Source organism: Gobio gobio (assembly GCF_949357685.1).
Source record: "Gobio gobio genome assembly, chromosome: 5".
NCBI classification, from domain to species: domain Eukaryota; kingdom Metazoa; phylum Chordata; class Actinopteri; order Cypriniformes; family Gobionidae; genus Gobio; species Gobio gobio.
This window is the reverse complement of record NC_137101.1, coordinates 46,592,350-46,664,438: the sequence shown is the minus strand read 5'-3', so window position 1 is coordinate 46,664,438 and position 72,089 is coordinate 46,592,350. Positions and strand designations below refer to the sequence as shown.

Genomic DNA, 72,089 nt, shown 5'->3' with positions numbered 1-72,089 from the left:
CACTTGAAGCCCTAAACAGGTCAGTAATTTTGCAACGTTTCGCTGCTGCTTCTTGGAGAGTTTTCTTTTTCTTTTTCTTTCTCTCTCTCTCTCTGCTCGACCTGGCCGCTTTCTCTCCATCATCAGGCGCTGCTCGCGTTTGGCTGAGGCGTAAAGTCCAATCGGAGCCTTGCCAGTCAGGTCAAGACTAACAGATTCATGATTTATTTTAATTATTAATAATAATTTTATTGAATGCCGAATTCGAAAATTATCACTTTAGTAAAGGCAATAATAAAAAATAATTATAATTATTAAATAAAATTCTCCCGGTGCTCCCGATGTCCAGTCCGGGCCTGTATGGCACGCTTTTTCTTATGTGGCTTTTACACAAGTTATAAATGGCCATCTTTACACAGAAAAAGCGCCACAGAAACCAAATCTGAAGCGGCATAAAATCACGCAAATGTTTATAAGACTGTTTCTCTGAAGCGGCATAATTAATATACCACGCCTTCATAAAAAATGCTGTTTATTCAATATTAATTTGCAACGTTATTATTAAATAGGAATGTTTCCTGTTATACAGAACGAGTTTCTGATGTGCTGCACAACTGTGATATTAAATCAGTTTCAGCTTTGGACAGCTCATCTGATTGTCCAGCGGCATGTGCTGCAGGAGAAATCCCTGACCGCTGGAGAAGCCGCCAGAAGTGCCGCGTTTTGCGCGTGCTCTTTCTCTTACAAAATCACAAATGTAGTAGAAATTGCGCTATGGGCACAAAGCTGCTCAGTCAAAGTTTTATAGGTTACGTTGTGTACTTTTAACTAACATATCTGCCGAATAGTTATTTGTAAAAACTTACTTGTTGTCGACTTCTGGCATCTGTAGATGTTTTTTCGCTCTTTCCTCTTGGCTGAATTCTTCGTTGTGCAAATGTGTGGCCAAGAAATCAAAATTCAGTGACAACGGTTGAAGAAAAGGAAGAAAAGATGTGCAGACAAAGCCAGTTTTGAGCTCAAATATGAGAGACCATCTCGAAATGCAGCGTTCTAAAGTTCCATCTTGATTGTCCACTGTGATGTCACAATGGATTTTCTACATTTGATTCATAACAGAATAGAGAGCAATAGTCTAGGCTTGCGCTTTAATACACAGATCTGATACAAGGAATATTCCAACTTTATACATTACAAAATTATAGAAATTAACTACACTGACCTGTGTACGGAAGGGAACTTTTGATTACTTGTGTAAAACTATTACATTTTTCACATTTATTTTAAACAGCATTTCCACTCAATGTATATGTTTGTCTGTTTGTGGGCATAGCTCACTTAAAAATGTTAAAAATAACCCAACAAGTAACCCAACTGTGGGTTGGTATAGCACCTTCCCAACTGTGGGTTATTTTAACCCAATGCATTGGGTTAAAAACAGTTGTGTTAACTTTTTATTTTTATTCATGTCATTATTTTAATAAATAAAATACACATTTTCAAATACAGATTATTTATTTGTAAGAAATACATACATTTTAAAATATACATTTTAAATGTCAAACTAAATATTGCGGAGCCTAGCATTTAATGTAAATATACATAAATGTGTACATATTAAATTCAAAATACACAGCACAAAATACATTCAAAACCTATTAAAAAATGTACAAACAGTACACATTCAAATCAAAACATATATTTGAAACCTTCACACAAATGTACATAGAGTAAACATACATAAAATGTGTACATACAACACAAAAATTAATACTACATTTAAAACTACACAAAAGTGCAGAGAAATATTACATTCAAAACCTATACAACAGAATACACAAATTCATAATATTAAATCCTTCCAGAAATAAACTACTTTATTAAAAAAATGCACTATACACTGCATTGATGTGTTGTAAACATACCTTAAGTAGCAAAACAAATACAAATGATGATGATCAAAGTTCTTAATGAGGCAGCAATGTGTTGAAGGAACTCCTCTGGATATGTTCAAGTTTGCATGCTGCAAAAACTCCCAAATGGGGGCAGAGGTCTTTGGATAGTTTGTCATAGATGTTTAAAGAAATCTGAAACATACATCCAATGCTTGAAATAAGGTCTTCTGTTCAACTGCCTCCACACTGAAAATGAAAACCTGCGAGTTCTCTTTGTCCCCAAGAATTGTCATGTGGATCCTGGCTTGTCTCACTGTTCAGCTAATGCACCACGTTAGTTCCAACCTTAGAAGAATAAATAAAGTTCAGTTGGCATGCAGTGACAACATCAGCCGTGTTACATTACACAAAAGTTACAATGAAGTGCTGTACTGAATTAAAAAATTGTCACTATAATTAGTCATTACACCTGCTGTTAAAAAGATAGTTTACACAAAAATAAAAATTCTGTCATAATTTACTCACCCTCATGCTTATTCAAACCCGTAAGACTTCTGTTCATCTACGGAACACAGAAAGGCAGTAAAGACATCAAAGTCATCCATTTAACTCCAGTAGTTCAACCTCAGTTTTATGAAGTGACGTGAGTATATTCTATCCCTTAACCATAATTTACCACTTTATTTACAAAATATTCATCTCAATGCATGTTCACGAGAGCACCTTGACGCATGTGTTTTGTGTTGATGAGAGAGCAGATGTTGTGTGATGTTTTTGTTGTTGCACAAAGCACTCGTGTCGCTTCATAAAATTGAGGCTAAACCACTTGAGTCACATGGATTACTATAATGATGTCTGTTCTGGGCCTTGAAAGTGGTAGTTGCATAGGCCGTCAATGGAGGAACAGAAAGCTCTCAGAACTTAATTTGTGTTCCGAAGAACAACGAAAGTCTTACAGTTTTGGAACGACATGAGGGTAATTAATGGGATAGGGTCATTTTCATTTTTGGGTGAACTATGATTTACTCACCCTTAAGTCATCCTAGGTGTATATGGCATTCTTCAGACGAACACAATCAGCGTTATATTAAAAAATGTCCTGGATCTTCCAAGCTTTATAATGGCAGTGAATGACAAAATGTGAATGCAAAAAAGTGCATCCATCCATTATAAAAGTGATCCACACGGCTCCCGGGGTTAATAAGAACCCAATGAATTGAATCAATGGGTTTGTGTAAGACAAATATATTATATTTAACACGTTATAAAGTAAATTGTCTAGCTTCCAGTGGACCGCCTTCCGTATTCAACTTCCGAAAAAAACGTAACAGGCGTAACGATGACTTTGGGCGTAGAGCAAGCGTTTTGAACTGCGAGAGGCGTTACACTTTCTTTGTAAGTTGAATACGAAAGGCTGTCTGCCGGAAGTTAGTTATTTTTTAAATATAGATATTTTTCTATTAAAAAATATTAACCCCCCCAGAGCTGTGTGGAGCACGTTTATGATGTATGAATGCACTTTTTTGGTCTTCAAATTTTGGGCTGCCATTCACTGCCATTATAAAGCTTGAAAGAGCCAGGACATTTTTTTAATATTACTCAGATTGTGTTCGTCTGAAAGAAGATCAGTCATATACACCTAGGATGACTTGAGAGTGAGTAAATTATGGGATAATTATTTGGGTGAACTAACCCACAAGCAGAATCACTAAAGGACAGAATAAATGGATGCATATGAGCCACAGAGCGGTGCACTTTATCAAAGCTAATGTGATAGTGTTGCTTTTACTTACAGGCTGAATGTCATTTAAGCTTATCTTCATTTCAGCATTGTTTCCACTTGTGAGGTATGGCGATGATGGCAGGAAGGGTTTTAAAGGGAATTTCTCCATGATCACCTTTTGAAAGAGTTTACAGAAAAAGAAAAAAAAGTTTTCACCTATACCACGTGTATGGACCTAATTTCATAATCACTTAGACGCAACCAAAACAATTTTTCCAAAATAAGACAGGCCTTCCTTATAATGAACATCATTAAACTCACCATTCCAGGATAGTCCAAATCAAAAATCAAATCACTTTTATTGTCACTCTACCATATACACAAGTGCAACAGTAGGTGAAATTCTTAGGTGCAGTTCCGAGCAACATAGCAGTCATAACATGACATGACATGTACAACATTTAAGCAACAACAGATTATAACATCTGATGCGCACACAATTACTCACAGCACAGTAAACACTACAATAGACAATAAATAATTTACACAATGTGAGTGTAGTTCTCACAGCTTTAAACAATATACACATACTTACAATATACATATACTTTAAACAATATACACTAAACATACATTAAACAATAACAATATACATTAAGTTATAGTAATAATATACAATGTACAGTATACAATATGTTCACAATAGAAATCCGATGTACAATAGATACGCTATATGATAAATAAATGTGTATATAATGTGTGTGTGTGTCTACAGTGGGTTGTGCTGAGTGATATTCTGTCCAGTGTGTGTTATGATCCTGATGGATCAAGAGTTAAGGAGTCTAATTGCTTGTGGGAAGAAGCTGTTCTGGAGTCGGCTGGTGCGTGTTCTGATGCTGCGGTACCGTCTGCCTGATGGCAGCAGTGAGAGCAGCCCATGGCTCGGGTGGCTAGAGTCTCTGATGATCCTCTGAGCTCTCTTCACACACCGCCTGGCATAAATGTCCTGGAGGGAGGGAAGCTCACCTCCGATGATGCAGCTGGCCGTGCGCACTACCCTTTGCAGGGCTTTGCGGCTGCGGGCGGTACTGTTGCCGTACCAGGTGGTGATGCAGCCAGTCAGCAGGCTCTCTATGGTGCTGGTGTAGAAGCGTGTGAGGATGTGGCGGCTCATTCCAAACCTCCTCAGTCGTCGCAGGAAGATAAGGCGCTGATGAGCCTTCTTCACAACGGCCTCGGAGTGGACAGACCATGAGAGTTCCTCTGTGATGTGGACACCGAGGAACTTGAAGCTGCTGACTCTCTCCACCGGTGCTCCATTGATGGTGATGGGGCGGTGTTCTCTCTCATTCCTCCTGAAGTCGACCACCAGCTCCTTGGTCTTGCTGACGTTGAGGGAGAGGTTGTGCTCCTGACACCATCGTGTCAGAGTGTGCACCTCCTCTCTGTAGGCCGTTTCATCATTGTCAGTGATGAGACCTACCACCGTCGTATCGTCAGCAAACTTGATGATGGTGTTGGAGCTGTGGGTTGCCACACAGTCATGTGTGTACAAGGAGTACAGGAGTGGGCTGAGAACACAGCCCTGAGGGGCTCCAGTGTTGAGAGTCAGTGATAAGGAGATGTTACTGCCCATTCTGACCACCTGGCGTCTGTTTGACAGGAAGTCCAGGATCCAGCTGCATAACAGGCTGTTTAAGCCGAGAGCCCGGAGTTTCACGTCAAGTATGGAGGGCACAATGGTGTTGAATGCTGAGCTGTAGTCTACAAACAGCATTCTCACATATGTGTTCCTCTTTTCCAGGTGGGAGAGAGCAGTGTGTATGGTGGATGAAATGGCATCATCAGTGGAGCGGTTTTTGCGGTATGCAAACTGCAGTGGGTCCAGTGAGGGGGGGAGAACAGAGCAGATGTGGTTTCTGACTAGTCTCTCAAAGCATTTGCTGATGATGGGGGTCAGAGCAACAGGACGCCAGTCGTTTAAGCAGAGTGTTTTTGATTGCTTCGGTACAGGAACAATGGTGGACGTTTTGAAGCATGTGGGGACCACAGACAGGGAGAGGGACAGGTTCTACATGCGGTTCATGTGGTTATTATTCAGGGAGGGTGAGAGATAATGGAAAGTTGACAGATTTAAAAACAAACAAACAAAAAAAAAACAGAGTGGTCTCCTTCCTAATCTTCTTCTGACTCTGGACAACTAAGGTCATATTCATCATCAGTGTCCGTTCTGCATTCGGTGTCCTGTATCTGGAGGTCATCAACTATAGCACTATACATGCTCACAGCTTGTTGGCATAAACTCTCCAGTGCAGAGGACCTCCGCATGAGGACACTTTTCAAACCAGCTGTAGCATCCTCTGACATGTAACCAAAATCTGTAACATACATAAACATAAGAATTACAAGTATTGTTCTAAGATTATAGCATGTAGAACCACATATGACAGAAAGATGTAACTTTTTTATTTCTTTAATTTGTTGCAAGAAAACGTAAACACGTAATACAATGATATTTTATTGTCATATGCATATAGTTAATAGATGTAAGAAATTCATTGAAATTGCATGTTTGACATCCTATACTTTGCATAAATTGGGGGTATATAGTGCAGTAGGGGAGGGATGGGAGTTTGCAGAAGCTGTGACTGTGTGTGATGGGGGTGGGGGGGGGGGGGGTTAATGTTGAGGTGAGGATAGGGCAAACAAAGTGTGAGGGTGGAGCAGAGTGGTATGACTAATATAGAAAAAACAAAACTTGTGCCTCTTTTCCACTGACTGGTACCAGCTCCACTTGACTCTGCAAGCACTTTTGGTTCCACCTCTGTTGAAGTTCCAAAAATGATGTGTAAATATTGGAGATAGCAGCAGCAGCTCAGTGTTAGTACATGTACATGTTAGTAGATGGCTGACAGAGTAAATATTGCCATCTTCCCAAAAACGTGTCTGTAGTGTGATGAATTCAGAATACTGTTGATTTTATCTGCTGTAGTGATTGCTGTTACCATCTTTTCCACATTGTTGATGCTAGGGTAGTTTAGTTCTGTGTGACCATAACAACCAGTTACATGAAATGGTACTTTTATGCAGTAGAAAATTAAACGTTTGAAACCAAACCGAGTCATGTGAGGTTAGTTGAACTGGTACCAGTCAGTAGAAAAGGGACTACATATATTTTGGTGAGAATTTTTTTTTTTTTTTTCCAAATTTGACTTACAGCCCATTCTGATGTTTTCTTTCAGCTTCTCCACTCCCTTTATCTCCTTTCGGAGAGACGTGATGTGCTGAGACATCTCCTTCACCAGGATGCTCTGCTCCTCCTCAAGGCGTCTAATTAGCATCATTTGGTCAAAAAGAGATCGTTTTAACCTGAAGGAGTGACCTTTAGGTAGAGGGATTTGTTGGAAATATGAGAGAGAGAGAGAGAGAGAGAGAGAGAGAGAGAGAGAGAGAGAGAGAGAGAGAGAGAGAGAGAGAGAGAGAGAGAGATTTTCATTGCAATACCGTAGACAGACAGGCATACATTTTAGAGAACATGTCAGGACTACCATACCATCCTCACGTCTCTCCCAAGGCAGGATGTAGTCCTCTATCAAATTGGAGGCCAACTCCTCGTCAATTGTATCCTCTGCAATAGCATTGTACAGCAGGCTCTTTTGTTTCAGTTTTTTTTTTAATTCTCTTATTTTTCTTCTTTTTCTTTGCCTTGTCTGGTTGCTATCTGCAAAGTGAAATAAGAAAATCATTGCAATGTAAATGCAATGTACCATTTGAATATCCGTCAACCAACCATGTTGACGCTAGAGGTCCTGCTTCTTGCGTAGCAGGGCCACTATGATGCTCTCTATCTCAGCCCTGAGATCATCTGTTGCTCCCTGTTCTGTTGTGCTCCCAGGCTCTAAATAGGTAACACAATTAAGCGATTGTTTCATTTAAAAATTTATGATCACCTTATGTAGTTCATATTTGAACAAAGTAATTAACAGTTGTATTTGTGAAAAGTCTGAGCGCTATGCATGATTTACCTGTGACTGCCCACTGCTGAACATCACACACACACTGCTGTGCAGTTTGTTCAGTGATGTCATTCTTCTGGCGGAAATCACTGAAGATGGCAGCTTCCAGCTTTGCCCTCTCGGAGATCTTTAAATAACACAAAAATAAAAAAATATCATGCAAGCTTTCAGCCAATACTGGGATCAAGAAATTCCTTCATCTACAGTTAATAAATCAATGGATGAATGAGCTTATTACAAATGGATGGACTCCAGCTCTGCTGTATGTTGTTAAAATGTATGTTGTGTCAGGCAAGAGGACCAGTGGGTCCAATGTCCTTACTTTGATGTATCTGCGGGCCAAGACTTTGTGAAGGTTCTCCGTCTTTTTTCTGTTCCACCCCATGGCCTGTTGAGTGAGCATATTCTCTCTCCCTGATTAAAAAAATAAATCTGCATGCGTGATTGGATCAATTTACCCGCGAAAGACCATTGCAGTTAGACACAACCTAACACAACAATTACTTTAGTGCAAGGAGAACAGGAAAAATTACATTTTAGAAGTCAGAAATACCTCATCATAGCGTATGGTTTGTAATGTGTCATACCAACCTGCCTTTGTCATGTACTTTGTGACAAGAGCTGCCCTGGAGAGAAAGCTGTTTACCTAGATAAAACAATACAGAAATTAATGTATTCCTATATTACATTAACAAACAAACAACAACAAATAAACAAAAACTTATGTATGTGAACATGTAGCCATACTTATTGCTTAACTAATATCTTCTTGTCAACTAGCTATACACCTTAGAATGCCATGGAAACTAAAACAACCACACCCTTTCAGCCATAGCCATAGACAAATTTGGAAAGATCGAGCCCAATTTTTCAAAGTTGGGAGCAACGCTGGATCTTGCCAATTGGGTCTACATTTTAAAACCTCACTATGGCATGCCAGAGCTGTGACATCCTGCATTTTCATAGAATCTTGATGAATCATTGAAACTTGATGATTGGGCACTGTCACCAGGCTGGTGTGTCAAATGGGGTCCTACTGGTGGGTTGGAAAGTCAACCATGGCCTACTGGTTAGGGCCTTGGGCATGTTACTTGTTCGAATGCCGACCAGGAGGAAAGTGGTTGTGTGGAAAGTGAAAGTGGGTGGGGAAAGTTGTTGAACATTGCTGTCCCTTCCACATCCACGGCTAAGGTGCCCTTGAGCAAGGCACCAAACCCTTCACTGCTCCTCGGGCGCCGCAGCAGCTGATTGCCCACTGCTCTGAGTTAGTGTGTGTCACCTCACTGTGTGCTGTGTGTGTACCTCTCTAATTCACAGATAGGTTAAATGCAGAGATTGAATTTCCAGAAGAGATCATGCTCTGATGGTCATTCGAGCAAGCATAGATCTTTGTTTTATACCCTGATGTACTTCATCCTTCACACTCTGCTTGTCTCTCACATAAATGTATCAGTGAAGTCTCTTATATCTACATAGTTACAATAATGTCGGTAATAACATACTTGCTCGACTTCCTCCCCAACAGTGTTCCCTGCTCCATCCTGATTCCTGCCGCCCCATCTCACCTGCAACATAGTGTTGGATTAATTTCATACCATAACTTTAAAAATCTAATGTTATGCAATCACACTAAGCGGTGCTATATAGCACCATAGTTAGCGGTGCTATATAGCACCTTAGTCAAAGAACCGGTGAAGAACCTCTGAAGAACCGCTGAAGAACCACTGAAGCACCAAAATTGGTGCTATATAGCACTTAAAAAGGTTTCCCTATGATTACGAGCCAAGAACCATTTTTGGTGCCATATAGAACCTTTTTTTTTTTAGAGTGCATGGATTATGTGCACATTAAAATCGCTTTCACATTAAATGTCATATTTTATCTGCATAATATACTACACAAGATATCATAATCACAGACTTACAATTTAGTATATTGCCACTAATACCACATTAAAATAATAAAAAACAATAATTGCTCGACTTCGCATTAGCTGCCTGCTGGCTACTGTTGCATCTGAATTTCAGTAATTTGAGGTACCTCGCATTTTGCTGTATGAGCTTTGGCATGCATCACACTGAGAAATGGCCTCATTTCCATCAGCGGTTGAAGATCTGATGATTCTTCAGTCACTTTGCTTAGGTATGGCCAGTACCTAAAAAGAAGCACAGCATAAGTATGCATTAACCAACACTTTCCCTGGCCATCAATATAAAACGACTGAAAAAAATCAGGCACTTGTCATTTAATGTACAGTAAGGTGAGTTTTAATATGACAGAGAAAAATTACCTGCAAACAACATCCATGCAGAAGAAAGTGACATTGGCCCTCTCTAACAATTCCCTCTGTAAAAACATTGGGTAGGCGAAGACCTCGCCACGGTAGTGGTTCAGTCCTCGCAGCAATATTCCGTGTCTGATACATAAGAGGACAATATGGTTAATGATCAAATTACACAAGAAGACCTGTGGAAAACAAAGCTAATCAAAACCCTCTTTTCAAAGCTTAACACACACACACACACACAGACACACACACACACACACACACACACACACACACACACACACACACACACACACACACACACACACACACACACACACACACACACACACTCTCTCTCTCTAATTTCCTTATGGGAATTTACTTCCCATAAGGAAATTAAACATGACTCTGATACATTTATCCAAAAATGAGTTTCCATAGCGTGTGACAAGTGGTATCTATACAATTGCACACTTCTGATCTATCCACATACCTGCAGACTGCCACTTGTATCCCCTCTTCATCTATTTTGGACGATGATTTTTTTGACGTCTCCTTACTCGCCCTGAACCTTGAAACGCCACATGTTCCACTGTTATCTGCCTGTTAAGTCAGATATCACTCGTCTTAACAAATAGAAAAAACAAAAGACACACAAACATAAGCAGTAGATATACTGTCTTAATATTCAATATTAGACATACTCTTGTCGTGCTGCTGCCTCTGACATTGTTAAGAAAGGCTGATACCTCCTCATCTTTGGCAAGAAATAACCCCTTGTACAAAGAGGGTTCCTCATTCCTGTCCATTAAAATTGATCACAAAAAAATGCACTTTTAACTGACCAAACATTTATTACTCTACATGCAACTATTTCTATGACAATGCTGTGGTTTTGATATTGACATTAATGCCTGTGTAATATTAACATACCCCCCTGATTTTTTGAAGCGATAATGTTTGCGATTGCCATCACAACACACTGCCAACATGTCTGGGTGACATGCTGGACAATAAAAATCATTTACTTCCCACATCACCTCTTCTGTGTGCTTGCAAAAACAATATTCGAAAAAGCTTTTCTGGAACGTGTCTGCACAGACATTCCCCGGCTATGACATAAAAATAATTATTAGGGTTTACAGAAAATAAATATTACAATATTACAGAGACAGTAATATGATTATGTGTTACAATGATTCAAGCAGATTTACCCTTCCAGCCTGAACAGAACGGTGCTCCAGTAGCTTTAAAAAGGCATGCCTTGACATCGAAGGAGCCGATACTTTAATGTGAGCATAAGCTTCGAAGACATCAAAACTATATAGTGTCTGGCAGTTTGTTGTGCTTGGCCAGTAACGGTGCCTAAGGAACTCTTTCACCCCTGGGGTCCATTCCACAAGACAGGTAGGACAAACTTTACGAGGCAAACAGAAATCATATCGTCCTGTGAAAAAAAGAGACACATTAAACATGTGTTTCACAGAATCAACTTTTTCCAACTCAACTGACCATTATACATTCATTGTAGTATTTGATATGGCATTAACATTTGGTAATTGGTATATTTCTCAAGAGAAAATCTTTGCCTTGATTGCAATTGTTAACTTCTGCGGTACAACAAAACAAAAAGCAGGACTTTCCAAAGTTACCATTCATGGTGACCACAGAAATATGCTTGCCAGAGGTGACCTCAATCTCTTGGGTGCACTCACATATTGCCCTACGTGCAGGCAATGGCAACTGACATACTGCAATGCAAAGAGGTTGTTACATTTTTCCTCAATCGAGAAGGTGTATCTATACTTGTCATACTAGTGATTCAAAACCAACATCTACAAAACAGACAACTCTACCATGCCATTATCACTGTTTTCTTACTAATAGCACGTTTCATAGTCAAAGACAAACAAAAACATTTTCTTCAGTCAAAGAGTGATTCAAATTAAGAGTTTAAACCTTTTCCACTGACAAAGTCTATCAACCAAGAATATGTGTGTAATAACTCTTTACTAGTCAACAGTAATTGATAATAAATACATACCCTGCTCACAAAAGTGAGGCTGACCATTTTCACCCATCACCACAGCCTTTGTGGGGGGAATAGGCTCCAGGTAGCCATGGAATAGTGCCTCCCTGCCGTGGAACACATTCTTTTTGTGAGCCTCCAAGTCGCATCCTCCACATAGAAATTCCATGTCCAGTGGCACACAATCCAGGCACCTAATTACTGCCTCTCCAGTGCCACACCTGTGGCATTTTTCATGGACATCTCTTTCAGCGGACAGTTTAGCATCGAGCAGCACTGGCCTTGCTGCTTTTGCCCTTGTACCAGCGTGTAGCTGCCGCTGTGCCCATTCTGTTTTTTTTGCTGCCACATTAACCTCAACTGAGTCCAGAGTGTCCCTCAACTCTTGAAGACGTGTTTCTGAAAATAAATGAAAATATATAAATAACTGTTAAACAACCCTTCGATTGAGTGAAGGCACAATAGATAAAAATTACTTAATACGGAATGGTACAAAAATAATTATGACTTAAAATCCGACTTTGACCTAGCCACACACTACAGTGTCCATTCAATGTTGGTTTAATGTCCTGTATATGGACTTGCTCATGGTATCACGAACCATTGTATCACAATGTTATCACAAATCATGTAATATGCTTCCGATAATAGACCAGTTTGAAATGAAGAGTTGGAGTGTCTATCACTTCCCAAACTAGGCAAGAATTAACTCCTCTGCAAAAGCACTGAAAAAAGTGCTGAATTGTCAAAAATCTGAATTTCACATTCATGTCTACAACAACAAAATACAAACACATACAAACCACTTTTAATGTTAGGTGGAGAAGAAGTGTGAGACATCAACAACAATGAATCAAGGAAAAGTTTAGCAAGGTCATTAGAAAAGTTGTTTATATGGAGGAATAGGAAATGTAGTCATAGTGATAAAATAGACATACTCACCAAGACTTGCAGTCAGCTCTTCTTCTATCTGAGGGACTTCCTCAGACACTGTGTTCAATTGAACATCGGAAGCTGTAAAGGCCAATACATTTGTTTATCTATTCTATCAGGGTCTTAAAGCATCATATATTTTAGTCCCGAAAATTCACAAAATTCAATCATACATCTGGCTCAGTGAGCTCAAACCATCTTTTCACTCACCAACATTTAGATAATTATCGTTATTAAACTACAACAACAGTGCTAGAAACAACAAACCTAATGCACGGCGTTCTGCTTTTTGACGTTTCTTACGTCTGTGACTTGTGGCCGCCACGCTTGCGACTGCTTTCTTTCTCTTAGTCCTCTTTCTTTTTTGAGGGACATGGCTTTCCATTGCCATTGCAGCCTATATGAAAATAAAATACTAATGTTTTCTGATAGAATGTCAAACTAACTTATGGTTATGTTTGATGGATGCTTTTTCCAAAGAAAGTAACAATAAAAAACACAAAACAAAAACTACAAATTATTATAAAATACTACACTACTCCAATGTGCATTAAATGTAAAGAACATCATACCTCAACATCCACTATAAAAAACAAACAATGTAATATAATGTAATACCAATAGTGATTTTCATAGACATGGGTGTAAAGTTATCAAAATTTCTCACCCTGGCCTCACGGAAAAGGGCCTTGCTTATTTCAGCAGCCATATGGCCCCTGACCTCACTGGGATCTTTAAAGACTCTTGAGTGGTTTTCCGACATGGTGCACAGACACAGTACAAAAATACAGACAATAATAGACACACAATACAGATATGAAGATGTATGTGTGTGTGTGTGTGTGTGTGTGAGAGAGGGGGGGGGGGGGTAACTAGAGAAAAACAGAGTGAGAGAGACAGAGAGAGAGAGAGAGATTGAAAGAGTGGCTCTTAAAAGTGCCTTTGTTTTCTATGTATAAATATATATAGAGATATGTAGAACAGCAAATAATCTGTAGAACAGACAAGAAAGCATCATTAGAGAAAAAATATGTCTACATTAATGCGAGACACTGCAGGTGAATAGGGTAAAATTTTAAAATAATAGATATCACCATGAAACTTCCTCAGTTGATTACTTACACAAGTATATAAAAACAATGTATTACAAGTTTTAGAAATTTGTATGTTTAATTATGCAAAGTAGGCATTATCTCATTAAATATGCGCAATTTTGCATATAATTTCACTAACATAAATCTGAACATATGATAAAACCAAAAAAATTTTTTTTCATTTTGTTTACACACAAGATAAAAAAATAATTTCAGATGGGTTTCAGGATAGGGCCTATATGCTTTCATTACTTAGGAAATTCAAAAATATACTGAAAAACAAAATAAAATAAAAAAATCGCAATATTTTTTTGATTAAAATGTCACATAAATCCGTCATGATTTACAAATCCCTTTGAAAATATCTTCAGAATACTGCTAGGTGTTAACCAGAAAGTTTGGTGTAACTACATAGGTGCTACATAGGCTGAGAGAATGACAAAAAACTCATTTTGAGAAAACGTCTTTTAAAATTTTGTAATGTAAAAATTCATACTTTTTTTTTAGAGGAAAACAACTATTTTCAGACACAATATCTTGTCAAATATTTAGCAATCAACAATACCAACCATTTTAAACGCATCAAAACCTATTACTCAACATTTATAGATAGTAAATACGCAGGTCTGAGATGCATACCGATTTGTAGAGGGGATCCAAGCAATGACTGGAAAAACCGCCAAATTCTCAGATGCGCGCAAGGAAGTGTGTCGCCGTCATGACAACAGACTGTCCGATTTAACATTAATTTATTATTAGTCTTTATCGTTTTTTGTTTTCGTTGTCTGTATATGACTATCTGTCAATTCAGTAAAAATAAAAAAATACTAAATTAGTCCAAATATTATTTACACTAAAATGATGGATGGGGAGTTTGATTGATCAAGTCTGCCTCTAGTGATCCGATTATCTGTGGTCCCGTCACGGAATAATCCGTGGTGCCATCACAGAATTTGTCAATAGGCAAAAGGCGATACAAACTGATCAGGGGAGATAAGATGTTCACAGTTTAATGAGGCTATTGCATCGCAAACACAGAGAACTTGAATTGCCTACTGAAAGTGTAGCAATATCGTCCAGTGAATGTGAAACAATCTGTGGCGACCGTTGAATATTCCGTGGTCTCGTCACGGAAATCAGGGTGACCAGAAGTTATCCTAGCGATCAAACGACGACAGAACAATGCAATATCAAGCTAAAATCACTTTAAAGTTAAATATTATAAATTTTATACCAAATTATAAAACGACGTCAATTGGGGGAGCGCAGGTGTTGTAACAGCCCGTGTGTGGACCACGGATGCTGCTGTCATTGACTTACATAGGCATCACTTCCGTGGGCACATCACGGAATTTTCGGCGATTCCGTGAAACTGCCACAGATTTTGAGTTAAGGGGCCGTGTTCATTTCACGGAATTCTGTGAGACCAGGTTGCAACATAACAAAGAGGTTAACGAACTTTCAGTCTTCAGTTTTTCTTAATTCTCTCAATACCACCATGGAGAAAAGTATAATTTGACATTTAAGCTGACAGTTGTCAAATTTCAAGCGTGGGTAAAGCTGGATACGGAGCGGCTGAAAAATTCCTTTAATGCTTGCGCGCAGACGTGCACGTGTGTTTGTGTGTGTGAGGGAGAAGGAGGAGATATATTTCATTAACTTCGGGGTGTTATCCTTAGGTATGTGGCCTGACAGTAGCTTCTGATGGAAGCGAGGATCACCTTATCCGTTGTTTTAAAGAGGGAGAGCCGTGCGCATCTGGGCTGGAGCTGTTAGTGCGAGCAAGGCAGGCAGAGTTAGCGGAGGCTGGAGAAGTGGAGGAAAGCGACGAGGAGGAGGAATTCGCCCATGAACTTGTAATTGAGAATCGCGGGGATGATGATAGTGATGAATATAGTAATTTTCTATCACATGATTGCAGTTGTTTTACAGGGTAGCCTTCATTCTTTCTTGTTGATGTGTTTCGGGCAACAAATTCATACGCTCAATGGATTTTAGCGGTAACTTATATTGTTCTGCCCATTGCTGTCACATCGTTTCGTTTTTTGTGCTGCCAATAATCTAAGACATTTCTAACATTAAATGATTTGTTAAACACATTCGAATTAATTATAAATAAAACGTAATATAATGTGGTAACCTCCTACCGTCATGCTTGAACATCTCAACACTAAATTAAAGGCCTGTCTCTTATAGACGCCTGTTTCAAATACAAGCCGGTGCAGTTCGGCGATTTGGGTAAATAGAAGCCCGGGCTATTATTTGAAGTTTTACTGTATTACTAAAATTACACTTTTTGTTGAGTGAGCTTGTGCAACCACTTAAAGGTAAAATATTCACTCTGCATCCTCTGACTAATTACAGAAGTAACTGTTTTGTGCCCGTGAGCGCACGGTCCGGACGCGTCTTGTTTCTCTGCGATATTGGGTCTCTCGATGAACGAATATGAAAACTAGGAAGATACAAAGAAAATCAACGATCTAAATTAAATCGCAACTAATCTTAAAATCAGCTGATAAACTCTAAATGTAGCACACTTTATGGAGTCACTTAGAATTGGAGTCAGATAAAATTATTAATGGAGTCAGATTTAAAATGAGATATCAATAAATTAAGAGAACTTCACCGAAAGGCTGAAAAGGCTTACATGCAGAATTCCTTTTGACCAAGCCGTTAGCATCCGGTTTTTGGGCTAAATGGATGGAAGTTTACAACATCGGCACTAATGATGTTTGGAGATCACTAAAATTAACATTTAAAGAAGTGTGTAAATTAGCAAGTATGATGTCAGACTCTTAAATTTGCTCTGGCCTGCTTCCTGTTCGCCGGAGTGATGAAATACTTATCAGACTCTCCTCACTCAATGGCTGGTTGTTGAAATGGTGTCCGCAGAATAACAGGGTTCATAGACAATTGGAAAAGCAGTTTTTGGGGCAGACCTGACCTGTTAAAAAGAGATCTTCTATTCTTCTATCTGCAGCTCTTCTATCTAGTAATCTGGCACATAGTCTTAGAGTTGAACCTTGACTAACTGGGGTCCAGGTCAGGAAGCAGATGGACTGGCTTAACCGACCGTCTGCAATCTGTCTCACAGAAGTCGGATAAATCCCAACACATAGAGCCTTTTTTTCCTAGATATCATCAAATAGAGCCTAGCTAAGTTTCCGTCCACTTTTTCCACAGTTTTGTTATCAACAAAGTGAATATGCATTAAAAAAAGTGCACACTTTGCTGTCTCCAGCCTGTTTCCGGCCAATTGGTCTTTTACCTATAAAATGGTGTCATGACACCATCCCTAAAAAAATGCATTGACGCATACATTTTGCGTAAATCGCAAATTATATTGTATCTTCGCGCCCCAGATATTTGTAAAATGCAGAGTAATGAGAACATTGCAATTCGGCTGTTTACTGCTTACTATTTTCATGAATAACAGGCCTATTGTTAAATTAGGAAATATTAATAGTGTAAATATTAACCCCTCCATGCAAAGTTCACAGGTCCGTACTCTGTGAAATAGAAACTTAGTGAAACAAACTATGTTAAAGCGATTTGTTTGTGACTCTAAGCCTGATTCCCAGTGTAACCTTGTAACTAAACCCTTGCCGGTTGCTGTAGCAGTTGCCAGTATGTGCTAATGTGGGGGGTGTACATATTAATGATCCCGACTGTTGCGTAACAGTCTGTGTTGTGTTGAGATACTATTTTTCTGTGGTGTTTTTCACAAACGAGGTTTACATATGAAGTAATGGTGTTTGAGACTCACAGTATGTGATGTCCATGTACTGAACTCTTGTTATTCAACTATACCAAGGTTTCAATCTAGGGCACCTTTAAAATAAGAATTTTAGGAGTTAATTGAATTAGTTTTTTTTTTCTTTAACTAGTTCCTATAACTTTAACAGACATCCAGTTAAATTTTTTTCTTTCCTTTCATTATGACAGGCTTCCATTTTAGTTCCTTAAAAATAATATCTTTGAATGTCAGGGGTATTCGTGATAGCACCAAAAGGAAATCAATCTTTTTATTCAGTAGATGAAAAAATGCTGCTTTGATATATATATATACATAATTATATATAATAATTTTATAATATATAATTTTTTTTTTTTTTTTACAAGACACTCATTCGGTAGGCAATGATGTGAAGTTTTGAAAAGCACAGTGGGGTGATATAGTATATTATTTCTGTCTTGCCTCTCAACAATCAGCAGGTGTCGCCATTCTACTTAATCATTTTAAAGGAGATATAATTGAATCAGTGACTTTAAATGAGGGTAGATGGATAATTTTGGTTTTCAAATTAGACAATTCCAATTAGAAATAGCAATTAAACGAAGTAAAGTAATTGTATATATATAAAAATATAAAATAAGTATTATGGATAAATTAAACATTTAAATTACTAAGGATAGTTTTTTAGAGGAAGAAGAACAATAATACAAAAATAAAAAAAGGAAATAGATAATATGTATATTGAAATGGCTAAAGGGGCATTTGTAAGGTCTCGAGCAAAATGGCTGGAAGTTGGAGTTATTTCTTTGCTTTTGTAACTGCTCTGAGAGACACAGGTCGAGGATCCAAATGCAGCTTTACTGAAAGGGTAATCCACAATCATAGTCAAGAGTTCAGGCAAGGTCAAAACACAGACAGTCCAAACTAACAAACACAACAAGGCAGAGAACACTAGGGATGGCTGACGCGAAACTAACGTTTCGGCGCTTTGTGGAGATCCTGAAGCGCAGATGAAACACTGCTCCGAACTGTGATTCGAAACACCCATGTCACGTGACTATGGCTAAATGAACCTAATTCCCCACAGTAAATTAGGTTTACTATAAAGTTGAAGTTAATCCATCTTCACCTCGTGGGTTTTTGTGAGAGGAGAGATATTTTGTGATAGCAGTCATTTTCCCTCATTTGTATGTAAGTTACTTGCTAAAATATATTTGTGCATGCCAGCAAGTGTCCCTGTGAGAGTTTTTTTTTTAAAGGCTGGAGAAATGATATGTAAAAAAAAGAAGTCGGCAAATTCCTTCAATAGCAGAGCAAATAATATTTTTGAATAAAAATGTTGTTACAAATGTGACACATTGTGGCTTTATTTATTTTCATTAATCATTTTTATCAATCATGAATCATTTATAATGACCAAAAAAACCTATAGTTATCCACAATGAGGAGGCTACAGGTTAAAAAACAAGATCATGTAGTTGTCAGACAGATGTAATTTTTTTTTTTTACATGGATCATTGTAAAGGTTATTTCAGATCAACACATGCAAGCGACCACTAGGTGTCGCCGTAGAGACGGGTGTCGGATTGATTCGAAGCTTCGTAAGGGGTGTTCATTTATTAATTTCATACTTGTTTTTTATATTATGTTATTGTAATTATTTGATGTATAATCTTTGTTCACGGACTGTGATGGCTGAATTTTTGTAAATTGAATTCTGTAATAAAAAAAAAGATTAAGGTTGGTTTGTTTAGTTTGAATGTGCTGCGAGTAGGAATAATTTGTAATTATTTAATAATAAGTTGCCCCCTTTTCATGCATTTTTTTCTTTATTGTATCAATTACACAAACCAAAATGCCTAACACAATAAAACAGAAACATTGTTCCAATAAAACAATTCATCATCATGAAGCAAACGGTCTGACATTACTGAAGTAAATCAAAATGCTTTATTTAGAGTTTTTGTCCACTATATGCTCACGATCCCCTTATAATGTATATTCAGCAGAGCTTACATCTCTCTCTGCAGACTCTCATACAACGCTGATGAACTGCACTAGAACCAGCTTTTGCTCTTGATTGTCCCAATTTTGTCTGTAGTCTACCAGCCCAGTGAAGGGAAATCTTGAGTGACCATGAACCTGCTCTCAGTGTGATTACACACACACACACACACACACACACACACACACACACACACACACACACACACACACACACACACACACACACACACACACACACACACACACACACACACACACACACACAGACGCACGGATGTACACACTCTCTGACATATCATGGGAAGAGAATGAAACACTCACACAAGAGATGAAATCAAAGTCTTCAAAGTTTATTCAGGACACTAGCAACACTTTCAAAAAATATAATTTATTATGATTTATAATGTATTTTCTTCATGGGGACCGATAGTTTCTTATCACAATGTGAAAAAATGCAGGTTTTACATTTGACATTTGGTCCCCACAACAAAAAGAATATCTGGAACACACACAGACAAATATTATACATTTTGTTCTACTCATGACGCCACAGGCAGGCAGAGCTTATAAGAGCCGCTGAGTGAGTGAGTGAGTGAGTTCAGTTCAGCGATTATCAGAGTTGATGTCCTGTAGTCTCTGCAGGGGTTCCCTTCAGGGGGAGCAGTGAGGATTCCCCGGGGAGACGCAGAGTAGCAGCGGTGAGGGCTTGAACACACTACTGCTGCTGCTGCTGCTGCTGCTCTCTCTCACACTGACATACAGAAATGATAGTAGGACAAGGATAACACTTTGGGTGCGTCGATCAGGGTATATTCTGGCAAACCGCTTGCCAATCACGTGTAGCAATAGGCCAGGGGTTGTCCAAACTTTTTAAAAAGGGTTTTCAATGTTGTGGACAGGGTTCCTTTTCCATATATATATATATATATATATGTATATACTGTATATAAAACATGTTTTGTTTCTTGGAAACGCTGACAGTAGACAGAGTAGTAGCTTGTGATAGGACACAGATGTAAAATTTTCATCAAACAAAAAGTTTTAATGAGTGAAATTTAAATATTATTACTGACCCTGACAGCAAAATGTATTTGGGTCAGGTCTTCATTAGCATTTGGCCCCGGGCTCATTCTTTCCAACGGCCCAATACCGGAACCGGTTGGAATTACGGATCAGAGACAGATCTGGCCCAGTACAGTTATTAATGCCATGACGGGTGGCCCAGATCAGCGACTCATATTTTACATTTTACATCTGGTCTGTGGGCTATCAGACAATTAAGGCCTAAACACCCACACAATTTGTAATTTTCTAAATATTTTTTTATTTTAAAAAGGCAAAAGAGAACACTATGAACAACGATCTGTAGACCAGATTAACAAAAAAACACAAAACAGTACAATCAAGTGAGAAAATTAAAGATAAATGTTAATGTGATGACACAGTTTTTGAACTTTGTTGTATGATAATGGACGAACTTCATCTCAGTGTCCCAGAAGATGCAGAGAGTGGCAGAGCCCTGTACATCAGGCTTAGGCAAGAAATACTAAGCATGTTGTAATTTGCCGGTAACACTTTAGAATAATGGTCATTAGTTAACTACATTAGTTAACATGAACTAATAATGTTAGTTAATACATTAACTAATGTTAGCTAATGAGAATTATTCTAAAGTGTTACCATAAGTTGTATTTGAGTACATTGTAAAACAACACTTGGACATAATACTGTAGATTTTCAATCACTTTTGTTCTAAAGTCTTAACTTATAGACTTGTCAATGTATAATGCACACATTATCAAATAAAAGACTGCTTTAAGGAGAGTCTACTTTAGAATTTCTTTAACATAAACATGCACTGAGACTGAACACTTTTCTCATTCAGTCAGGGACTGTTTTATTGAGAATGTGTACCAAGAGGTACTGATATTAGGTCATAACACAAAATTAAAAGTATTGCAGGTAGACAATTTCTATTTGTGGTTCAAGTAAATTCTAGAACTGCCTTATAAGAACATAACTGGTATTCAACAGACCATATTAAAACACCAGTAAGACTGAACTTCTGGGACTCATATTTAAGTAACACTGTAAGGTTAACAAACAGAAATGTATGACAATATATATATTTTTTTTACTGAAATGTCTTATAAGACCTATGATGTCCTAGTTTGTCCCAGAAAACAAATGAACAGAGTATAAGAAAAGAATCCTGATTGTTTTACCACTGCCAAACATGGAGAACATTTTCAAAATAGAGTTTAGCTGGACATGCACATAATTTACATTACAAGCTATTGTCAGCTTTACAACAGATCCATTTTCAAGTAGTTGGCATCTAAGACACTCCCAAACTCTCTTCGAAATTCAGAGTAGGCTACTGGGTATCTGCAACAGCGGACCACATGTATGTGCAACTGGATACCTTTGTAAACCCCTGAGATCTGTAAACTCAACATCAATGTGTGAAACACAGATAACATCAGCCCCAGTGGTAAAGCGCAGAAATGTATGCAGTTTTTCTTTGTCAAGTGATCGAATGAACAGCTTTAAAAACTGCATTGTTTTGCTGTGAGAAGGTTGTTTCTCATTGGGTTTAAGCAACGCAATGATGCTTTTTGCTGTTGGAATTTTGGATTCATAAAGGGCTAAAACTCCAGACACAGTTGGCTTTATGCACAGCTGCACTACTTCCTGAACTTCAGCCAGCTCCTTTGTTTCCTGTCTGCTATTATTGGACAAACTGATTAATCCAGGTGTGTCTGATTATTGTTGTTGTGACTACAGAGGTCAGGCACACCTGGATTAATCAGTTTGTCCAATAATGGCAGACAGGAAACAAAGGAGCTGGCTGAAGTTCAGGAAGTAGTGCAGCTGTGCATAAAGCCAGTTGGAAGCAGACTTTTTAAAGTACACTGAGCACTGGCAGCCATCATTTTAAGAGCATACATTGCCTGCGTTCGAAACCGCATACTCATTGAGTAGGTCCTCATTTTCAATAAGTACTTACTTAACGAGCTCTAAAACAGTAGGTACTATATTGCCTGATCTCGTTAAGTATGGTGGCCGTTGAGAGTTGCCATGGCAACCATAAACAAGTTATTGTTATTGTTTAATGACGTTTATGTCATCTTGCTGGTAATTGGCCTAGTCCAGAGCCATAGAGAGAGAGAGTTGCGACAACTCCATAGACTCCAATGGAACATTTTTTTTTTACAGCAATGGCGGCTCGTGGAGACTCTCAATAGTTCCCGGAAGTAGCAGCCGCGCCATAGAGTTACAGCAGAACAGACCGTTTGTGATGCACTTTTAAAAGGTAAGACGTTTAATCAGTAAGATTTTAAATTATCAGCACATCTTAATCAAAATAACTTGTACATTAAAGCCTGCTTGTGTAGATTATTCATCATTAAAAATATATATTTTAAAAACAACATCGCTGTAACTACATACTCATGCTACATACACATTTTTTCATCTGTAATGCCTTTTCATGACTGCCCGCTGTGCTTCCGTGGCTACTCTCAGCTGAACCAGCACCTGAGGGTGACCCATGGGGTCAAGAACACGGACGAATGCAAGTTGCTGCTTGCCATTGCGTCCGGGAGGGTGGACATCCGCAAGGGCACCTGCCCCGTGCCCGCCTGCGGTAAGTCCACCTCAAGCATGGACCGCCACCTGAAGGGCCACAAGAAGATAACTGTGGCGGCCCGGCAAAGGATCATGCAGGCTCTGAAGAGGAGAAAGATCCTGCACAACCTCGTCGAGCTGCGGGCGAGTGAACCGGGCTTACCTATGGCCTCGACCCTGGATCTGGATGAGTCTCGTGACCTGGAGGAGAAGCGGGCCTGCCATAACCCTCGCTGCCGAAAGCTCCTGGATCAGGTGGCGGAGCTCAACGGGCAGTTGGACACGCTGAGCAGTGCCTTCAGAGACGTGACCCGCCACTACCTCCAGTTGAGGAGGAGATCAGCCCAGGTCACGGGCAGACTCCTGTCAGACTCCTGTCGGAGGAGGAGGAAGCAGGCAAGCCCCGTCCCGGGACCCCAGGGGAACCGAACGGCAAGGGCCCCCAGACCAGCCCCCCACTGCCCAAAGCAGCGTCGACCCGGAAGTGCCCCGCCACCTCTGAGGGGCAGCCAGCCCGTCACCCTCCACGCACGCACGAAGGCCCAGAGTCAAGAGAGTTCGCTATGGTAAGTTTATTTTCTTGTGGGTCGGTTTAACCGTTCGTGATGTGTTCACTGACTCTTTGGCGTTCTCATTCTTTCCAGGAGGGGCCGGTGAAGCGGCGCCGGAAGATGCCGGCCAGGGGGATAAACCTTGGGGGTGTGTGCCCCCGATAAATTCCCCTCAGAATAGTTTGGTGGGGGAATTGTTTTCCACTTGATGTGTTGTTGTTCGATGTTCTAGTTCTGAATGTGTTCTTGTTTGATTAAAGCTTTGTACAGGTCCTATTGTCTTGTCCTTTTTGCTGCTGCAAAGTTTTCTTCGTACTGAACAGGTGGTTTAATTAATAAAATTAATTAATTAAAATTAATGTATGATGATTAATTAATAAAAAAAACCCCACAAAGCTACTATTCGGTGGCCACTAAATAAACTGGAGCTGATATGTTTCAGGAAGGTCATAGACCTAGTTTATTAAATAGCTGATAAATAGTAAAAACACTCATTTTTTTATGCAATTAAGCACTGAAATGGCTTGAAAGTTAGTGTGCTTATAGTACATTAAAAGTGGTTTAACCAATACAAATGTATATTAAATGTGAAATATTAAAGAATGATTTATGGCTAAGTAAATAAAACAGGAAAAAACATGCATCTTTTGCGAATAATTAAAAAAAGAGAACTCTAGAATATTAAGTAAAATCTAAATATATAAAAAAAATTCACTTGTAAATGTTTGACATCCAATAGAAGTAAATTTGACTTGTGACTCTGCATGAATAAATCAAGTAAAGTTGACGGCGTCATGAAGCGATAATTCATCTGCGCATTGACCCGATGTCTTCATCCAAAATCCTGTTTGTGGCACAGCAAAGTGTCGTAAATCATCTCTAAGATTGACACTTAAGATTTAGTCCTACACTTCACTTAAAGTATGACTGAGATGCTTGATAACTATCTTTTATGCACAGCTTTGAGCCAAGATTTCTTTTACACTAAGTCAATTCTTAGCAGTGTTCTTGTGAGTAATTCTCAGAGGCTTGATAAATGTGCTCTGATTAAACAAAAACACTCAAAACTAACACAACAAATTAGAATGCAAATTATACAGACCCTTAATATATTAGTTTAGCTATTTAATGATTTGTAGAAATCGAGACAGAAAAAGAAACAGAGCGCTTCGAATCACTGAATCATTTGTTTAGAATCAATCGGTTCAAATGACTCAGAGTCGAAAGCTCCGGTTCTCTCGCCACTCGTCAGAGACTGAATTAAAGTTTGAACTGATTCACAATAAAGAGCGAAATGAGACGCTACTTCTGTTACTCATGAGTTTCACTGTGTTAATTTACTCACACAACGCTGATAAATGTTAAATAAATCAATGCAGTGTCACATTTAATAATATATCATTCATTCTGCGTAGCTTTAAACACTTTAAATCAAGGGGGTAAAGGCCCGGGTATACTTCACTTTCCGCACCCGGATGCGTCACGCGCGCAGCCCTGTCCGCGCGTCTTTCAAAGTATAATACACAACCGATGCGCGCGGATGATCGCGTTCGACACATGCACAGTACATTTTATTTCTATGCTCTACCAGACATCGGAGGGCAGCACTGAGTCCTGTCATCAACGGGACATTCGCTGGGCATGATCGGAGAAGAACTGTAGTGCATCCACCATTGCAACATAGTTTGGAAGAAACACTGAAGAATCAAAAACTCTCTTTTTTTTCAAGCGTGTTGTTTTTAAACCGGTCTTTGCACACTCTTCTTCGACGGCTGAACACTGTGCTCAATACTGTGCGTATTGCCACCTAGTGGACTCTTCTGTACTGCTGGCGCATGCGCTGTTGCACGTGGACTGTTGGCGCGGTCTCGAAATTTGGGCTGCGTGCGGCCGGCCCCGAGCCCTCCGAATGACGAAAATTACGTCATGCGGACGGTGCACGAACGCGGACAGCCGAAGTATACCGGGCCTCAATCCAGCCCCCGGAAACCATACCTTCCATAGGCGCGGCCATTGCTAACCAAGCCATCACCTGCTGTTAGAATCCCATTGACTCCCATTCATTTTGGCCTCACTTTGACAGTGAATATCTTTACATCTGAGGCGTTTAAAGACTCCCATTTTTCCATTGTTTATTTCTAAACAAACACGACAATGTATAAAAGGCTCCATTACCTTGTATCTAACACTATCGCCCCGTTGAAGCTGTTTTTGTAAAATATAGGCTAACGATTGCGTCATAACCACGCGACTCCGTCGCGCTGTTGAGCAAATGACCGTATAGACCCGAGGAGAAGCTCATAGGCAATCTTTTACTGTCTATGAGGCAATCGGGGGGACGTGGAGGCATGAACGCAGATAGAGATGTTGCAGATCCTGCTTCATTCATCAAAAGTTGCTCCTGCTCACTCTCTCTGTCTCTGCCAGATTCGGTGATTCAGATTTCACTTTGCACAACTACTAGAAGACTTTCCACTGTTGGACAGGCTGAACACGTCACATCTACGTGGTCAAGCTCAGTCTGAGGCTGCGCAGCACATCAGCCATCAGGAAGTTATGCTTCTATCTGACTTCAATTATCTCTGTTGAAGTCTATGGAGTCGCTCTGTCCAGTAACTTTCTTTTACTGTCTATGCTTTAAATGCTTAAAACACAAACCTTTCTCCAGCCGAAGCACCACAGATGCAGGAGCACGACGCAGCCTTATGACGTCACACTTATATACCAAAATAAAAGTCCCGTTCACAGACTGTTGTCTAAAATTATAGACGTGCATAGAAATTTACCTAAGAAAAAATCTATTAAAAAGATGGCCAAATTCAGAGTTGAATGTATTATTGAAGTACATTTAATATCACAATGGTAAGTTAACAATACAGTTCACATTGAGAGTAAGAAATACAGTATATATTTAAGCAATAACTCAATGCAGTCACTTCATTTTTTTGTGTCTGAATGAAGTACTTCTCACTACTAATAACTAATTTAAAAGTTTAATAATAAACTCAGTTACCAGGGTAACTTACTCTGTGAACCTAACCTGGTCTGGGGGCTATTCCAGAAAGCAAGGGTAACCTACCGTCATGGCGCATCATGATGTATTGTTGCAGTAGGCTAGCTGCCTATCACAATACACACATCTCACTTTATCTGGTGTTTCCAAATGGAAATGCTCCCACACCACAGATGTACGGCATCTCTTACGTGGAGCCTCCATTTTGATCTATTCCATTAGTATATCTATCTAGCCTATATATAACCTAATCTATATCTATATCATTATTTATCTCTAACTTATGCTGTGCTATTGTAGTGCCCTCACGGCAGTGTTGGGGATAACGCATTACAAGTAACTTGAGTTACGTAATAATATTACTTTTTCAAGTAACTAGTAAAGTAACGCATTACTTTTCAAATTTACAACAAAATATCAGTTACTTTTTCAAAAAAGTAACGCAAGTTACTTTTTCACATTTATTTGACTGACAGCTCTCCTGCCCCATGTTGAGAAAAATGAGAGTAAGTGCAGAGGTGTTGTGTGTAAATGTGTTATTGTAGTTCTAGACTAAATGTGAGCATTTATTCATCTCACTTGCACAATGAAGATTCTGTACTCCTCAAAATTAATAAAATCAGTCAAATGCAAAATCAGAATACTATGCAAACCTCAAATTTATAAATGTTAAATAAAACTAATATTTTTATGCATTTAATCTACCTTTATTGACTAATGTCTTGCTGCTGACCTTTGATGATTCAGTAAAGCCATGAGCAAAAATTACTAGATTGTTGTTTTTATTGGTAAAACTTTTTTCTCCTGCGTCCTATTCTTCCATTATCCAGAATGGCAGCACATTTTCACCTCAGCCTGAGGCCTATTATTTAAATTTTGGTATGAAGAGGTCTTTACATTTGCACAAAAAATGACTTTTTTTGCTATTAAAAAACAAAATAAAAAAGCAAGCCTATCCCAGGTGAGAAAAAGTAACGCAAAAGTAACGTAACGCATTACTTTTCTTAAAAAGTAACTAAGTAACTCAATTAGTTACTTTTTAAGGGAGTAACGCAATATTGTAATGCATTACTTTTTAAAGTAACTTTCCCCAACACTGCCTCACGGCCTGATGAGGGGAGAAATCAAACTCAATAAAGACGAGACACACGGAGCTGCTGCTTCAAATTCTCAGTCTGTATATTGTTTTTGATTAATGCAATTATTTCAACATTTTTACATACTGATAACTGTTTAACATGAAACATCTCGTTCAGAAGAAAAACCACAATGTACATGTAAATACAGAATTACTCACATACAGTTTTTCCATCAGGTTCTGTTTTCATCAGGTTCACATTTAGATGACTGTGTACATGACGTTATAGCACTCAATACTCACGTTTGACATTCTGCCTAGCCATTTAAACATATATACAATGTTCCATGTCAAAACTCTTTAACTACTTAAATAAACTCTGGATGCATTTGAAGTATCTACACTGTACACTGTACTTTGATACTTAACTGTTACATTGGCTATCAAAAGCACAAATCAGACAACGTTATGAAAATTCACCGTTTTCAGATTAGCATTAAAGGTCCCATGGCATGGCATTTTTCTATTATTTTTTAATGTTTCCTGAGGTGTACTTATATTGTTAGTATGATTTTTACATCATAAAATATCATAATTTAGAAATAAAAGGCATTTTTTTCTATACTGCTGTTTGCCCTGTGGCTGAAGGCCCTGTTACAAGAGGCGTGTCTGCTGTGAGACTTCAGTAAAAATGCCCACTGTTGTGATTGGCTGACATCTTTGCATTTGATATGAGCGGAGGGGGCGTGGTTTAACGAGGTCTACGAGGCACGAGCTGCTGCCAGAGAGACGGATGGACCGGAGTTCACTTCACATCGGTTCTGTCAGTCTCAGTTCAGTGAACTGTTTTAGTTACAGCATATACTTCAGGTTATTAGTCTATTTCTAGTCGGAGGGGCTGTCACTCATGTCAGAAAGTTAGTAACTTTAGTAAATTATGGATCAGCGCTGACTGGAGACACGAACCGTTTAGAGCGATTCAGTCCGATTTGGTGAACTGATTCGGTTCACTAAAAAGAACCGGTTCAAAAGAAAGATCGTTCGCGAACCAGACATCACTAATGTACCAGAGACTGAGCTCAGCGATTGCGAACCGGACATCACGGAGACGAAGCGATTGCTAACAAAGTTATTTATAGTAACTACTGAGTTATGAGAGCGCTGTCAGTCAGCGCGAGTTTATTGTGTTTGTATCTGAGAGTTCTGAATAAACACGAGTCCCAGTCACGCCGAGTCCGTCTTCATCATTATTACCAACTTTGTAACACATGCAAAGTACCATTACAGCTGTCGAGATGAACGAGTTATGAGTAAGTGTTGATAATACCATTATTTTTAGATGTTCCTATCATATGGAAAGCATTGAGTACACAGCGCAAACAAAGACACAACAGCAGTAATCGAATGTAATCCAGTTTATTGTGGGGATAGCTGGCTAGCCTAGCCCAGATACCCTCACGCTTACCCCCCTTCTGCTTAATCTCACGCCGCGTTTGGTGCCTCCGCTGTGGGCCAGATGCAGTACTGGGGGTTGGGGATGTTGGAGGCCGACCGATCAGTGCAGCCCGAGCCTCGGCGTGTGTGAGGTTTATCTCTAAAGATGTAACGACTGTATGCACATTGTAGAACCGATAGACGCGACGAGGACGTACAAAAACACTGACTCACAAGATATAAAACACGAAAACACCGTTCTGTCGGGAGAGAGAGAAGCCGCAGCGTGTGCACGAATAATAAATAATTAGCTACACATAAGAAATCACTGATCACAGATCAGAAGGAACTGAAGAAAGACTTCTGTTTTCATTTGTACATCCAAACACTGAGAAACTGCCAGCGTTCACTCGTTCACAACCCATGATCTCTCGAGCGTTTGCATGGGCGTACCAGATTCTCTGGGCGGAGGAAAGGGAGGAAACCGTTCCTGTGTGGACGTCAAACCAGGAGACTTCAGGATTGGCTCGTCTGGGCTGTCATTTTCTCAAAGGCAGAGAAAGACAGCCAGAACTCGCCTTTACACCGATCAACATTTCTATCCACTTGGGGACAATATTCAGGCTAGGGGAACTCATATTAATGTTGAAAAACCTCATAAAATGAAAATTTCATGCCATGGGACCTTTAACACGTGCTACACACACACACACTGTTAACTTGAACCGAACTTTTAAACATACATCTTCAAATTATTTAAACATTTCACAGACATTTATCAACTTCACAATCTCATCATTTGAGTTTCTGTGACAATTTAAACATTTTATACCTGATGAGGGGAGAAATCAAACTCAATAAAGACGGGACACACGGAGCTGCTGCTTCAAATTCTCAGTCTGTATATTGTTTGAGCAGCGCGCGGCGCGGCCCCTCCCCCAACAGATGAACGAGACCAAGGCAAAAGTAATCAAGAATCGATCACCCATACCACTCTAGGCAAGATAAATCGTCATCAACAAATTCATATAGTAGTTATTCATTAATCACATTTTCTTATTGACAAAACAATATTGTTTGATAACACTACTTATTATTTTTATTTATTACAAACTGTAACCACCACACTATCTGTCACTATCTAACTTAGCCTATATTAATGTGTCACTATATCTATGAAGGTGAAGATGGATTAACTTTTAAACTGTGTGGAATTATACAGATGTGTGACTGACTGACTGTGTGGTTTGTTCCCGGCCCCTTTAATCAACGCAGTTTCGACAGGCTGATGAAACACTTGAAGCTTCATTTAGCCGTAGTCACATGACATGGGTGTTTCGAATCACTGTTCAGAGCAGTGTTTCAAAACATCTGCGCTTCGAGATCTCTGCAAAGCGCCGAAACGTCAGTTTCGCATCAGCCATCCCTATTGTTTTGCCACGTGTTTGTTTAAGTTTTGGATATTATGAATAAAACTGCACGTGGGTTCAGCAAACTTGCCTTCAGTGGACTCCGTTACACTCATACCATTATCTATTAAAGGGACAGTTCACCCAAAAATGAAAATTAGCCCATAATTTACTCACCCTCAAGTCATCCTAGGTTTATATGACATTATTCTTTCAGACGAATAAAATCTGAGTTATATTACAAAAGTCCAGGCTAATCCAAGCATTAGAATTGGATTCATAGTTGCTTGAAGTCCATAAAAAGTGCATCTGCCCATCATATAACTGCTCCACGCGGCTCCAGGGTGTTAATAAAGGCTTTCTGAAGCGAATCGATGCGTTTGTGTAAGAAAAATATCCATGTTTAAAACTTTATCAAGTAAACTTTCGATCGACCGCCTTCCGTGTTCAATTTATGGAAAAATTGTTGAAAGTTCCCCTGCTGATCGAAAGACTAACGCGACCAGGTCCGCTCGTCATGACGTCACAAACGCATCTTGAGTTTCACTTTCAACTTTCAACACTTTTCCATGGAAGGCGGTCGGCCGAAAGTTTACTTGATAAAGTTTTAAATATGGATATTTTTCTTACACAAACGCATCGATTCGCTTCAGAAGGCCTTTATTAACACCCCAGAGCCGTGTGGAGCAGTTATATGACGGACAGATGCATTTTTTATGGACTTCAAAAACAGAGCAACTATGAATCCAATTCTAATACTTGGATTAGCCAGGACTTTATTAATTTATAACTAAGATTGTATTTGTCTGAAAGAAGAATGTCATACACACCTAGGATGACTTGGGGGTGAGTAAATGATGGGCTAATTTTCATTTTTGGGTGAACTATCCCTTTAATACACCCACTCTGTTTTGTATAGAATATAAATGCCTCCTTTTTGTTTCATTATTCCACTGTTGCTGCCATATGTCCATTGTTTCATTTCACACTATGCTCTTTCGCTCTGATTTAGGTAGCTTCATATTGATTTCAATATTTTCCTTTTTGGTTGCCTATGCTAAATGCATCTTCTTTCCTTCTTTTCCGGCCTTTTTTACTTCCTATTCTTCTCCATTTAGCAGTTTCACATTTACCACCATAGACTGTATAAAACAAGGGTAGCAAAAAAACAAACAAAATGGGTTTACGCAATTTACACGGGTTATCCAACTGAGGTAAGAAAATACGGAAATTCGTAAAGTGGAATTTGATTGTATCTTCTTGGGCAGGTCACAATTTACCTGGGAAAGTAGAGCTTATGAATGGGAAACACTGTTGTGTACCTACATATACACCATGTATGTCTGTTCTGTCAGTTATGATCATTGTTTATGTGTAGTATGTGTTAGCTTTACACCTGCAAGTCCCCAGTGTTCTGATTTATTGAAGACTGTTTATTTAGCTCATTCTTCTGCCCCCTCCTCCCTCTAAGTACATACAATTTACTTTACATTTCTATTTAACTTGGTAATTAATTTAGCAGAAAACGTGAGACTGTGAGCTTTGACTACACGTCATCAGCCCAAACTGACCATGAAAATATCACCACTATGCCAGATAAGAAGAGAGTTGTAAAAAAAGAGGAAATATGAGGATTATATGGAATATAAGTGCATACATGTTTTCTAAAATATTGTATTGATTATTTTACACGCAAAAGTAGGCTTACTGATATAACAATTGCAGGGCCATTTATCTCAGAAGATGATGTCTCAAAATTCAAGAAAAAGTCAAGTAAGGGGGAATACATTTCTTGAACCTATTAGAAATAAGGATTTTCGACAGATTTATCGCAACATAGTGTGCAGAGTGATGTATAAATACCCGTTTGACTGTTTTATGTATAGATAAGAATACAGGTTTGCAGGCATTTCCAAAGCCTCCTGAACTCACGAAAAACCAAACCCCTGCAATCACTGTCCAAACCACTTCTGGAGGTAAATTGAGAGAACAGTATTGCTTATTGTTGTGTAAATAATCACATTGCATATATATTTAAGTTCTCTGTATAGTATAAAGGTTAAATACAAACCAAGTAATTTCACATCACATCAGTGTAAAAGTTTCCTGTTTGATTGTTGTTGCTTTTTCCCAGAATTATCCGAGGATCAGAATGACCAGTTGGCCTATAGCGAACGTCTACCAGATTCATTCTCAGAAAACTCTGAAAGTGAAATTCCAGGTAATGTTAACTTATGTGTGTAACAATCATGCATGGTTCTGATGGGATAAGCTGTTGAAGTGAGCTAAGCGACATCACATGAGAGGGAGTGCTGTTAATCTGAAGACCACCATTATGATGAGAATTGTTTGTAGATGTTTAAGATAATTCCACCCCAATAAGGGAGCGTTCCAGATCTTCCAGTCACAGATCACATGGGAGTGATAGAAGGCACTCCACTTCTACTTCTAGACATGGTTAGATAATCAGCTTGTTAGATAGATTTGTTGGCAAGAAGTACCTGACTGTGGTGTGTTTCCTGTTTATCCCAAAGGGGAAACAGAGAGAAAACACATGCAAAATGCATAAGTAACAAATGCACTGTAAGAGATACATATGTTTCTTATGTTTAAAAAAGCTATAACAATTATAATGAACGATTTTTATTATTATATAGATTATAATTATAACATTTATAATTATTTATATATAATTATTACAATTATAACGAGTTTATAATGTAATACTTTTTTATTACACTATAGCCCTATTCGGATGGTAATTGTTTCTCATGTGGACGTCCGTGAAAATAAATTTGCATGCCACCTCAGTGATAAAACTCTTGCATTCGGATGGTGATTTATTCATGGTGGAGGTCCGGGTTTTGTGATTCCGCACATCTGGGAATGCACTGCTCACATGGTCAATAACATGTAAATAAAATATCATATGCTTGGTATAATATGAAAAAAATGCATATTTAATTTAATAATAGGAAAATACCATAATTATTATTTAAATCTGTTTAAAAATAGGAAGACATATAGACGCACATTAGTTAAAATTGTTTTCTGCCTTGTATTTTATCTATCCACCGTATTCCTGGGGGCGCTGCTGTAGAAATGATTATGGGTGAAACTTCCGGTTAGAGAGCGGAAGTAGTTAGTCCCAGTGGCTAATAGTGCGTGGCTAACCGTTATAAGCAGCTCTTTTCTGAAGTAAGTCTTTCTAGATTAAAAAAATAACTGCAATTTGACAAATACTGTTTTATTTTGTTTTTTATTATTTTGTGGTTTATTATTGTGCAATGTCATTGCGGAGCTCTGGTACCTGTTGCGCTGTTCGCGGCTGTACTAACAATCAGACTAAATCTGTGGCTTCAACAACAGTGCGTTGAACATAAGCCCAGAACAAAAAGAGATTTTCCTTGTGACAAACGGTACAGTTTCCATCGCCTACCAACAGACGAGGAATGCAAAAAAATGTGGCTGAAAAACCAAAACTTGAAGAGACCACCCAAAACACTGTGGGCCCTATTTTAACGATCTGAAACGCAAGTGTCAAAGCGCGAACCGCAAGTAAGTTTGTGGGCGGGTCTCGGCGCTGTTGCTATTTTCCCGGCGGGATAAATGGCTCTTGCGCCCGGCGCAAATCTAAAATGGGTTGGTCTGAAGTAGCTTCATTATTCATAGGTGTGGTTTGGGCGTAACGTGAATAAACCAATCAGAGCGTCATCCAACATTCCCTTTAAAAGCAGGTGCGCAAGTTCCATTATGGATTGCTATTATTATGGCGTATTTACCAGGCGCACGCCAGGAGCGGTTCACAGCCGAGGAGACTGATGTTCTTGTAAGAGCAGTGAAAGACAGAGAAGTGAAGTTGTAATGTTGTACATTATGGTAAAGGTGATTTCACAGTCTTTTTTTTTTCAGTCTTTCAGTTTTTCAGTCGATTTTTTTTCCTGGTTCTTGACGGACAAACCAATTTGTCAGATGTCCTTATATACATATATGTCTTGCCACTATTGGGCAAACAGGTCTTATCCTTAATTATTACAATTAGCCTGAATCAATTGTAAGCTAGATTTATGCCTATTTTTTCACATCTTCGTGGCACACCACAATGATTTCCGTCATCTCATGTGTTAATATTTTTTTAGTGTAACAATTTATGATTTGCAAAAATAACTTGCATCTGTGTAGATTACATGAGCAAAGTGTATGCGCGTTGTGCACGCTATACATTATGGTCAAGCATGCGCCCTTAAAATAGCATAATGAACAACGCGCAACGCGCCACTGACTTTAGACTAGGTTTTTTCTGGTCAGTGGCGCAATTGTTTAATGGAACAGCAAAATAGCACCAGGGATTGTTTGCGCCGGAACACGCCTCCTTTTTTGCGCTGAACCGCCCAGGGAGCGCAAGTGCATTCACTAGTTTAGCGACGTGCTTCTGTGGAGGGAAAAGCGCGCTTTGCGCGGGTGCAAAATAGGAATGACACATGCGTCGGTGTACAAAGTCAATTGCGCTGGGTGCAAGATAGGGCCCCGTATGTGTGTTCATTTCATTTTGTCAACAAAAAACCAACGGAGGAAAACCCGCATCCTACTTTGTGGTTGGGCTACGAAAGACCACCAGAAAAGAGACGTCGGGTCCTCAGAAGGATTGACAGCAGTGCCACGAGAACATCAGGTATGATTTCAGACGCAGAGAGAATACAGCATTGTAGCGCTTGTCCGGTAACGTTAATGGCAACCAGTTAGTTTGACTGCTTTCTGTAAATCTTAAAATGTAAGGCAGTTTATGGCACAGATTGCAGGGCAGTATGTTTACAGTAAACTGTTTTTTGAGTGTATAAAAAAAACGCTGATGCAGTTTTGATCAAGAGAAACAGGAAACAAATCTAGTTTCACTGTTATTTAATTAATTAATCGACCTACTAATCTCTGTGTAAAAATATGATGCTGCCATCTTTCTAAAGTCATTTTACACCCCTGTAAATTGGCTCCTAATCTCAGATAAATAAATATAAATGTATCCCCTCTACAGAATAGGGGATTATTCAGAAAACATACACCTGTGCCATTTAATATTTTGACTTTAATCACTATTTATGTTTTTGTCACTCTTTAGATACAAATATTAACACAATCAAAAAATTGAGCCGGGGAAGTTTCTGAAATTTGGTTGATTTGACACAGAATGACCCTTCTCAGAAACTAAAGCTAAAATGCATATCATAACTGAATGTGTTAGCAGCACAATCCAATAATGATGAAGTGATAATATCTCTAATGCCCTAATAACTGACCTGTATTGTTACCCTCAGATGAGCTTGATGGGTTGGAAGAGATGGATGGAGATGAGGAGCTGTGCTCTACATTAAAGCCCTCCTGTGATGCCCAAACACAGTGGTCAGACCCAGAGATGGAGGACCACACCTATTCAAAAGGGCCAACCATCACCTGCAGAGCGAGCACTACACCATCCCAGAATTATCATGCCCTGTTGCAGATAGTATTTTGAAGAGTGATGCAGACTCCCTCTTGTATACAAGGATTCCACTCATTGCGTTCCACACCCTTGTAACCTGCCTACAACCATTTGCTTCTACTTCATCCATGCCTGTTGTAGACCAAATCCTAATGACCTTAATGAAACTAAGGCAAAACTTTGTCATGGCTGATCTAGCACAACGATTTACAAGTATTGTATTGTATTGTATTTTATTTTATTTATTTTTTATTTTATTTGTGTGTAAAATCCACACTTATTTATTTGCCTTTCACAATACAAATCATTTAAAAGCAGCTTCACAGAAAATGCATGTCTACGTTACAATTTAGAGTGATCTTTTATCAGAGGTGACTGTCTAAGTAATGTCTTTCATAAATGTGCATATACATAGGTCTACTATTCATACAGTTAGCTGATACAGAATTCATACATAAACTGAGTTTATTGAAGTAATGAATACATGTTTGTTAACAAATAGGTTATAATAAATATATTAAGATGTAACAGGCAAACTGATATTACAAAACTATCCTAAGTATCAACATTTTACCTTCCAAAGTATTGCAGCTGCGTGGCTGCAAGATCGCCCTAGTCCCGCAATACATGAACACCCTGCCGTTTGTATTTCACCTGACGAAGAAACTAAAACCCAGGCCTGCTGATGTGGAACTTTAAGGCTCTGACTAGGCTCTATGTTTGCTTTAAGATAGACAAGATTGTGTCCCACCTCCTTTAACAAAACGCGACCGACTTTATTGCTGTGGAAGTACTGATAAGCCTGAGAGCTTTTCAGATTGTTCATCGCTTCACCGTCCGTAGCAACGGAGTCAATAAAGTAGCTAAATATACTTGTGTAGGTTATCTGAGGCCACTTCTTCAGGTCGTCCTCCCATCCCACAACAGTAGAAGGCAGAGGTATAATAACATTATTCTGTTTGAGGTGTAACAAGCTGTGTTCCCACATGTTTAAGTTACCGCTTATGACCGTAACCATGGTAAACGGCGGTTCCGTTTCAGTGACAGTACGCCGGAAGTCGCGCCCATATTTCGCGCATAGCGTCATGGGGCGTAGGAATAGTGTGTATAGCCGTTCTGGAGAATACGGTGATGTCATCAGTTCATTTAAATTATCATACAGTGACAGTGTGGGCTTTAGATCAGTAATTTAGTTTAAATGGTTAATTTAGTTTAATAATTAGATTTATTTGGATATTTAGTTGAAATATTGAGTGTCCCCAACTGAGCACGCCAAGCCAGAGGCAACAGTGGCAAGGAAACCAAAACCCCATCAGGTGACCTAATGGAGAAAAATAAACCTTGGGAGAAACCAGGCTCAGTCGGGGTGCCAGTTCTCCTCTGGCCAATTAACAAACAGCGTATTATTATTATTATTCTGGCAACTTTACAGGTCAGAGGTCATAATAGATAGGAATATTCGAAAGATCGGAGGCAGCACGCCGGAGACGGGTTTATTGAGATGCCGTGTCGATGAGGCAGTTTCAGGGGGCGTCTAATCACGGTCTCTGCAGACACTTCGGGGGCCTGTGTTGGTCTTCTCTGGGCGCAGGTCCACCATCTGAACTGGATACGGCCCGGATCCGGCTGACTGCAGTAAACCTCGGGATAAAACAGAGAGACTATCATTAGCGTAGATGCCATTCTTCTGATGTAACGAGTACATCAGGTGTTATGGGAAGTGTTCCCGGTTCCGGCTGACCTAGTTAATGCAGCCTAACAATCATTTCATTGAAAAAGTGTTTTATGTGTATGCCACAGTAAAGAGATGTGTTTTTAGTCTAGATTTAAACTGACAGAGTGTGTCTGCTTCCCGAACAATGTTAGGAAGACTGTTCCAGAGTTTAGGTGCTAAATAGGAAAAGGATCGACCGCCTGCAGTTGATTTGGATATTCTCGGTATTACCAACTGGCCAGAGTTTAGAGACCGCAGTAGACGTGATGGAGTATAATGTAATAAGCAAGTGTCCAACAGCAGACCAAAACAGACCAAACAATGGGCAGCACTCTCACTGTCAACCTTCAACAAGCATTCACAACTTAATCTCAAACTCCTCTCCATTTAGTTTAGCTCTCCTCTGCTTTCCCTTAGTTGAAACAGTCCTCTGCTCTGCTTTTTTTTTTTTACTTATGATCTTCTGTAATATTTTTCCTACATGATCTAGTTTTCTTTGGAAGAAAATATTTACATGCACAACAAAGTTTAAATCTTGCGTATATGATGGTGATAACAACAGTGTAACACGTATCAATATTTTAAAGATTGTGACGTACTATATGGACAAAAGCAATGCATGCTTTGTTTACGTTTGGCATGCGTCTGTGTTGCCTCTTTTTCTAACTTGCTAGTTCTCCTTTAACAGCATGATTCCCATGCAGCCTCTGCTCAGTGGTCTTAGAACTGTATAGTTAATAACCATTCATGGATAATCAGGGGCTTTATATAACAAAATGGCTCAAACTTCCATGTCATTGTGAATGTTTTTAGTGTAGATCTGTGTGTCTGAGCAAGTGCTTGTAGTTGGATTTAAAGTGGAGCCACTCAGTAAAGTTTACGTTTTGTTATAGGGCTTTTTCTTTAGGGACTGCATAATTAATGTGCAAGACAAAAAATAAAAAAACTTGGACGAACGTGTAGAATATCCAGAGATGGTTAATTGGGGACCAATTATTTCAGTTAGTATGAGATTTGGTAAAGCTATGGTTTCAAGGGATTGTTTTAATTTCAAGGAAGTGGAAGAAAGGAGGATTTTAGGTGGGGAAAATTTAGAAGAAAGTAAGAGATGAAATGTGGGAGGAATTAGTAACAGAGATTGAGAGAAGATAATTTTTTTGGGAAATTTAGGACACTAAATTTGAAGGGGAAGGTTTTAGTATTGAGTGTTTTAATGGTTTCTAAGCTTTGGTATGTTTTATATGTATCTGAGATGCCTTTGTGGACGGAAAAGGTTGAAGAAATGTTTTCTTGACTTTTTATGGGAGGGAAAACCAGCAAGAATAGCATATAACACGATTTTAGGGGGGCTTAGGGTTAATGGATGGGGAACAGAGAAAAAATGGTCGTAAAGTTGTGAGAAGTTGAAGTATCAAGAAAAATGAAGTGAAAATGAAATGAGTACCTCTAGACCCTTAGTGGATATATGTGGTCATTGCACTGTATTTATTTAACTATAATTCCTAAAGTTTTTCCACACACCTGCAGATGGCAGTATTCTATCTTTAACACAAAGCAATGTCCAAAAACAATTTAGATTGAATTAAGATCATCATTTAAGTTATATTTTTGCATAAAAATTGCACCAATTTATGACATAGTTAAGTATTTGTGCTGTAAATAGGTAAAAAAAAACAAAAAAAACAACTACCAAATATTCTTAAAAAAACACAGCATAAATGTATAGTTGAGAAGTAAATAAAAAAAATGTATATATCGTTTGCCATGTAAAAAATGTACATTTCCTTATGCAATCGCTCTGTAAAAGTTTGGGGTCTATTTGGCTATACATCGCCTCCAAATGGAGCAAAACTCTGCTGCTCGAGCCCTAACATTTAATAAAAAATCTGTACACATCACTCCCATCCTCAACCAACTTCACTGGCTTCCTGTGGCCAGTCGCATCGAGTTTAAACTGTTCGTTTTAGTCTATAAACCCAGTCATGGCCCTGCACCAAAATATCTTGCTGATTTAGTCCAACCATATGTTCCTGCCCGGACCCTCAGATCCAGCAATGAAAACCTGCTTGTCGTCCCCAAGTTTAAACCCTCTACTGTAGGAGGAAGGGCTTTTAGTGTTATTGGCCCTAAATTATGGAATAAGCTGCCCTCGACTATCCGTAACGCACCTACTCTCCAGATTTTTAAATCCCAACTTAAAACTCATCTTTTTTCTCCGTGCAGTAAATCATTATTTTTCTCTCACCGCCTCTGCCTTCAAGTGATCTCACACCTCTTCATGTTATGCTACATGACTAGCTACTGTTAATTGTTCTTAATCACTTTTTCTTTCCGCGCTGGCAACTACATTGTGTAATTGCACAGCACATCTGAAGCATGAGAAAATACATAAGATTACATTAGATCAATTAAAATAAAAACTCTTGGTTTTAATTTATTTAAATTTTTTGTTTGCTTGTTTGCAAACTTTACTAAATTTAGAGTATCCAAAGCATGAACAGAAGCACAGCCAGTGTGAGGGCCACATTTTTGAAGTTTTGAGATTCACAAATTACTTTTTTCCCCTTCAAAACGCATTGTCCAAACATTAGACTGTGGGCCAAAGGCTTTAATCAGCTGGGAATAATGCTCAGTGAAATGAATGCTTTGGTTTCAATATGTAATGTTGATTCCAGCAGTTCTCTGTGCTCCGTAATCAATGGCCTGCATGTTTTAATGCCACAGCCAATTCAACTATATATTTTAGCTGCTTCAACATTTCACATGAACTATTTCCTTCCGGGACATCATCCCCAATTAAAAGAGGAAGAAGTCTAAACATGGTCAAATTTGTGTTGCCATTGCCACCAAACAAATATTTGATGGCAAAAGCCTTTGGGATTGGCTGAGGGCTGTTGGTTTTATCAGAGAAGGTGTAAGCAAAGGCCGTAACTGCATGGATCACTGACTCAAGAGAGATGCATTTCTTTTCAATCATCTCTGAAAGGCAGAGACAGAGATCAGCTGACACAATGTCAGACAGCTTCCTCTCATTCCATGCAGCTTACTCACAGCAGGATCCTGCTTTACCTCCTCAACATGCCTGTCATGAGTATCTTTAGTGCAAGGTTTAAAGTTGCTGGAACCTACCTCTGTGTGCTGAGCCTCAGTTCTTGTTGCCATGCAAAAATGGCAGAACCTCTCCGCAGTAAAACCCTCAAGGAATCCTGTCATAGAATGAGCACCAAGGTTATCAGCTGATACATATAGGTCAGTCCCTTTCACAGTTGCTCCCTACTGATCAATGAATAAATCAGTCTGCTCCAACTGAACAAGGTCCTTAACAAGTGGTTGCATGGCTTTCTCATAGCCATTCTCCTTTACTGTACCAGCAATACAGAGAAGACCAAGTTAGATAGATAGTAACGTTGACCTATGTTTCACAAGTATGTTTGCGAGGCCCATACCCAGCCTAGTAGAAGTAAGGTTTTTTTTTTTTTTTTTTTTTCAAAAAGTGGACCCTTTTCAGTCCCCTTAATTTTGTATTTAATTATGAGGTTCAAATACTTCATTTTAGTAACTTTTTATGCACTAATTTGTGCTGGATTATCTTGTCTGCTAGTTTCTTAAGGAGCATGATTTTTGCATGAAAACGTATTACAATGTTGTTCAATTGTTAACCAAGATCATGTACCACATTTTTCAGTCCAAACACACACACTGTGTGGAGTGTATATCATTTGGCATGGATAACCAAAACTTCCCCACAAAGTTCAAATCACAAATTCATGTGACAATTAAAATTTGTAGGATCACCAACTTATAATTGGTCAGCAAACAAAGGTGCTTTATTTATTAATAAAGCGCACACACACACACACACACACACACACACACACACACACACACACACACACACACACACACACACACACGTGTGTGCATCAGCAAAATGTACACAATTTCTCAATTCATGACCCCTTTAAAAGCCACTGATGTGTAAAAATAGTAAATACCATCATGTCCTCCTGTTTTTTTACCTTCATAAAAATTATAGGACCATTAAATAGTTAATAAAGAAGCGTCATTCTAATACCGATTATATTAGAGTTAGCCACACATATGCTAACGATTAACTACACTAACAGCTATGTTTATTTCAATCCGACATTCAAATTAAAATAGGGTATAATATTTATAACATAAAATAAATATAAAATTAAATTGAAATTTACCTGCTTGAACTCTTTCATTAGATCTGGGTGTCGGTCTTTAGGGTGTTTTATTGGGTTTGATGTGTTTCCTCTTTCGATGACATCGTTTTGTAAGAGTGGACTCCTGTAGATGGTTCAATCTACAGGGTTGCCATTAGACTAAAAAACGTTATCAGAAAGATGGAAGAAAACTGTACATTTCTTGTCTATTTCCACCCACTGCAACTCATACCAACGACGGAGATAAGCACAGTTACAATAGCAAAATATGTGGGAGAGCGTTGCTATAATATGACTATATTGTATTGCAATAGGGAGCACTTCAAAGTCAATACTAAATCAAAACTAGTTAGCACAGTATTTGTAATAGAAAGGATTTAATGACAAAATCTGGTTATGGTTACACTTAAAATAGTTTCAAAATGGATGAATGAGATTATAAACTTATACCATTAATCGTACACAGCATGAATACAATGTTACCTGAGAGAGAGAGAGAGAGAGAGAGAGAGAGAGAGAAAGAGAGAGAGAGAGAGAGAGGGAGGGGGGGGGGGGGGGGGGGGGGGGGGGAGAAGAAGAGAGCAAAGACAAGAAGCCCAGATGACTTCAAGAGCCAGAGGAAAAAAGAGAGTGAGAGACACAGTTCCAATCCTTTTATCTATTCCTTGACCATGTGACTGAAACCAAATGTATTCTTTTAAACTGACCAATCAGACCAAACTCACACATAACATTCAAACTGACCAAACTTCCCCCACTGTAAAAGGTGTGGCACCCCCTGCGGCCTACAGGCCTGCCTTTTGTCTTCCAGGTCCTTCTGTTAAGCAAATGTGTTGACAACAGTAAAGCAAATTTCTTTGTTGGATTTCAAATATCAAATATCAAATATCTTTGATTATTTTCAATCCTTTCAGTTTGCAATTTGGTTTTTGATGATCTATGATGTTCCCCTCGTCATCAGCCGCAAATCCAAAATATTTCCATGCGTGGCTTTTTGCTCCTTTCTTGTCAACAAGTGGACTCAGAGCCCCCGCATCAGCAGCACCGTCAGTCGCCATGTCTTTAATGAAGAGGACACAACTGTGCACCTTTCGGATAGCAGGTTAGATTGCATTTACATTACATCGAGATCTGATCAAAATGCGTCCTTAATTACCTCTGGACCAGGACACACTGCTTACAATTTCTTTCTGTATGTGGACATCATCTGGATACAGGTCGCATGTTAATGGCAAGTGTAAACGCTGCCTTAGTTCATGCAACCTAATGCATTGTAATTAAAACTGATATTCCACTGGAAAAACTACAAGCACAATAATATAAATTTAAAACATTATTGAATAAAAGTGAACAATTAGCAATATATTTGGGCCGATGCTATTTATAAACATAAATTATGGTACAAAAGGTTCTATAAACAAATTAATTGAACTACAGTAGGTAGCATTATACTGTTGTTCGCTGATATTAAAGTTAATAACAAACCTACCGAGACTTATTGAAGATCAGGTTTTCTTTACAGTTCATCTTCGGAAAACAAATTATGATATTTTTGAAGGAATCCGAGAGATCTCTGACCCCTCCATAGACAGCAATTTAATGAACACTTTCATTTCCCAGAAAGGTAGTAAAGACGTTGTTTAAATAGTCCATGTGACTCCAGTGGTTCAACCTTAATGTTATGAAGCGGCGAGAATACTTTTCATGCGCAAACAAATAAACTAAAATGATGACTTGATTCAACATGTCTTCTCTTTCCTGTCACTCAAAAATTGAGATTTTAGTTTACATATTTATTATTTAATAATATATTTATCATTGAGAATATATCTAGATGTAGATCTATATATCCAGATATTTAGATGTAGAATCTTATAGTCTACATCTAAAAATCATCAATCATCATTAGTACACTTATTACACTTATTTTACAGACATTTTAGACTCAAATGAACTTCATATATTATATATTGTCTTCTCTTCCCTGTCACTCAAATATTGAGATTTCAGTAATTTATTCCCCTAAACAATACAGTTTTAACTCTTTACTAAAATTATTTTATTATTTGTATATGTGCACTTCTGTGATTGTAGACTGTAGTGTAAACGGGACTTTTATTTTGGTGTGGTGGTGTGACGGTGTGACGTCATAAGGCCGCGCCGCGCTCCTGCATGTGTTGTGATTCGGCTGCAGAAAGGTTTGTGTTTTGAGCATTTAAAACTATAGAAACCATCTTCAAAGTTTTACAGGCGACGCAGAATGAATTATGTATTATTAAATGTAACATTGCATTGCTTTATCTAACATGTATTAGCGTTGTGTGAGTAAAGTAACAGAATAAACATGAGGAACAGAAGGAGTCTCACTTCTCTCTTTATCGTGAATCAGTTCAAACATGAGTTCAGTCTCTGGCGAGAAGAGATGATAGAACCGCAGCTTTATGAGTCAATTGCTTTGGAAAATGATTCAGTGATTCAAAGCGCTCTATTTATATCTCTATCTCAACAATAATTAAATAAATACAAAAATATGAAGTGTCTGTTTTCTTTGTTTTCTTTTATTAGTTTGTTGTGCTAGTTTAGAGTGTTACTGAGACTGCACTGATACTGAACTAGAGCTGGTTGAGACTCAGAGATTTATTTTTCTTTCTGCTAATTATTCATATCTTAATCAGGAGATCCACATGACACACTATTATAAAGATGGCTTTCATTAAAGAGGAGAGTGAAGACATGAAGATTGAAAATGTATTCAGTTTGAAACATGAAGAAACTGAGGAACAAACAAACAAAGACGTGGAGATTGAAAATGTATTCAGAGTGAAAGATGAAGAAACTGAGGAACAAACAGGTTGGTTTCATTCTCAAAGCTGAACTCAGTCATTTGATCATTATTAAATCTCCAGCTTTATAGAAATGAATGATATTTTTGAAGAATGTCTTGTGAATGTGCTCAATCCTGCTGGTTGGTGTAAAATTCGTCAAGTCTACATGTTCACAGATCCTCTCATAACAAGCAAAGCTTATGCTCAATGTAAATAAGAGATTTGTTGTGCCGTTAGATTCATTGATTATAGAGGGAGTTTCTGTCGATCGCACTATAACGGCTGCTCTGCTTGCTTTCTGTCATCTAAACTACGTTCCCAATTTGAAGAAAAGTTTTTTTTTTCATGCTACCTAGGAGGACCAACGTCCACATATTCTGCAAATTTCCAGGAATGACAAATGCTTTTTAATTGAGTGAATCCGCTGTTGTTCTGAGAGTCGCTCCTGAAATGGCCATGATCAACCCTCTACACACACCTTGACAATACAATCGGCATTGGTTAGTCATTTTACTTTCATTAGTTGACTAGAGTCATGACTTAAGAAAAAATATCAGTTCATAAACATGTTTTATATTTTAGATGAGGAAAATACACGTTACAGACGTGGCAAAAAAAAAAAAGTTTTTGGAAGATAAAATGTTTTGTAGTGTAAAGCCGCTGAATTTCGCTCCAAGGATCGGTAGCGAATCGCGGTGAAGGCCGCACGCTCGTTCAGTGTTTCAGCTGGGCAAAATGGATTTAATCATAATATTCTTTATCTGACTCCATTTATCATAGTTGTCGAATTTAGAAGAGAATGCCAACTGGTTGTTTGGTCATTTATATTTGATAGTTAATCATACATTTGATCATTATGTTTTAACCCTTTGTTGCAATTATACCGTTCCGTATTGGAGATAGTTAATAATTACAGATTAATTCAGAAAGGATCCTACTGTAACAATTTATTAACAATCAAGTAAATGTAAAATGTCAATTACATAATAGACAGAAATCTCTTTTAAAAGGAAACAAATTATAATTATGGTTACACTTAAAATAGTTTCAAATAGATGTAAACTTAAACCCTTAATATTATCCTCAGTAGGCCTCTGCCTAGAATGTTACCTGTGTGTGTGAGAGAGAGAGAAAGAGAGAGCCAAAGAGCAGCTCTCTCTAGAGAAAGGCAGAGAATCCAAAAGAGACAGAGATACAGTTCTAATCCTCTTTTACCCCTTTTCCACCAAGGCAGAGCCAGAGCTAAATCGGAGCCAGAGCCTAGTTTCAAATCGGTTCTTTGTGTTTCCACACCCAAAGCCCCAGCTCCGAGCCAGGAAAAGTGGTTCTTAAGTAGCACCAAAACATTGCTGGGCTAGAACAGGGCTAGAAGTAAGAACCGATTACGTCAGGCGCTGGGGGCGGTCAACAAGACCAACACAAACTTGAGATCCACCATTTTTGAAATAGCTGCTAATAGAGCTAACAGCTGCTGCTCGTTTGTAGTCTATACAAATTACGGCGAACTACATGAATGCGTTGGATTCGCTGTGTTTGCGTTGTGTTTTGATGCCGATGTAGGATCGTAAAGCCATGTGAATCAATAGTGACGCAACGTTTGCATTGTTGATGGAAGGCTTGTTCGCAGCGGTGCTGTGCAGAGACCGATCGCCGTATGATAACGAGCCCACGAGAGCAGATGACTTATGCTTTTGATTCACTCATGCGTTTTTTTTTAATATCATACGTGGATCGGTCTGCGCAACGCCGATGCATCTCGAACAAGCCTGGTGTGTGCTTGTGTTTCCTGCTGCACAGGGTTGCCAGGTTTTCACAACAAACCTGTCCAATTGCTACTCAAAACAAGCCCAATCGCGTTTCAGGGGGGCTTCCCCGGTAAAAATCACATTTGGGGGTAAAATATGTGTTTTTTGGCATGGTTGCCTACTACAATTCGCATTCCCGGGGCTAAATATCACATAATTGGGGTCGCTTCATCCCGCGGACATGAAAAAACAGCCCGCGGCAAAACCACATACTTGGCAACATTGCCGCTGCCTCGCTAGCGTTGCTGAGAGAGATGAGACGTATATAGTGACGTAAGACATGGCTCTGTTGTGGCTCTCAGCAGGTGGAAAAGCAAACCGGTTCTTAGAAAGCTCCTCAGTCGAACCAACTATGAACTGGGACTAGCTCTGGCTCTGAATTAGCTCTAGCACTGCCTTGGTGGAAAAGGGTTATTATATCCTCTTCCCTGATGTCACCAAACTCAAATATGACTCTTTTAAAACTGACCAATCAGACCAAACTGTGAGATGTTTGAAAGTAACCAATCAGACGAAACTTCTCCCACTGTACCAAAGGTGTGAAAAGCATTTGGCCGACAAGCCATTCTTTTGTCCTTAGGAATTCCAAATGTCCCTCTGATGGCATTATGGGGGGAGGGGGTTGAGTCAATTTCAAATATCTTGGTCACGACGATGGCTGCTAACAGTAAAGCAGACGATTTTGTTCTATTTCAAATATCTTTGATTATTTTCCACCTTACAGTAGACAGGAGCAACAATATCAACCGAATGGAGAAGGGTTTGCTCCACAGAACATAAAACATCTATTTTATTTCAGTTTTCGCATTTTGGAGGAGAAATCAATGTTACTGTGATGTGACCGTTCTTAAAGCGGGATTTATCCGACTATGGAAACGCGTATAAAATGCTTTAAAGACTTTAGAAATACATCTAGTGGGTATTTAGCATGAAAAGGTATTTAATCCTTTATATTTATGTAACACCGATTATCTCTTCATCATGGCACTGGGTGGGATATATTAGGCAGCAAGTGAACATTTTGTCCTCAGAGTTCATGTGTTAGAAGCAGGAAAAATGTGCAAGCGCAAGGATTTGAGCGAGTTTGACAAGGGCCAAATTGTGATGGCTTAACGACTGCGTCAGAGCATCTCCAAAATAAGGCCGGCCTCATTACATAGTTCTTTCAGAGCCTGGAAGACTTTGGGTAAGTAGAAGTTTCTGAAGTATATTTATCAATTTTTTGATCCATGACACAATTTAAATCTCCACCACAAACCCCCATGCCCTTACAATATTGATTAAACATAAGAATGATTTTAGATATAAACTTAGGTGAGTCCTTGATTGGAGCATATATATGAATTATTGTAAGAGATTTCCCGTGTACTGTGCCTGTAATTAGAACATATCTTCCTTCTGGGTCATTGACTTGATGCTTTAAAATAAAGGGGAAATGTTTATTGATTACAGTTATTGTGCCCCTCTTTCTTGTATTTGTTTTACAAGATGATAAAAATATTTGCCATACCCAGTCTCGCTTTAATTTCAAGTGTTCCAAATCAGATAAATGTGTCTCTTGAAGCATATCAATAGTAGTCCCCTGCTTTTAAAGATAATTTAATATTGTTTCCTCTTAATCGCATGCCCTAACCCGTTCACATTCCATGTGATAAACCTAGCCGAATTATAAGTTGACATCAAATGGAAAAAGATAAAAACAAAAAAACTGTAAATTTAGAGCTGAAGCATGTCTGAGACAGAAGTAAAACACACAAAACAGAACATAGTAAAAAACCCAAACCTCCATCCCTCCTTCCCTCCCACACCCAGAAGAACAAAACTTAGGTCATTGTACCCGACTGGCATCGAGTATAAAATTAAGATACCCATACCAAGTAGTAATACAGAGTTACACCCAATGGGAGGTGCACATGTGCAACAAACCAGTTCCCTTATTCCTTATCAGTCAGGCATCCGAGGTTAGAGCACTTAACTAGTTATACGTTGACATGGGGAAAAAAGAAGGTATTTGCAACAGTTACTATAAAAAAGTTGAAAAAATAAATGGCGACATGTCAAGTTTCAAATAAACCTACCTCAGAATTTTCTTGAACATCGACAGCATAGAATCCTCGAATATATAGAGCTGACAGGGTTTATTTTAGTATACTTGGACCCATTGTGTCTTTCAGGCTTTACTTATCTTCCAGAGTTTTTAGAAACTCAGTGATGGCCGCTGGAGTGGAGAAGACGTGCATCTCCGATCCGTGGAGACAACGAAGTTTAGCAGGATAGGCGAAGCCTCTAAACATATCCCAAGCAGACAGTGTTTTCCTGGCCTCGTCGAACTCTCTGCATTTCTTTAACACCTCCATGGATACATCTGGGTAGAAGCGCAGCTGATTCCCGTTGTGGTTGATTTTGCACTTTTTCCGCGCTGCCTGTAGTATCGATTCCTTATCCATGTATCGTAGGAAGCGGACCAGAACACTTTGCGGTGGCGGTTTGCTTCTGGGATGGGGCCAAGAGACCTATGAGCTCTCTCGATTTCAAAAACGCGAGTCAGGTGTAATGTCCAGCCATTTTGTTAGCATCTTCGTAAGAAACTGTGCAACGGTCTCAGAGCCTTCGGCTTTCTCAGGGAGGCTGACGATTCTTAGGTTTTTGCACCTGCCGCGATTCTCCAGGTCGTGTACTTTGGCTCTAAGTGAAGACAATTCTTTTTCCAAAGATGCAATTTTGTTATCGTGAGACAGTATGCCATCCTCTGCAGCAGAGATTCTGCATTCGGCCTCCGTTAAGCGTGTCTCATTTGACGCAACTCTGCCAGACAAGTTAGAAAGGCTTCCTGTATTGAGGTTACTGAAGTAGGAATATTGTCTAAATGATTGTCAATCGCACTTAATCTGCCGTCAATACTGCCTCGACTGGCTCCCAGGGAGCGGATTTCAGTGAACATAACTTCGGGCTGGTCTGACGAAGTCTCCTCCATCTCAGTGCGCTTTTTCTTTACATTTCTGGTAGGCCGGGAAGACATGAAAAGCGGAAATTTACGCGTTTCTTTAGTCTCGGACATTGTTTGTTGCTGTGGGGACAGTATACTTCGAAAATGAATCGGGATAAAAGAAAGAAATTATCAAAAGAGAAGGAACTGGTGTGGAGCTAACGAGTTAAGCGGCCACGTGACTCCCTATATGCCCAGTCTTTGTTTCTTCACAAGCCACTTGTACTATTTATGTGACTAAATCTGCCATGATTAAACCTTCAGTGATGAATTTTAACAAATGCAACACGGATACACACACACACACACACAGATATAAAACATTATACTAATAAAGCATACTATACAGAAACATTGGTTTGTGCAGAACTTGATCTTTTATTATCACTTGGTAGGCTACATTAAGTGACCTTAAGTTTTTTATTTATAACGGTTTTCTATGGGAGGAAAACACTTAACATGTAATTAAACGAATTGCGTTCATATTCTGAGCTCAACTGCTTTGCTGTACAGTGTGGTTTATTATGAGTTTGGTCTTTTAATATCACTGTCTTAGTGCATTAAGCCACGTTAAACGTTTTAGAATGCCCCTAGCCAGGGACATTTTTTATAACAAAGAGCATCGTTCTTTGCTTTACAAATTTGCAGGGCAATCTGAATCTGTGGTTTGTCTCATCTGCAAACGAACTGTTATAAATCAAATGTGAATACAGATTACAAAGCTTTCACCAAAACCATGTGTTTTGTATTGATTTACCATCTAACGAAGTTAACATAGTTGGTTAAATGAAGTTGGTGTACCACCTACAGGCCTTTTGGGTGAAGTGTAGGTTGGTAGAGAACATGCAAAATGACCATAACTACATTACCCTTTTTGATAGAATAATCGTGATTATAATTTTGAGCAAAATAATCGTGATTGTCAGTTTAACCATTATCGTGCAGCCCTAATTTGGACCGGAAAAAAGAAAATAATTTTTTTTTTTGCAGTGTGCTTTTACCTGTGATGATCTAAATAGAGTACTCATTCATTTAAATAAGAATAGAGTTCTAACTCAGTAATATTAAAATTTCACCTTTTAAAACCGAGGTTCTTGAAAGTTTTAAAGATTTTGTTGTCAATCTTTATTTATATAGCGCTTTTTACAATGCCGATTGTTTCAAAGCAGCTTCACAGTGTTAAACAGGAAAATAATGCAACAGAATTTGATTCGGCTGTACAGCCGCTCTGTAGAAAACAGTGATGTCATCCAGCTCAGTTCAATTATCATATAGTGTCAATGCGGGCAGATTAATATAGTTGAATATTTAGTGATGTATTAAAGTGACATAATTTACATCTCAAGCTACTCTACAGTCAGCTCAAGCTTTTGTCAAATCAGACACCCCTTCATTAATGGGATAGTTCATTAAAAAAAATGTTATGCCAATAAAAAAAATCACCCTCAATGTGCCTTTTTTTATTGGCAAAACACACTATTCCACATCCTGTCCAATGCTGTCCTTCAAACAAATGTGTCAGCTGAGAGCTATGAACACATACATAGTGAATATATCTACCATTACATACATTGACCATGGTTTTACAATAAACAAAACAAACAATAATAATAAATAAATATTTTAGTTATTCAATGGTAACCACAAATTAGCGTTTTGCTTCAAATTCATAGTTTTGGTATTTGTGTGGTTATACAAATGGTTATCAATACTGCATAATTTCCGTAAGGATATGTTTGTGCTATACATTATGTGCAAAAAAGTAACTAAGCAAATCCCTACAAAAAATTATATCAGTGTTACCACATAAGAGGAATGTTCTGCAGGAACACACACACACACACACAAAACAGGACGCACTTTCATGCAAAATGGAAATACTCGCGTGAATTAGTAACATTTACAGATGAGGATATAACTGCTGTTCTCTATATAGATCAGTGGATATAACCTGCAAAATGAACATTTTGCGCTGAGGATGCAGACACACACACACACATCTGTAAAAGAGCATGACAGGGTATGTTAAACGCTAATGCATTCACTTGAAGCTTAAAATAAATAATTCTCATGTTTTGGCCGCTTGGATCCTGTACCTTTCCTGCATCAGCTCAATATGTTTCCACTCCACTATTTCTAGATGCACATTTTGTCCATAAAAATGTGTTATTCAGTGCTGTCATTTGGCACGACTGGGGGAAGCTTTGCGTACACAGAGCAGACCCAATTAATCGATAATGAGAATGTCCAAAAACTATTTATATTTAATTAAGATCATCATTCAAGTGATTTAAAAAAAAAAAAAAAAAATGTAATGAGCCAATTTATGACATAGTTAAAGGGTAACTTCAGTGATTTATCATTAAGCTTTGTATTTAAACTGGGTCATTTATGCAGTAGAAATTTGAAATTATTTTTGAATTTGGTGCCTTCTAGACTGAGAAAAGACAGAAAATGTATTTTTGTCTCATGTGGATGAAAGACAACAACTCCCAGAATGCACTTGCTTCGCTGCCCTATGAGGCCACTCCGTACACCGCCCCCAGCGTCGTTTTGATCTTCATAGTAATACAATAATTTCGTTCAGTTAGAGAATAAACACTACAATTAAAAACTGAACGTGTCTTTTCAATAAAGTGTGAGTGAGCCGAACGAAAGTCACGTCACAGACGCAGCAGTGTCAGATTTCCTCAACAGTGTCAGATTTCATTCACACGGAGAACTGAGCTGAGCTGAGGTAATGTTAAAGGGTTAGTTCACCCAAAAATGAAAATTCTGTCATTAATTACTTACCCTCATGTCGTTGGACACCCGTAAGACCTCCGTTCATCTTCGGAACAGAAATGAAGATATTTTAGTTGAAATCTGATGGCTCTGAAAGGCCTCCATTGACACAATACACGGTTCACTATCAAGACCCTTAAAAGGCACTAAAGACGTCGTTACAAAGTCCATCTCACTACAGTGGTTCTACAATAACTTTATGAATCGGCGACAATAGTTTTTGTGCGCAAAAAAACCCCTAAATAACAACTTATATAGTGATGACGATTTCAAAACACTGCCTCATGAAGCTTCGAAGCGTTATGAATCAGTGAGCCAAATGATGATTCGGATCGCCAAATTTCAGCAGTTTGGCGGTTTGACACGCGATCCGAATCATCATTCGGCTCAGTGATTCATAACGCTTCGAAGCTTCATGAGGCAGTGTTTTGAAATCGTCATCACTATATAAGTTGTTATTTAGGGGTTTTTTTGCGCACAAAAACTATTGTCGCCGATTCATAAAGTTATTTTAGAACCACTGTAGTGAGATGGACTTTGTAACGACGTCTTTAGTGCCTTTTAAGGGTCTTGAGAGTGAACCGTGCATTGTGTCAATGGAGGCCTTTCAGAGCGATCAGATTTCAACTAAAATATCTTCATTTCTGTTCCGAAGATGAACGGAGGTCTTACGGGTGCCCAAACGACATGAGGGTAAGTAATTAATGACAGAATTTTCATTTTTGGGTGAACTAACCCTTTAAGCGCCAGTCTGGCACGTTTTTAGATCGCATATGGAAGCTAAACTATCACAGGAATTCATTGAAAAGTTGAAACACTCACTTTACTCTGCACCGTGCTCCGTTATTGTCCGTGTGGCCGTCTCTGTTGCTGCGTCCCAATTCGCATACTATCCGTACTAGATAGTATTCGAAAACAGAATTAGTATGTCCCAAATCTTAGTATGTTGAAAAAAGTATTCCAAAGATTCCCGGATGGTTTACTATTTCCGGTCAGAATCCGAAGTGCAGATCGATGCGCACTCTAACGGTTGATATTGCCCACAACCCATTGCGAGATGGACGAGGATTCGATTAGAACTACAAACGCGGATAAAAAGTGTTAAAAAACTACAAACATGACGGTTACGCGAGTCTGGCGGTTAAGTTAAGTGGAGAGGATTAGATAAAGTGGTTTGAGTGAGCAATTATCAGCATTTAACCTGACGAAAAGATATTTATTCAATATTATCCACATTATATTTCACCTGCAGCAGCATTGAGAACTTTTGTAATGATACGTTTGGCCATTAACTTTGCAAACACATGAGAGGAGTCTAAAGACCCACGAAAGGCAGATCAACGAGCGACTACATTTCTCTCCGATACGGTAGGAAATTAAATTTAAAGTGGGGGATTTGAACTGTGGCGATGATTGACAGGGCAGTTTAAACGGTGACGGGACGCATGTAACAGAGTCCGTTAAAGATGACAAGTAGTATGTCCCAAAGCTTGCATACTCTTCTGCTACACACTCAAAAGTATGTACTTTTTCTTCACAAAAAGTGTACATACTTTTAGGACGTAGTATAAGTAGGCGAATTGGGACGCAGCATGTGTCTTACATTCTGTGCGTGAGATCTCTCCCCTGTGGGCGGGTTGATAACATGCAGAACAGCCCCATCTAGTGGCTGTAGTTTTTGCCTCTGGCCAAAAAATCCTCCGATGACGCAAAATGACGATATTTGCGTCATCGGAGGAATTTTTCCAGAAATAAAATGCATAATTCTCTCGTCTCAGTGGAATATGAGACGGGAAAGTACCATAATTTGAATATACTACCGGGTTTCTACTGATACAAAGCCTAATGCTAAACCACTGAAGTGACCCTTTAAGTATTTGTGCAGTAAATACGTGAAAAACTACCAAATACCCACAAAAACACAGCATAAATGTATAGTTGAGAAGTAAATAAAAAAATGTATATATAGTTTTCCAAAAAAATTATATTTCCTTATGCAATCGCTCTGTAAAAGTTTGGGGTCTATCTGACCCCAAGGGACTCAAACGTAAACCCTACTTGAGGGACGATTAAGGGTTAACAGTCAGGCATAGTAAACAGAAAACGCATGTATGAGCAACCATGTGTTAACAATGAGGAACAATTGAAACAAATACCAAGGTAAGAGGTCATACATAATATGAGATCTCAAAATAAGATCTTAAACTTCACTGTCAGTACTGGGCTCACAGACCCATTTTTGAACCAGGAAAGACCCTGTAATAAGTCAGTGTCTTGCTCTGCTGCCATCTACCAGCTTTAGTGGTAATGTAATGTCTTTTTTTGTTTTGCTACATCTTAAATTGACATTTAATCATTTAGCAGATAATTTTATCCGAAGTGACTTACAAATGAGGAAAGCAATAGAAGTAATCAACCAACAATAGGGTAACAATATACAAGTGCTGTGATCAGTCCCAGTTAGTACATTACATGTAGCAAGTTTTTATTTATTTATATATAAATATGGAATAGCAAGTGCTAATATTAATGGGTCAAATGTTGCAGAAGTGTCTTGAAAATGGCTAAAGACTCAGCAGCTGGGTTGAGAAGGTCATTCCACCAGCAGGGAAAGGTCAAGGTAAAGGTTGGTGAAAATGATTTTGTGCCTCTTTGGGATGGCGTTGTTCACTGCAAGCTTCTGAAGGACACGTAGGTCTGAAGTAATGAGTTTAGGTGTAGGGGTGCAGAGCCAGTGATTGTTCTGTGGGCAAACATCAGTGCCTTGTATTTGATGCTAGCTGCTATTGGCATACTGTATCTGTTACAGAAGTCTGACAGATCATGCTGGAAGGCCTGCCAAGAGAGCATTATAATAGTCCAGTCTGGATAGAAGAGGAGCTTGTACAAGGAGTTGTGTAGCATGCTCCGACAGGAAGGGCCTGATCCTTCTAAAATTGTATAAGGCAAATCTGATGGGCCTGACAGCTCTAGCAATGTGGTCTGTGAAGTTCATCTGCTCATCAATCAAAACTCCAAGGTTCATGGCTGTCCAGGATTGAGTTATGCTTGATGAACCCACCCAAATGGAGAAGTTGTGAGGAAGTGCTGGGTTGGTCGAGACCACAAGAAGTTCTGTCTTTGCAAGGTTGAGTTGAAGGTAGTGGTCCTTCATTCAGCAAGAAATGTCTGCAGGCTGAGCAGCTACCGTCGGATCATCTGGTTGGGAAGAGAGGTAGAGTTGTGTGTCATCAGCATAGCAGTGATAGGGAAAAAACATGTTTCTGAATGAGAGATCCTAATGATGACATGTAGATGGAGAAAAGAAGAGGTCCAAGCACTGAGCCCTGAGGAACCCCAGTATCTAGATGTTGTGACTTAAGGCCCGGGTATACTTCACTTACCGCGCCCGGACGCGTCACGCGCGCAGCCCTGTCCGCGCGTCTTTCAAAGTATACTACACAACGGATGCGCGCGGATGATCGCGTTCGACACATGCACGGTAAAAAAAGTGTCTATGCTCTACCAGACATCGGAGGGCAGCACTGAGTCCTGTCATCAACGGGACATTCGCTGGGCATGATCGGAGAAGAACTGTAGTGCATCCACCATTGCAACATAGTTTGGAAGAAATACTGAAGAATCAAAAATTCTCTCTTTTTTTCAAGTGTGTTGTTTTTAAACCGGTCTTTGCACACTCTTCTTCGACGGCTGAACACTGTGCTCAATACTGTGCGTATTGCCACCTAGTGGACTCTTCTGTACTGCTGGCGCATGCGCTGTTGCACGCGGACCGTCCGCGCGGTCTGAAAATTTGGGCTGCGCGCGGACGGGGTGTGCGGCCGGCCGCGAGCCCTCCGAGTGACGAAAATTACGTCATGCGGGCGGTGCACGAACGCGGACGGCCGAAGTATACCCGGGCCTTTAGACACCTCACCTCACCACTCCATGACACCCTGAACGACCCACCTGATAGGTAACCACTTGAGTGGTTAACAAATAAATAATGTTTTGGTCAACACATTAAAACATTTAAAATGGATAATATTCAGAGGTTTAAAGTACTGGAAACGTGTGAAGCACTTGAAAGTGCTTGAATTTCAATCTATGAACCCTGAAATGAATAATATAAAAACATTTGACTATTTCCGCCACAATACCATGGTTACAGTTAGCGTTATTATATTAAATCCATAGTGAATGTTGGTGAAAACTTGCATACTTCTTATACCTTTCATATTTCTTATACCTCTTCATGGGCTCAACATTTCATTCAGTAAAGTTAAAAAGCTTTGTTGAATCATGTTTCATGATTGCGTTAGTTTGCATGTACTTGATCAAAGCTTCTATCACTTCTTCTTCGTCTGTTTTGATCCAGAGGTTCTGTACTGATTCAGAAGATGTGTCATAGCGCCCCCTACCGTATACCAGTGAAAACATAGACTGCCAGAAAATTCCGTCAATGGCGGGAAAGCATTGTGTCATAAATGATAGAAAATCTCATCAATGACAGGAAAAGAGTTAATCACTTCTCCTGGGTGATATAGATTTCTGATAAAATATTTTTAAAATTAAAAATAAAACAAAAATACAATCTGAACCGTGCTTTTTGCCTGTATCATGTCTGGTTCATTTGTTTAGGGTGATCACTCCGCTTGTAGAGGTGGCACGGTTTGCTTGTGCGTGTGTGTAGTGTGATCGCTAACCACGCTGGAGCACGGAATAGCTACTATAGTGTGCGCTACTGTTATCATTCTGACAGCAAACATATTCTATTACTACATGAATAGTAAAATGTTCAATTAATTAAATTCATTCGAGTATATTTAGGTTTATAACAGGTCTGGTTTTCTCCTTATTGATGAACAGGAATTGTAGTTTGCTACTATTCTGCAGACTTTAGCTCAATCCTAGTGATGGGCGAAACCAGTTCATTAATTTGATTTTGTGACCGAGATGATCTGCCTTACCGGTGTGTAGCTGAAACAGCTGCTGTATCTATTCAGTGGCCATGAAGCGCGCTCTGAGTGTATAGAGAGCAGTCCTCTTTTAATTGCATATTTTCTTACACTAACGGTAATAAATTTATAACACAACAATAAATGACTCCCCAAACTAAGTTTAATATTGTAAATACCACTTACAGCCATATGATTTTCATGAAAAAACACAAATGAAATCACGGAATCCAGTCACAAATGGAGCTTACTCTATAAAGCGGAAGGTCACAGAATTTTTGGATGAATAGATCAAAAGTGTGACTGTACAATAAATCAGATATTGATATGGACTAGTGTCTGTGAATATTAAAGCTCATAAAGACTGCTGTTGAAATCTGAAGATGGTTTGTTCTGCTGTGTCTGCATGAATGAGCACCGCGGTTTCGTCTACTACTACACAAACTGTTCAGCATCTGCTGTCTCACTATACGAGGGCACATGAACTTCTTCTGTAGAGTCAGTCACTTCATGAACATTTCACCGATCAATTTGATAAAACTATCGACATTTGTCGTTTTATATACACAGGAAATCACAGTTCTTCAAGACAATCCATAAAGATAAAAGTTTGATATATAACATGAACAAAAAAATATTAGTATTGTACATTAGAGTGTACTTCGATTAATAAATTAATGAATTAATTAGTAAATAATTTACCCTTTGTTAAAACACACACAAACTCAAAGGTCTTGATTCCAAGCCGGCAAAATAAAAGCTCTGTCTACCTTGAAATTATTACATAACTTGCACAGTAAAGCATACTTATTATTATTATGAATTTATAATATTTATAATAATTAATACAATTTTAATTTCTAAATTGTTAGAATATATAAAAACTGTGATATACCATTAAATTGCCAACATCCTGCTAAAAAACATGATTGTTGGTCAAACTGCCCAGCACTACTCCATCCTTGATCAAACACACCTGGAAAATTCAACCCAACCCCCAAATTTAACCCCAAGTCTTCAGGACTGCTTGAAAATGAAAGGCAGAAGTCTTTCATTAAAACTCTGCAAGACAGTGGCCCTCCAGGACCAAATCTGCCCACCGCTGATCCCTAGGATAGGATTATATATACAGTGAGGAAAATAAGTATTTGAACACCCTGCTATTTTGAAAGTTCTCCCACTTAGAAATCATGGAGGGGTCTGAAATTGTCATCGTAGGTGCATGTCCACTGTGAGAGACATAATCTAAATAAAAAAAAATCAGAAATGACAATGTATGATTTTTTAAACTATTTATTTGTATGATACAGCTGCAAATAAGTATTTGAACACCTGTCTATCAGCTAGAATTCTGACCCTCAAAGACCTGTTAGTCTGCCTTTAAAATGTCCACCTCCACTCCATTTATTATCCTAAATTAGATGCACCTGTTTGAGGTCGTTAGCTGCATAAAGACACCTGTCCACCCCATACAATCAGTAAGAATCCAACTACTAACATGGCCAAGACCAAAGAGCTGTCCAAAGACACTAGAGACAAAATTGTACACCTCCACAAGTCTGGAAAGGGCTACGGGGAAATTGCCAAGCAGCTTGGTGAAAAAAGGTCCACTGTTGGAGCTATCATTAGAAAATGGAGGAAGCTAAACATGACTGTCAATCTCCCTCTGACTGGGGCTCCATGCAAGATCTCACCTCGTGGGGTCTCAATGATCCTAAGAAAGGTGAGAAATCAGCCCAGAACTACACGGGAGGAGCTGGTCAATGACCTGAAAAGAGCTGGGACCACCGTTTCCAAGGTTACTGTTGGTAATACACTAAGACGTCATGGTTTGAAATCATGCATGGCACGGAAGGTTCCCCTGCTTAAACCAGGACATGTCCAGGCCCGTCTTAAGTTGGCCAATGACCATTTGGATGATCCAGAGGAGTCATGGGAGAAAGTCATGTGGTCAGATGAGACCAAAATAGAACTTTTTGGTCATAATTCCACTAAACGTGTTTGGAGGAAGAAGAATGATGAGTACCATCCCAAGAACACCATCCTTACTGTGAAGCATGGGGGTGGTAGCATCATGCTTTGGGGTGTTTTTCTGCACATGGGACAGGGTGACTGCACTGTATTAAGGAGAGGATGACCGGGGCCATGTATTGCAAGATTTTGGGGAACAACCTCCTTCCCTCAGTTGGAGCATTGAAGATGGGTCGAGGCTGGGTCTTCCAACATGACAAATATTTCAAATACTTATTTTATATATATATATATATATATATATATATATATATATATATATATATATATATATATATATATATATATATATATATATATATATATATATAATACTACCCTATACCCTGGTATTGATGCTTTAAATGTCTAAATTTGTTTTATGTCTGTTTTTGTCCTAGACCTCATGGAACTCAAAGAGGCAAGTCATGAACTTAATGAAAGGGAAGAAGAAAAAGACCACAAGACTGGAGAAAGATCGACACAGGCTAAAAAGACTTCCTCACAAAAAAGTGCTCAAAAGACAGGAACTAAAAGTTATTTCACCTGCCAACTTTGTGGAAAGAGTTTCACACACAAAGGAAACCTTGAAGTCCACATGAGAACTCACACGGGAGAGAAGTCATACACCTGCCAAAAGTGTGGAAAGAGTTATAGAAATAAAGGACATCTTAACGTCCACATGAGAGTTCACACTGGAGAGAAGCCTTACACCTGCCAACAGTGTGGAAAGAGTTTCAGATATATAGGAAGCCTTGAAGTCCACATGACCATTCATACTGGAGAGAAGCCTTACACCTGCCAACAGTGTGGAAAGAGTTTCATACGCAAAGGAAGCCTTGAAGTCCACATGAGAGTTCACACTGGAGAGAAGCCTTACACCTGCCAACAGTGTGGAAAGAGTTTCAAACGTAAAGAAAACCTTGAATATCACATGAGTATTCACACTGGAGAGAAGCCTTACACCTGCCAACAGTGTGGAAAGAGTTTCATACGTAAAGGAAACCTTGAAGACCACATGAGAATACACACTGGAGAGAAGCCTTACACATGCCATCAGTGTGGAAAGAGTTTCAGACATAAAAGGAACCTTGACAGTCACATGAGAGTTCACACTGGAGAGAAGCCTTACATATGCCCACAGTGTGGAAAGAGTTTCACTGAAAAAGGAAACCTTAAAAGACACATGAGAGTTCACACTGGAGAGACGTCTTACACCTGCCAACTGTGTGGAAAGAGTTTCACTCAAAAAGGAAGCCTTAAAGTCCACATGAGAATTCACACAAGAGAGACGTCTTACACCTGCCAACTGTGTGGAAAGAGTTTCAGACGTAAAGAAAGCCTTGACAGTCACATGAGAATTCACACTGGAGAGAAGCCTTTTACATGTGATCAATTTTGAAAGAGTTTCAGATGTAAAGATAACCTTAATGCCGCGTTCAGACTGCACGATTTTCAAACTTTCACACTGACCGATGGATCAGCGACAGGAGGTTTCACACAGCATGACTACAATAGGAGTAATCACCGACAACTCTACATTTCACATTTCACTGCAAACTACATTTCACAACCAAACACACGTGATATGTGACAAGTAAACAACACGAGATCACACGTGCGTCAGACCGGAGTTCTCGCGTGAGACTGGAGTTGTTATTAAAAAATTATAAATTGCAGAAAGTTTGCCATCCAAATTGTCTGTGCACTGATTTGGAACAAAAAGGAGAAAAATAAAAAAAGTATTATTTTGGAGGAAATGGTTGGGGAGACAGGGAGCAAGGATTGTGGTCTCCAAAGAGAGTTTAAGGTAAAAATATATATATATTTTGCAATGTGCTGCTGTTGCGACTGAACAAGCAAATGTGTGTGCTTTGTTTCTGTTTGATAGAATTGTAAATATATCTATTAAAATACTGGTATTCTAGACTATAACTCCTCCCTGAACCTCCCACTGCCCTGTATCTTGCTCTCTCATTGGCTGTCGGTCATCACCGATGTATTTTTCAGTCAAAACATTTCACACAGATGGTGTTTGAATCGCAGACAGGTCCAGATATTTAGCATGCCAAATGACTCATCTGTGATTCTCTCTGATCGCGTTTTTGATTATTCACACTGTGTGATTGTCACTCACGTGCACGAGCACCGATTTGCCTATGATTTCTATGAAGGTATTTTTTGTGCAAAACAACTGAACATGTGTGAGAGTAGAATTTGTAGCTGAAGAGCATATCCACACATGTGTATCAATACATTTGAAGTCACAGAGAAAAATATTTTAGGAAATATTTTTGTATTTTTTTTTCTCACCTACAAACAACACAACAGTTACACCTTCACACATTCTTCACTGCAGGTGCACAAATCCTAGATAAAATCTAGACGCACCCTAGCGGCAGAAAATGTATTTTGCCGCGAGTGTAGTCTAGCAACTCTCGGTAGACCTGAGAGTTGGAAAAACCAAACTCTGGTCAGGCCAATCACAGCGTGTGTAGAGTCGGTGGGCGGGCTTAACATAATGACGGCACGTCACGGCAGAGTTGCGGCGGCTCTGCGTGCTACTCGTAAATTAAAGCTGATGAACAGAACAGCGGTCTTTTGAATTGGTTTTGGCCGTGACTCTGGAAGACTTGGAGTTAAGCTTTTCTTTGATAAAAAGAACGGCACTGAAGTCATTCTTAAGAAAAGAAGATGTGTTCGGAGTTTTGCCGACCGGATACGGCGAAAGTCTATCAACTAACGTTAGATGAGCTTCGCCTTCTTCTTTGCTCTGGTTGGTTGTGGCGGTCATGACGCTATCCAATTGGGTGCAGAGGGAATGTGAAAGACAACCGTTTATCCCGCCCATCGGATTAAGCCCTGTCAATGGTGAGTTTCCAGACCTTCTTGATGTGGGTCTGGCTTGTCAGGCTACACAAATCCTATTCTACGAATCACACATGAAGAAACTCATACGCTCACATTTTTGCCACAGTTGCTGCAGTGAATATGGTGTAAAACGCATTCACACACCCGTATCAAAAATGTGAAGTCACAGACAAATTTTGCACACCCGCAAATTAATATGTGAATCCATGCAATGAGAGGCGCACACTTGTAGAATATTTGGTCACAAATGCATTACTTTTCTTGGATATTTTTCTAACACAATCACAAGTCCAATCACTACAACTGCTTGAATCTGCTGCTGCGAGTCTCAAACGCATATGTTTCGCCTTCAAATGACAAGTTCCGTGCGCTCTCACTTTTGCACCATATACTACGTGAAATGTGGAGCAAAAGTGATTTGTGCATATGTGAGGCAGCGGCAGGCCCTGTTCAAAGAGCGGAGAATCTCGGCCAATCAGAAGAGCTCTTTTAAACCGGTTGCACGCGACCGAGAAAGGGGGAAAAAAAAACCATGACCATCTTCCCGAGCTGGCGGTGTGAAGTACTAATAAAGGTATGTTTTTTTTTCTTATCTCCCCCCTGCAATCACTCTGTTATACATTTGTTTAAGTAGTTTTAATATGTGCGATAATCCCTAAGTTGATAATCATTGTTTCTTAGTTGGGTTAGCCTTTTTTGTTTCACGAAATGTAAGTTACACTAACGCTAACGTTAGCCTATCTGTACTGTTAATTTTGCTATTCAATCTTATAATTAAATATATTTTCATATTAAACGATGTATTCCTTATATGGTCTTCTGCTTTACCTTTTAGAAAAATGACAGAACAGGGTGGGTCTTTGCAGGTCAGTATCATATCATACTATATGTGTACAATGTTTTTCTTTCTTTTGGTTTGGTGGATGATAACATTTATAGGAATACCATAGTAAAGTAAAGGGATTTCATTTGCCCAGTTGGCCTAATTGGAAGCTGCAGAGAGTCGCAGAGCAGGATAATTAACATTTTATAAAGCCTATGCAATTTAAAGCATGTTTTAAATCCAAAATTACTGCAAATATATATAAAAAATATAAAATCACTCTTTATGTAGTTTAACTACGCCCCATTTTTTGAGAATTCTTTGAAAACGACATACCCAAATGAAAATGTCTGCAGCTCTTAAACCCTATGGTCTATATTCATAAATCTGGTCTTATTTTAAACTAGACACTTGAAATGTTGCTACCCAAGAGTCATAATAACTCAAAGTAATATGGGAACAGAGTAATATACATGTAAATATACATGTAAGTGACTCACGTTTTTTTTTTTTTTTTTTTACTTAGGGAAAAAAATATTATAATTTAATGTTAAGAGCCTGAAAATAACTTAAATATAAAACTGAATGTCTAATCATGTCATGATTCAAATATGAGGATGATTCTCTCAGTAATGTAGCTTCTGTGAGCTTTTATGTCAAGAAAAGTCTAGGCGAATTTCAAAAAGGCCATTTATTTCAGAACATTTGCTATTGTAAAGAGTAGTTTTTCATTCAAATAAATCTGCAATAAACTGCTAATTATAATGGATAAACAGTTACTGAAAAACTAAAGCAACTATTTACAGAGATTACAAAGTGTAAAAAACTCATTTAGCTGATGGGAAGCGTCAGTAAGAGTCTGCGCGCTCAACTGCAGTTGCGCCATTGAGAACGCGCAGCCAGCGCACAAACAGTATTCACCAAAGCCTACTTACGCAAACTGCGCAAGATAATGCCTATTCATCCCAGGAGAGTCTCTGATTGAAGGAGAGAGACGAGGGAGGGTTTATAATACATGGGAGAGGCTATTCTAGCAGGGGGAGTTTGCCAGAAAAGGATTAGAATCGATATTTCATTGAAAATGGACATGATTGATTACGCTAACTCAAAACTCCCTTGCAAACAAGGATTTTTTGTTTTTTCCCTATTTTTTCGTTGTTTTGGATTAAAAAGTGGGATGCATTTTGAAGAATGGACTCTTACACAGAGATGTATGCGGGTGTTTATTGGATTCGTCCGATCTGATCTGAACGGCAGGAGATGAAAGATGAGTAACGCTGATATTATGCTAATGTTTACATGGCCGGTCCTTTAGCGTTTCATTTAACCCTTTCCTCTCTGGTGTATTTATTGCAAAAACAAGTTCAGAACATGAATCTTGAGTGTTTTAGCTTTCAAATGATGCATAGTTTGTGATAGTTGATTGAATATTTTGTATAAAACAAAAGTAAATAAAAGTACACACACGCCCACTTCCGTCAACCCCCCCCGCCCACGATCCGATGCGGGTTAACAAGTTAAGAATTGTTTAATTCACTTCCATGTGCCCTGCAGTGTCCCAAATCAGCTGACCTGCAACAGATGCTTAACCACTTAGAAACAGGCGCATCCTCACAAAACTAATCTAGACTGAGTGCAATAATGTTTGGTCATATTTATCATAGTTTCTCTGAGCCATGACTATGACATATATAATTTGAGTATTTTTAATTCAGGTTTGATTTATGCTAAATGTATAAATTATTATAGTCCACTCATGTTTGTTTTGATAATTGTTTATTGGCATAAATGTATCATTTAGGCAGCCAACATTGTTGGCTGATGCTAAAAGGATTTGTTTTAGCCATTTTTGTAATATATTTTTGTTCTTTTTAGGAAATGCTACTCAGTCATTTACTGGACAGGCCCTACACCAGACTATCAAATTGCCTTGAGCGTGCCCCTCTGGACCTAGATTATATAGATTATTATTTATATGTTCACAGAAGCTTGTTGTATTCAGTGCAGTGTCAAGCCAGCTTAAGATCCCTCAAGCAGAGTATCATGCCCTTACAGAGTTACATCACCTAGTCTCTGAGCAAAATGACAAGGAAACGCGTATAAAAGTTTCCCTGGAGAGGGGAAATCGTGGCTGAGCTTCTTAGTGTGGGCCTATCTGTGAAGTACATGGACAATTTTGTAGGGGTTTCTAGGTGGACGCTGCAGAGACGTATGAGTGATTGGGGATTATTTGTGAGGGGTCTGTACAGTGACTACAGTGACTGATGATGAACTTGGTATCAGACATTCACTCCAGCAACCCACTAGAGTGCGGATCGGGCCGCATTTTTCTGTCCGAGCCCGGCCCGCGTCCGACAGAGTAGTAACCGAACCCGACCCGAGCCCGACAGGCATTAAGATATTTATGTCCGAGCCCGACCCGAGCCCGAATGTAGCGCACAGACTCTTCATAGTTGTGAAATTGCTGTTTTGTTTTGCACCGGCAGTGATAGGGTTAACAAAGGGAGTTCAAAGGGGCGGAAACAAATCCTGAAGACGGGTGCGCTTGAGTGCAAGCGGCAACCTCCCTCAGTTTCTCTTGAAGCCAATACGGAAGTGCCTTAAACTGCAATTCACCGACTGGCCGCTAGGGACAGGCTCCAGACGGGAGCAGAATCTCATTGAGCCCCATGTTAAAATGCCCAACTTCACAGCAGAATAAAACATGTTTATAGCCTGGTACAAATTGTAGTTTTGGTCTATACGGCTAATTTTGCCCTTCATGACAACTGTGAGGGGGGTGAATTTTTTTATAACTCATTCGTTTACATTATATAAAGCCTTAAAGTTCTGCATAATTAAGGGCGTGGCCACTTCGAGTGACAGTCGGATAGCCGTTTATCTGCTGTCTGTTAGTCATCACGTCCCTTAAGCTCCGCCAACGTCCCGCCTTTTTGCCATTTTCTGTTATTCGGGAGTGATGGGCGATGACGCGCTGCCAAGATGGCAACGGCCAGCTCGTCCATACTTTGCGCTTCAGAACAGCTCATCAGGATCCTATGGGTGACGTCACGGACACTACGTCCATATTTTTTTACAGTCTATGCTTGAGTGAGAGTGTGTTCATCTTCGTTCTGATTAAAAGTTCGGAAACCTCCCTTGTCTGTCATTCTTCAGACATGACACTATTTTTTTCTCATACTAATGACACATGTACGTTTGTTCGTGTGGAAAGTCCGCTTTTATTAAGCAACTGTAGGAAGGCATTCTGAAATGATTACAGATGAGCGCATCAGCGCGCACACGGGGAAACAAATACACACGTTAACACGGGGCCAAATCAAATAGCCAATTGTGAAACCAAAATTAAATGAACAAAAGTCTACCAAAAATGGCCCAGCTAACAGAACAAAACATCAACATAACACAAATGCAGCTTATTGAAGTGAAAATCACTCTTACCATTTTTCTCGAAAACTGTATGGCTACTAAACTGCAACATGGGATTTATTTACATAATCCATCCATCAAAGTTTAGGCTAATCCAGGTTATTATGCAGAAAAAGGATTGCATCAACTGTGGATGGCTTCAAGGCTGTCCTCTGCTCGATGGTCCTGCCAGCAGCGCTGAAGTTGTGCTGCCAGCCACATGTAGCCTAATAATATGCAATATGCACGCACGTGTTGCGCGCTGGTTGCGCGTTGTCACAGCTACATAAACAAATTTCCGCGCACAGGAAGACGAATGGTAAAGTAATATTTTTAGTTTATTTTAATCACAAAAACATCAAGTTAAAAAGGCCCATTGGCTACCTACATAAGCTGTTTTAAATTTCAGATGTTCAATGCCTTATTGCGCTGACGTGACCGAGCCTGACCCGAACCCGAACCCGAACATTATTTATAAATATCTTTCCGAACCCGGCCCGGCCCGTCGGTTACCGACGGGTCCCGTCGGGCTCGGGTCGGGTATCCATCCTCTACAACCCACATGCCGGGTATCGAATGATGTTGGGACTGCTGCAGGCTCGGGGACATCGAGTTCAGTGGCAGAGGATTCGTGCATCAGAGTTGACACTGCAGGGATTGTATCAAGAATGTTAGAGTTGCGGTGTGTGGTACGCAGGACATACTCTGTCCCAGGCCCCAGATCACTGATGCATATTGACACAAACTTATAAGGTTGGTTGTGTTTTTCAAACAAATCTATTGGGCTAGTTCAATATAAAAGTAAGGTTATGGATGTTTGTACACTTTTTTTTTCACTTTCTCTATTAAGGTACAATATGGTGATATTCGGAGGAACTGATGGATTCTCCAGGAAGGTACTGATAATTATTTGATGCAGGACTTTTTTTGCAGTATGTCTTAGCAGCATAACAATTACTTAACCCCTTAACTTGCACCCCCTTTTTCACATAGACATAAAACTAAAGTATTTAAACTTAAATGGTTGAAATTCAAGCATTCTTTGGAATATAGACATATGGCTGTTCTTGTTTTTAAGAAGACATTTGGCAGATAACTGTAGAAGTAGAATAAATTATGAAAGTGAAAAATAAACAAAAAAATTAAGGAAATATACAATGTAAAAAAATATATATAATTATTTATATTTTATATAAGATATTTATTTTACAAAACATATTTGACTCTAAAACTGCAAGAAAATCAAAGCCAAAAATCTGAACAAGTTTTAAGTTGATACACTGTATAGAATTTTCTATTGGTGTCCTTTCTGCTACTTCAAAATTACGAAAGGTTACTGTAAATAACAGTGCCATTATGGTTTTTTTTAAGAATGAACCAAGTTTCTAATGACATATGCATGACAGACTATCCCGGCCTTGAACCTGTGTGCTTAAATATATATTCTTTGCCAAATGCAATGAATGTTTATAGAGCTGACCATGGGCCTGTTAGAATCAGAGGGAGGGAAAGGTAAGGCCAATTTAACACATTTGTTACATGTTGTGTAAATAGAATTTGGCTCTGTCAGATCTATATTACATTATCAATTTAGTGCATTGCACAGCCATACTGTATGATTTATATTAGAAATGAAGAAACATGCAATAATGAAGGATACTTATTGTTGTGAGACTTTTATTGCATCTCAGCATCATACAAACACGACCCATGACTGTTGAACAATATAAATATACAAACAAAATAAATACTAAAACAATATATGCTTCTCTTCCCCTGCAGGCAGTGCAGACACTTTTCCTACAGGTGGTTTGTCAGCTGGTGCTGGGGTTTCCTTGGACAAAGTGTACGTGTCGTCATCCCTTCATGTGTAGTGCTGCGCATAAGAAGAGAGATTCCTGATGGTGCAGGGCAATATGTTGGATTCAGTCCAATTTGTGGCCGGACAGCATTCTCATTGAAGTGCATCGCTGCAATGTACAACCTAAAGGACAAGACAAACAAACACAAAAAATGTCATATTGCTATTGTGAATAAGTCAAAATTTTTATTTAACATTAAAATTATGAAAATATTAAAAATACTATTTTAAAACAGTACAGCTATACCATTCTGTAAACTGTTAACTCTAACTGAAATGCACTTCATTTCAGGCCTTTTATTTGCATTTTGGTTACCAAACCCAGTTTGCCTGGACAGAAAACATTAGTATGCCCCCTTTCACACATAACTGTTTGTGTTATGTTCTGATCTAAGTTCAAGTTGTGAGGGAGAAGGAATACCTGCATATCATTCCGATGAAGGGGAAGACAACATTTTTGGGTGCAAAGTGCAAGATGACTTTGTGAAATGACTCCACAGTTGACGTCTGGTAATGTGGGCTCAGCTTCTCCACATCTGTAAGGACTCTCTTGTTTATCAGGACCTTGTGAAGCCTATTCAGTGCTGTTGAACCTTGGGGGGAAATCAGTGTTATGTTATTGATAAAATGCATGAATATTGTAGGATTTACATAAAATGCCACAATGCTTTTGACTTTTTTGGGGTTTTATTTGGCAAATAACACATTGAGGTTACACACCTGGATGAAACCACTTGCTACGATCCTTTGACACCCTTTGCTCATGTTGACACCTAAGGAACGCTGGGTCAGAATGTGTGTGAATGTCTTGAATGTGGTTCACGATAGAGGTCCATTGGGCTAACTTCTCTGGTCCTGAATCAGAGCTGGTGGCAGACCAGGTGGTTGGTGATGCTCTTATGCCACTTCTTCATCAAACTACAGTCCTTTTCTCTGGAAATTTAAGTAACCCTCTTTGACAATCCTGCTTAATTAATTTTTACAAGCAAAACATATTACAGTTTTTTTTTTATTATTATTATTATTAGACGCAATAAGCTTTTTTCCGAAATATGGACAGCTACTTCAACCATGAATATTTGAAATTAATATTTGAAAAGCATTACCTTTCGACATGTGCCATATGTCATAATAGTGGTTGATTTTACGATCCTTTAGAAACTTTTGTATCTGGGTCTGACGGTCAGTAACAATGCAGTCCAATTTTATTCCGCTTTCCTCAAGGAGGTCGAAGCTTCTTCTAAGGCCCTCCTTCTCCATCTGGTAGCTTCCCCCTACCTCATTGCTCTGTGTAGAAACACACAAACATTAAGAATGTATATGTAATATCTTCATAAATTACATATTTAGTATGAAAAATAGAAGTCTCCTCTGCTCTGTTGTAAAAATTGGTGACAATGTTATGTATGCTGTATTTTATCTCTGAAATTTGCATGGATTTGTTCCAAATTCATACTACAGACCAAGGTGTCAACTGCCAACATGACATTTAAAAAAGTAGTAATAAAGCAATTTTTACATAGTTGTACAGAACAAGAGGGTTATCCATAGTCTGCTGTTGAAGTACCTGCACCAGCTGTATGTCTATAGTGTTGTTGGTCTGCAAGTTCTTCATGGTGTAGCTCCCATATTTTGAAGAATGTCCTGCAATTAAAAAAGTCACTAATCATTTTGAAATACTGAAGAGTTATTTATAACAAAGAAAAACAAATCTGAAAAATGTACAAGGCCTTGTGCGATGCATAGTTGTTTACATAGAAAGAGAAACTGGCTCAGGCAGTGCAGTTGCAAATTTTGCTCCTCATTCCACTTGTGGATGAAAACAATGTTCAAGGTATGTCCTGGCATGTCTTCTAAAAGCATCATATGCATGCGTTTTCAGGTACATCGCCCTGAACACCTTAAAAAAAGTTGACATGTCTAGCTTTGACTTATCTGGTGTGTACAGATGATACAATACCTTTTGCATCTTCAGAAAGGAAGCTCCACTGAAATAGACGGCAGCAGACAGCTGAAGGTTGCCCACAGGTGTCCTGCCAATGAAAGGCTGACTCAGGGGTCTCCAAACTTTTTCATTTGAGAGCTACTTTTTAAAAATGAAAGTCACGAGAGCTACTCATGTTATATAATACTCAAAACTCTTAAATAATGCATCATAATTCTCATATTAACAACTATGCAAACTGTTTTACACCTGAAAGAGTGTAGTAGTAGTTCCAGTAGTCAGTACCAATAGCATAAAAATGTTACGGTACTCTGTACCAATTTTGGTACCACAGCAAAAAAAAAAAAAATTTTTTTTTTAAAACACTACAGACTACAGAATGTTATATTTGTAACCAAGCAGATTGACTACCATAGTAGGGGAAAAAATACTATGGTGTTCAATGGTTGCTCGCTCTGCTTGGTTACAAACATTATTCTAAATATCTTCTTTTTTGTTCAGCAGAACAAAGAAACTCATACAGGTTTGGAACAACTTGAGGGTGAGTAAATGATGACAGAATTTTCATTTTTGGGTGAACTATCCCTTTAATGTTTATGTTGAAATGTCCCCCTAACTTTAAAAAAAAATAATTCATATATCTTGATTTGAGATAAAAAATACTTCAGTAAATACATTTTCCTGTCAGAAACCCTCCTCTCAGAACAGATTCTGTCAGAATATAGTTTATTATATTGAAATTTCCCCATAACTTTTTAAAAATCATTAATATAACTTGATTTGAGGTCAAAATCACTTCAGAAAATACATTTTCCTGTCAGAAACCCTCCACTCAGGACAGATTCTGTCAGAATATAGTTTATTATATTGAAATTTCCCCATAACTTTTTAAAAATCATTAATATAACTTGATTTGAGGTCAAAATCACTTCAGAAAATACATTTTCCTGTCAGAAACCCTCCACTCAGGACAGATTCTGTCAGAATATAGTTTATTATATTGAAATTTGAGACCTGGGGTTGGGGCTCGTATGCGAGCGCCTGGTGGCCGGGCCTTCCCCCACGGGGTCCGGCCGGGCTCAGCCCAAAGGAGCGACGTGGGGACACCTTCCCGTGGGCCCACCACTCACGGGAGGGACCATAAGAGGCCGGTGCGAAGCGAATCGGGCGGCAGTCGAAGAAGGAGGCCTAGACGACCCGATCCCTGGACACAGAATCTGGCTCTTGGGACATGGAATGTCACCTCGCTGGCGGGGAAAGAGCCTGAGCTTGTGCGTGAGGTTGAGAGGTTCCGACTAGAGATAGTCGGAATCACCTCCACGCACGGCTTGGGCTCTGGAACCACACTCCTCGAGAGGGGATGGACTCTTCACCACTCTGGAGTTGCCCATGGTGAGAGGCGGCGGGCTGGTGTGGGTTTGCTTATAGCCCCCCAGCTCTGCCGCCATGTGTTGGAGTTTACCCCGGTGAACGAGAGGGTCGTTTCCCTGCGGCTTCGGCTCGGGGATAGGTCTCTCACTGTTGTGTGTGCCTACGGGCCGAACAGCAGTGCAGAGTACCCGACCTTCTTGGTGTCCCTGGGAGGGGTGCTGGAGAGTGCTCCGACTGGGGACTCCGTCGTTCTACTGGGGGACTTCAATGCCCACGTGGGCAATGAC

The 72,089-nt window shown here is 39.1% G+C and overlaps 1 protein-coding gene and 1 long non-coding RNA gene across 2 annotated transcripts; one reads left to right on the top strand and one right to left on the bottom strand.

Annotated features, from left to right (window-relative positions):
• Positions 1-11,241: 11,241 nt before the first annotated feature.
• Positions 11,242-12,017, bottom strand: LOC307127252. Its single transcript, XR_013816613.1, has 3 exons — positions 11,927-12,017; positions 11,535-11,633; positions 11,242-11,329 (listed from the first exon to the last, which is right to left on the bottom strand). It is a non-coding gene; the product is annotated as an uncharacterized lncRNA (long non-coding RNA).
• Positions 12,018-44,306: 32,289 nt separating this feature from the next.
• On the top strand, positions 44,307-61,444 carry LOC307126555 (uncharacterized protein). The gene is made up of 3 exons (XM_079817147.1): positions 44,307-44,374; positions 44,852-45,027; positions 59,925-61,444. The coding sequence occupies exons 2-3, from the start codon at positions 44,880-44,882 to the stop codon at positions 60,923-60,925; spliced, it is 1,149 nt and encodes a 382-aa protein (XP_079673273.1). The 5' UTR covers positions 44,307-44,374; positions 44,852-44,879; the 3' UTR covers positions 60,926-61,444.
• The last annotated feature ends 10,645 nt before the right edge of the window (positions 61,445-72,089 follow it).

Coding starts and splice junctions, on each gene's coding strand:
- LOC307126555 (XM_079817147.1), top strand. CDS start 44,880: ATGGCTTTCATTAAAGAGGAGAGTGAAGACATGAAGATTGAAAATGTA. Junction 45,028..59,924: donor AGAAACTGAGGAACAAACAG/GTTGGTTTCATT, acceptor TTTTTGTCCTAG/ACCTCATGGAACTCAAAGAG.